The following is a 53,608-nucleotide window of genomic DNA, read 5'->3' as shown; positions in this document are numbered from 1 at the left end:
TATATATACCTTTTTTATTATATTCAATGGGAAAAAATGGGTCATAATTATTGCATAAATATTAATTATAAATCATAAAATTATCTCAAAACACCAAAAAAGAAAAGAAAAAATATTATTGAACAAAAATATATTTCATTGATTTTACTCAAATCTTTTTTTATCTTAATCCCGCCCTCTGGGTCGTCATTTTTTACCTGAAGGTCCTGAGTGTGACCCATAAATGAAGTACCCCAGAGGGTTAAAGTTTACCACATGAATTAAATAAATCAGTTATAATAAATACTTGCATATTCCATAAACATTAGAATAGTCGATTTTGATATCATGGTGACTTTAATAGGCCTAGTCACAAGCTTTGCATTCCCTACCAACACTGGAAGATTCTAGTCTTGCTTCTTTCTACCCAGTTCCTCCATCTATTTTTACCAGCAGTCACAGAGGAACATCGCAGTACCCTGTGTTTGTTGTTTCCCCTCCTCTTCCCGGGTCCCTTGTTCCCGCTTATTAATCAGTCGCCTTGACCTACTCATCCTCCTCTTTCTCTCCTCCTCTCCTCTCTAATTCTCAGCATCTTCCTCTGAGTCATCTTTTCATCCCCTCCCCCTTCTTGTTTCTCCTCTCTTCTCGCTCTCATTCTGGTTTCCACCCACCCACCCTCGCTCTGTTTTCCTCTCTCTTCCGCAGTTCGACACTTCCAGGCTTGCCTCTCGCAAGGCTCCGCGCACTGACGCCAGGTAATCATCGCACGAAAGCCTCTTTTCTTTTTTGCACCTGCTCCTTGGTTTGCATCATTAATGCATGAGTTGCGGGGTCATTAAGATGCTTTGGCTTGACCATGAATAATGATATTGAATGGGTCTGGGCATGGCTTTGTGAATGTTGCATTAAGAATGAATTGTTGTATCAAGGCATGGTGTTTGGGGCATGTCTCTGCGGACAGTGATGCTGGATGTGAATCTGGGTGGCAGTGTTTTCTGGTGGTCGCTGCTGAGGGGTCGGGCAGGTTTCTATGTTATCAGTGCGTGTCCAACCTGTTCTCATTGGTGCAATCTTACTGAATTTATCTTCAAATCTTGTTGGTTAAATTCTTTATTCAAGTCATTTCGTTCATTTGCATTTGCATATTTTAATCTATTAAAACGAAGCAATTAATGAAGTAAAGTATAATAATTAGTTCACCTCGCGAGTTCCGAGTCTTGCGTATATTTGTCACGTGACCAACGCAAAAAGAACGAATCGCTCGTGAACGTCCCGTCGCTGGTTCTAATTTCTGGTCTCCACTGCTCGCTTCGATGCTCCAGAAAGCTCTTCTTTTCGCCAAAGGGATGTTCAATTATTTATCTTTTTCTTGCCCCATCACGCCACTTTCTGCGGTATCCACCCCACCCCTCCGTTGATCGCCCCCTCCCCCCTGTATATCTGCTGACAGCACGGTTGCTGCAGTACCACACTGGCACGGGCACGGCGTAAATTAGCAGCGTCCGGATTTGGATGCACGATCATGAGCTGGTCGCACAGTGTGGCACCTGCGGGCATACATGCCCGGCTTGTCATTACAAATAAAGCCCCTCCTCCTCCTCCCCCAGTCTAAATCCCGGTGGTCGGTGCTACGAGACGCGCATTCCATTAGCAAGGTGACATGTGTGCCCATCTCGGTCGTGGCATATTTCGAGTGCAATTTGCATGTTCTGGCTTTTTATTGGCTCCCCAGCGTGGCATGTCCCTGTCGAAGCTTCAGCTATATCTCTCATTGGTAAGAAGGACGGAACCGAATGTTCCAGAAATACCGTCCCATTTTCAAAGAAATCAGATTGATTGCCACCCCTGAAGTATTTGCATATTGAGGGTTAAAGTCAAAATGGATGCTATTCACTTTATGCACGTTCCTGGTCTTATTTTGAACGATTAACCAGTGCACATTATCCTAAATGTTTCATTTATTTATCTTAAATCAAAACGGAAGAACTGCTCAATAAAAGATTGTAAATATATATATGTTAAATGATAGCCAAATAGGTGTTGTTTTAGCAAACTCATAGCAAACACATTCATCAATTTTTTTGCCCTAATAATTTGTACTCATTATGGATGGAAGTAATGGATTGTAAAGGTTAACTCGTGTTGAATTTACTATTGTGATGTTGAGTGTGATAGTGAGTTGGGTGAACAAAAAAAACCTGTAATTCCTACAAAAACATCAGATTATTTTGACCCCCTGTTAATTTTTAAACAATTTGAGCTCTATTCCATAAAATGATGTCAAGGACAAATACTATATAGAAAGGCACCACAAAATAGTCCACAGCATTCTGCACTACATACTAAGTCTTCTAGAGACCATAGCATTGCTTTATATGGACTGATTTTGTGGTAGGTATTTAACTTCACTGTATGGAAAAGATTTCAAAATGTGTAAAAAATATATATATATTTATCAAGTCATTCATTAATGTTAATGATAAGCATTTCAATAAAAAATAGCATTTATTTTTCTGTATAAATAGCGTCTATATTTTTACGTTAGTAAGTGGTGTTTAAAATTGCTCTGTGCGTAATGAGCTGGCGAGTTTATAGTAAGATGTGTTGCGGCGGACCGGTTGTTATGGGCCGATTTGTGCCAGAAAGTCCAGGGCCACTTTTTTGCCCCAGTCCGCCCCTGGTGAACATGAAGTCATCGTGTTCATTTAGACATATTTGTATCTCCTCTCCTAGCGGCAAATGTAACCTGAGAAATTCTGTGGACTAAACGAATGACGTAAAAATGCAGTATTTCATGACCAAAAGCAGTTTCGTACACAGGAAGACAAAAGACAACTGCATTTCGACAACAGAATTCTAAACCCAAAATGGATTTTGTGCACAAAAATCCCATTTTATGTACATGAACGTACTTTTCCAAATACCTTCGGTGAATGAAATGCACCAAGCATTTTGTGCTCATTCTGTGAATGGTTGTCTGGATCACAAAATACTTTGTGTCCATTAAAAACCCTAGTTCATCACTTAACATTTATGTATTTTGCATATGAGCAAGATTTATAATATGTAAAAGGGGATTTATGACAGATGCATGTTGAACAAAACAGGGTTTGACATACTGGGAGACTCACTCACTTTTAAATATTTATCTTTCTCATGCAAAGTCAATCAAATTGATACCATACAGAGTTTCTAAGCATCATGAGCAATGATGGCAGTCATTTCTCATGCTTTTGTTTCCTCTCTGTCTTAAAGGATGTCCATTGTGAGCATCATTGCCAGGGAAATCCTGGACTCTCGGGGAAACCCTACAGTGGAGGTGGACCTGAGAACTGATAAAGGTGAATCAATAGAGCCCGTCTAAAAAAAGGACTGAGCATCCTGGAATTTAAAAGCAAAGTAAATTGATTTGAATGTAAATTGAGTTCCTGGATGAATGTCCATTAAAAATAAGGCATCTTCCAAAATGTAAAATATAATCTATAATATAGGCTATATAATAAAAACTAAATATTATCAAAATGTGTTATTATGTCCACATGCAAGTTACTCTTAAGAGACTAATATAAATGCATGGAAATTATGTTGACGCAGATCCATCAGTAAGATATGGATGCACTATGTATTAATCACAGATATAAATGAACAACAGATTTGAAGTGTCAGTGTGTTTTCAGGTCTGTTCAGGGCTGCGGTGCCCAGTGGAGCGTCGACAGGCATCTATGAGGCTCTGGAACTCAGAGATGGAGACAAGAGCCGTTACCAGGGCAAAGGTGAGCAATCAAAGATGGTCCATCTTAACATTAGCATTATTAATAATCATTATATATAACATCAGATTGTTTAAAGTGCCTCTATTATGCGTTTTTGAATATTACCTGTTTGTACCCAGCTGTTTGTGAATGTAAAATGTCTGCAAAGTTTTAAAGATCAACAATGTAACACATTTGCATAATACCGGCCTATGGTCTTCATTGGCTGCCCGCAAACGACGCCTACTTTGACCCGCCCTCAAACGCTGTAGTTGTTGCTAAGGCCTGTAAGAGTTTGGTTCGTGTTGTTATGTCGATAAGACGCTGTTTTCAGTGCTGCAAATCCACTTTTCATACACTTCAAGCGGATGAAGACTTGAATTGATACGGTAACCGACACCATCATTACTGTTCGTATTGCTGTGTATAAAATGCTGAGGAAGATCCGGAGTTGAAATTCAGTAATGGCCATTTTGTTTTCGACACACACTGTAAGTGGTGGACCAATCACAACAGACTGGGCCATCTGACAAATCAGAGCAGGGTAGGGTCATGGAAAGAAGGGGAAAGAAGAGACGGATCCTTGAGCAAACCATTTCAGACTCTTGAAGTAATGAGGTGATGTACAATGTATATTAAAGGGTCATGAATTGAGAAATAAAAATGTCCTTGAGCTTTTGACATATAAGAGGTCATAATACTATAATAACATCCTGTAAGTTTCAGAACTAAAGACGTAAACCAATACAGCTTTTATTGAAACTAAGCTCAGAAAACGACTTGTTTGGGAATGCGCCTATTTATGATGTCATAGATGAAAAAAGACAGCCTCTGCAGAAGAAGATCGACGCCTACTTCTACATCATTACAACTGTAGCCCCGCCCATTGATTCAGGCATGACAAGTAGTAGGTAAATAACATGCGTGACACTAACACTGGATCGAGCAAGTAAGATATAAACATGCCTTTGAATAGTTGTGGAAAACCACAGTCAGGGTATATTTACAGAGACTGAAAAAAACTACGCTGTTCCTTCTATATTGAATCTGACAGGAATGGCGCAACACACTTATGTGTGTAAAAAGTTTTTACTATGTGTCACTAGTGTTGTCAAAAGTACCGGCCACGATACCAATCATAGCTCATAGGTTCATCGGATGTGTCTGTGATTGGCAACAATGATCAACGCACGGGAGCGTTTGAAAGCACACGGAAGTGTTTGAAAGTGTTTTGAAAGCAGGAGCGGGAGCGTTTGAAAGCAAAAGCAGGCGTCGACCAGCGGACCGGTAGGCTGATAGGCACCTGTATTCAAACGCTCCCGTGTGTATCTGTGTAAGCGCTCTGTGAAAAGCGTCATTGATATATATTTATTTAGTGGTGGGCATAGATTAATTTTTTGAATCTAGATTAAAATGGCTCATTTGAATTCTGCCGAAGGCATTCAGAATGTGTGTGCTCGTAAGTGATCGTTTGTCTTTTTGTAGTTGGAATAATAAATAAGTTCTGTCCCTTTAAGACCTGACGCACGCATGGATCCCGGACACTGTTCCTTTGAGCTGGTTACGACTATGTTTACGTTAAAACTCACCAAGATGGGCATTGAGACATTTTTGAGTGTATTTGACCATTAATAAGCTGGAAAAAGGAGCTCATTTTTGCACTTGTCAGAGGCGGCTTTATTACGGTATGTGTGTGTGCGCTTCAGATGCGAGCGCGAAATCTACGGGAATTAGTAGAATTAATGTTATGTGCAACCCGGCGCAAAATTCAGACCGGTCACACCAATACTAACACGCTGTCATGAGGAAAAATCCAGCAGAACACCTGTTCGCAATGTTCAGAGGATTAAACGGACTGAATGAGAGGAGGCGGGTGCGTGTCAACTCACTGTCGGTCGGAGAGGAGAGCGCTGCTGATATCGATACTGTAGAAAATGAGTATCGTATCGTTTCAGATATTTCAGTATCGATACATATCAAAATATGGATATTTTTGACTACACTAGTAGGCATACACTCAGGTTTCGAAGACTCGTTCTCTCGCCCCTACAGTGCAATTGGGCTAGGTATACATCCGTGCTAAAATATCAAGGTAAAAGTCATCACAGCTTGTGTAGTATAGACCCAGCTCCCAATCCAACTTTGAGAATAGATTAATGGCGATATTTTTTTATCGCCCGATAAGAGTCTCACGTTAACGCAGCACGTTAACGCCGATAACGGCCCACCACTAATATTTATTATAACATTTTTTAAGCGCTGGTCATTGTAGCCAATCACCGACATATTTGATGAGCGCATGAACGCAATGGCCAGCCAGAGGTGTTTACGATTCCGCCCAACAGCGCTCAAAGCGTCACATTTTTTACATTTCAGTACCGAATTGGTATCGTGGTCGGTACTTTTGACAACACTATGTGTCACTATTGCTTTGATACAGATCATCTGATATGTACTGATTATGTGAACATGTCAAACCAAAATCACCTCATGATTCATGTACACAGACTTTCTTTGTCTTAAAATCGTTATTGCTGTTTATGTGTCAGCAAATCAAACCTGTGACTAAATGGTCAACTTCACATTGTTACTCTTAGTAGGATGAAATGAATCTGTTGTTTAAACTGTGATTAAATTATATATAGAAAGCGAATGCTCCCTTTACAATCGCTGGCGCTGTCAATCAATCAACGCAAGTTTACTCTTGCCACAACTCACGTTATATTCAACAAATCTCTTATTTACATTGTGTTTGCACTGTTATTTATGATGAAAGCATTCATTAGTGTGCAGAAATCCAGTTTCAATGACGAGATCACTGCATTCATGCGCTCAACATGTCTGTGATCGGCTACAATGCTCATCACTGCAACCTTTCCTGCCACAATCTAAATATAATGCCATAGATCTAAATATAATGCTATAATCAACACTTTTCAAAATTAGTAAACCTTGAGAACTGTAATAGTAAAAACATGCTGAAGTTTTGAGAGTTTTAAAAGATTAGTTTAGCTTGACAAGCCAGACCCCGAGGGGCGGGATAAACGGTTGTCTTTCAAATTCCCTCTGCACGCAATAGGATAGCGCTGCAACCAACCAGAGCAACAAAGAAGGTGAAGCGGAGCTAGTTGATAGATTAAACTTTCGCCGTATCCGGTCGGCAAAACTCTGAACACATCTTCCTTTCTTAAGAATGACTTCAGTGCCGTTCTTTGTTCTTTTCTCAAAGAAAAGCTTAACTCCAAGTCTTCCAGAGTCGCAGCCAAAGTCGATTCGAGAGAACGCTGTAGCACGCGGAACCGCGGCAACTCTGCCGTCATTATGTTAAGCCCGCCCACCGACTCTATATGTGATTGGCCTGACCAGAGTTTGGTTTTTCCAGCTCGTAAGCCAACGGAGAGTTGCTAGACTACCTTGATTGCAAATTAGATTTGCTGCTGCTAGGGTGTGTCTAGATTTCTAGGCTAGGATTAGTTCACTTCAAAATGAAAATTTCCTGATACTAACCCCCATCTCATCCAAGATGTTCATGTCTTTCGTTCTTCAATTGAAAAGAAATTTAGTTTTTTGAAGGAAAACATTCCAGGATTTTTCTCCACATCATAGACTTCCATGGCAACCAAAATGTTGAAGGGCTTCGAAGGGCTTCAGAGGCTCTGCGCGATCCCAGAAAAGGAATAGGGTCTTATCTAGCAAAACGATTGATCATTTCATTTTTTACCTAAATTGCTCATCTTGCATAAACCCTACAGTGGAGGTAATCACGTCGTAAAGGTCACAGTAGACGTAGGCAGAAGTACCGCCCCCGTGTTTACAAAGTGTACATGCGAAGACGAAGATGTGAAGTTGAAGATGGAGTGTTTTTTGGTAAAGGGCATTTGCATTAGTCCTCGCACTTTCGCTTGGGGGGGGTACTTCCGTCTACGTCTAGCGTGACCTTTCTGACGTGATTGCACAATCCATGGCACGTCGCAGAGAAACGCAAGATGAGCAAATTAGGTTAAAAAGTATTTTCATTTGAATTTTTTTTTTTTAAATGACCGATTATTTCGCTAGATAAGACCCTATTCCTCGTCTGGGATGGTGCAGAGCCTCTGAAGCCCTTCAAAGTGCTTTGAAACTGCATTGATTTCGACCTGCAACATTTTGGTTGCCATTGAAGTACATTATGTAGAGAAAAATCCTGGAATGTTTCCCTCAAAAAAGTTAATTTCTTTTTGACTGAAGAAAAAAAGACATGGACATCTGGGATGAGATGGGGGTGGACATACTTAGCTATTTCATATGCAAAGATGATAGCCAATCACAGCAGTGGGCGTTTACACTGACATCTGAAGCAGACATGCCCCTTCAAACAGAGGTCTTAAAGGGTTAGTTAGTGAAGGTTAGTTCACCCAAAAATGAAAATTCTGTCATTAATTACTCACCCTCATGTCGTTCGACACCCGTAAGACCTCCGTTCATATTCGGAACACAAATGAAGATATTTTTGTTGAAAGCTGATGGCTGAGAAAGGCTTCAGATAGGCCTCCATTGGCATTCAGTACATTTACACTCCCAAGACCCATAAAAGGCACTTAAAACGTCGTTACAAAGTCCATCTCACCACAGTGGCTCTACAATAATTTTACGATGCGACGACAATAGTTTTTGTGCGCAAAAAAAAATCTAAATAACACCTTTATCCAATTTGTTATTGTCTTCCGTGTGTGCCTCCACGACGCATGCGCGAGAATATGACGCAGATCCGGCGCTCGGACATATGACCCAGAAGCGATTTGTTTACAAGCAGAGGAAGACGCGCGTGTCTAAGCTGTTGGATTCTACATGGATCGTGCTTTAGGTCTCAGCGTAGTTCTCAAAATGGGGCTTAAGTGTGCATTTCATGGATTCCCGAACACTGGCGCTACGTCATATTCTCGCGCATGCGTCGTGGAGGCACACACGGAAGACAAGAACAAGCTGGAAAAGGTGTTATTTAGATTTTTTTTTGCGCACAAAAACTATTGTCGTCGCATCGTAAAATTATTGTAGAGTCACTGTGGTGAGATAGACTTTGTAACGACGTTTTAAGTGCCTTTTATGGGTCTTGGGAGTGTTAATGTACTGAATGCCAATGGAGGCCTTTCTGAAGCCTTTCTCAGCCATCAGCTTTCAACAAAAATATCTTCATTTGTGTTCCGAATAAGCGGAAGATGATGGATGGATGGATGGATGGAATATGAACGGAGGTCTTACGGGTGTCGAACGACATGAGGGTGGGTAATTAATGACAGAATTTTCATTTTTGGGTGAACTAATCCTTTAAAATCAGGGTAGGAAAAATGCCTTTTATTTCTAAATTATGACCATTTTTGATGTAAAAATCATACTAACATTATAATTGCACCCCATGAAACATTCCAAAATAATAAAATAATGTAGTGCATATGGCCTTTAAGAGATAATTAAAGTGTTTTTGACCTTAGATACATGTAAACCTATTGTAGGAGACCTTTGAGACAAAATTATGAACCTTTACAATAGCATAATAGAGGCACTTTAAAACGAATTAGATGATTCTGATATAGTTTTGTTTATTTGATCTATTCTTGTGAATGTCTTTTGTTTTAAGGTGTTCTGAAGGCTGTTGGTCACATTAATGACACTCTTGGGCCAGCCATCATTGCATCTGTAAGTGGAAAAAATGGTCTTGTTTAATTTACCTTCTTTTTATACCAAATAACCAAACTATTTGTTTTCAACCAGCTTGAGAAGGATTAAAAACTGCAATCTGTGGATATTTGCTTACTTCTGGGAAAGAGTATCTAAATTAACCCGAGGCTCAGTTCTGCAATAAATCATTTGCAGTGTATATTCAAAATATACTTGGCTTTAATGGGGGCACAGCTTGTATTTAAACCTACAATATTCCTTTAAAATGAACATGACTACATTTTTCTTTCACTATGATTTACATTCTTTTACAGCCTCCTAATTTTTTGCATTCCATGTTTGTCGGCACTTTCCTAAAAAAAAATTCAAATCTTATTTTTAAGCAATTGTTAAGTGAATTATTTGTTATTTGTTTGTTTGTTTTACAGATCAGATTCCGATCAGATGGGATCAGAATCAGATCCCACCCCTGCACTCTATTTTTAATCATTTTTCTTTTCATATTTTAAACCCGTTTACTTGTAACAGGAGATTTTGAAACAGGTCCAACTGCTACAAATCTACCAAAGGCAGAGACACAAAATCTCCTATTATCCAGGTCTTGATTTTCATTCTGATCTACACATTCCATTCTTCCGTTTTCATGTCTTTATTTTTTTTACTTCCATGTCTACAATGCGAAGACTCTAACACAAATATACTCAAATGCCGCAAGAATACTTTTAGACTGATTTGACTTTGATAATGAGTTTTAATTTCACAGCAACAGGGCTAATGATTAGACAACATTTTCATCAAGCAACAATCAAGCGCTGTATTTTATTAATCTGGAGGGTTTTATCTTCACAATGTGAACTTTAGGAGATCAGCGTGGTGGAACAGGAGAAACTAGACAACCTGATGATTGAAATGGACGGCACAGAGAACAAATGTGAGTTATAATCTTATAACATAATCATACAACTCTGGAAAAAAAATTAAGAGACCACTTAACATTGATTTCTCAATGTTAAGTGGTCTCTTTATTTTTTCCAGAGCTGTATTTTATAGACATAGTTAACCAAAATTGAAATTCGGGCATCATTTACTCACCCTCGTGTTGTTTTAAATCTGTATGTCTTTCTTTCTTCTGTGGAGCACAAAACAAGATGCTATTTTTCTAAGTGATAAAAGTACAATGACCAAAGAAGGACAAAAAAGAAGCATAAAAGTAGCTATATTCCATGTATGCCATGTAGACCAAAATGCTACTTATTTACTTACTGAAAATCTTACCTATTGTAAGCAATTGTGATGTATAAAAGTTTGAAGTTTACAAAACTATTCATGATTTATTAGGATATTATATTTATAAAGAACTCAAAATAGTTTATAAAATACTATTTAAAAGTTTGGGGTTGGTAAGATCTTTTCATGTGTTTTTTTTATCTTATGCTCAATAAGGCTGCATTTATTTGATCAAAAATACAGTAAAAACAGTAATATTGTGAAATATTATTACAATTTAAAATAACTGTTTTCTAGTTGAATATATTTAAATTATGGCTGTCAATAGATTACATTTCTTTAATCGTGATTAATCTCACTTTTGTTGTGCGATGAATCGCACACTTATCGTGAAATTAATTATACGCCATTTATCTTATTAAACACATTAATTTTGTCATCATTTGCTATATCCAAAGTAAACAATCAGATTGAAGGGTGATTCTCACAAAACTGTATTTTCTGCAAGCTTCAAGGATCGTTGAAGACCCCAAAATGACACCAAATATAAGGATTCATATACTTCTATTATACGTATAATACATTTATACACACCTAAGCACCCATGAAAAAAACATTACATAAAAAAACTTTAAAGAATTCACAGTGTATATATAGTATGTGTACAGAGCAACAATGGTTTTCATTTTAGACATTTTATGTAAAATGTAAATGTAGACGAGTCAAGCTGCGATACCGAACAGGGCCACAGCGGAGACGCCAAAAAAACTCCTAATTCAACCGCTTTGACTGCATAAACCTACGATTACTAAACACAACAACGTACATATGACAAATCAAACATTATCCTTCCCGAGTGTGTGTGGAAACAGCGCGAATGCACTGTGTGTCTGTACATGAATGCAGTGCGATCAGTGATCTCACGCGCTTATTGTACGACTCCTGTACGTCACCACAATTGCGCTCTTCAGAAACAATCGGAGAATACGACAGAGCTCGTGTTTTAAAGCAAAGCACACACTGGAACAATTCACTAAAAACGCAATGTGAGTCTCTATTTTCTCTGATGTAATCAGCCTGGCCTTCTTTACATTAGCGCTGTTTTGGACTGTTTGAATGAATTGGATTACTGGATCACTGAACACTTTCCCAGAGTTTAACGGCTTCAAATGGCCTGATCACAAACAGAGAAGCAGAATCGAGTTAAAGAGTTAGAATGGAAATTTCCTCTTACCAGGGTCACAGGTGCTTGTAGATGCTCAGTGTGATTGTGATAAACTCACGACTTCTAACATCATCTAACTGCGTGACGAAAAGGACGTTAATGACGCAGCTTCACGTACTTCTGTAATTTATTTGCGTTAAATTATTTGAACTTGTTAAGGACTTTAAATTAATCGCATGCCTTAATGTTGACAGCCCTAATTTAAATATAATAATTTATTCCTGTGATGCAAAGCTGAATTTCCAGCCTCATTACTCATTACATGTGTCTTCAGTGTCACATGATCCTTCAGAAATCATTCTAATATGCTGATTTTCTGCTCAAGAAACATTTCTTATTATTAATCATATTGAAAAATCATGTTGTGCTGTTTCATATTTTAGTGGAAACCATGATACAATTGTTTGTTTTCTGAGATTAATATAAGGCTCAAAAGAACAGCATTTATTTGAAATAGAAATCTTTCGCAGCATGTATTTAGTCACTTTTGATCAATTTAATGCATCCTTTTTTTCTTCTTACCGACCGGGGATACCGGGGGATCTTACCGACCCCAAATTTTCTAACTAATATTTAAAAAAAGAAATTGTAATCATTTCAGCACTTGTCCCAATAATGTTACAATGCATATGGATTTTTACTACCATATAAATCACATAAAAAATGATGATAATTGCTATCTGTTCATCACATCTACAGCCCAGTTTGGTGCTAACGCCATCCTGGGAGTGTCTCTGGCCATCTGCAAGGCCGGTGCGGCAGAGAAAGGCGTCCCTCTGTATCGTCATATTGCTGATCTGGCAGGAAACACAGAGCTAGTGCTGCCAGTTCCTGTAAGAAAACTCATTACTCAATTGCACGACTTTAGTACGCGACATAATAATTCACAACTGTAAGTATTTTCTCTTGATTATCTAGGGAAATAGACTGACTAAGCACATTTTCTCTGCCCATTTGTCAGGCCTTTAATGTAATCAACGGAGGCTCCCATGCTGGAAACAAGCTCGCCATGCAGGAATTCATGGTACTTCCTGTGGGGGCGGAGTCATTCCGTGACGCGCTGCGTGTCGGAGCCGAGCTCTACCAAACTCTGAAGGGTGTCATCAAGGAGAAGTACGGCCAAGACGCCACCAACGTCGGTGACGAGGGAGGCTTTGCTCCAAACATCCTGGAGAACAGTGAAGGTGTGTTTATCAGTCTGTCTGAGTGCGTGATCCAATTTATTCATAATGGATTTATCCACTGCTATATTGGCTTCTCTGTCACGTCTCCACAGCGCTTGAGTTGATAAAGACAGCCATAGACAAGGCCGGGTTCACAGATAAAGTTGTGATCGGGATGGATGTAGCCGCTTCTGAGTTTTACCGCGACGGGAAGTACGACCTTGACTTCAAGTCCCCTCCAAACCCAGACAGACACATCACCGGCGATGAGCTGTTAGAGATCTACCAGACGTTTGTCAACGACTATCCAGGTAAATTGTGAATAGTAAAAGATGTATAGGAAATTTCTAATTCAAATGTTAATAAAGTCACCATGAGGTCCATTTAAATGATATACCTTGTAAATACTCGTACATTTTAAAGACCCCCCTGAGGTGAAAATCAAGTTTTTAATGGTATATGTCAATGTGGTAAGAAAAACCATGAGCAAACTCATAAGTCGACACCATTGCTGAGTATTTTCTCCTTAAAGGGTCATGAAACCCTAAACCAAATAAAATTTTTTAGTCTATATTCAACTTCCGGGTTTAAATTCATCTTTGTATCAACGTCACAGAATGTTGGCGATGACTCATCTGTGTCTCATAATTATTAATGAGTCTGTGTGTCCTTATCCTATGAGAAGAGGCCTCACTTAATTATTCATGAGATTGCATGTCCTTATCCTATAAGAAGATGCCTCACTTAATTATTCATGAGACTGCGTGTCCTTATCCTATGAGAAGATGCCTCCCTCAACACAGCAGCACGCGTTGATTGACAGGCGCTTAAGTGAGAGCTGCATTAATGGATAAAAAACGAGTGTTTGTTTTTGCTCTGTCGCAAAAGTTCTCTTCAGTAGATCCTGAGTCTTCGAAACAAACGCGATTCATCCACACTTTGAGTGTAACCGTTCTTTACGGCCAATTAACCCGGCTCATAAAACTGTGTTGTCAGTCAGTCTCTACTCCGCAGCTTAACCACGCCCACTTTTATAGCATTTTTCAAAACTGTGGTGAGAACTGAAGGCTGCTGAAACAGGGGGTTTTATGACCCTTTAAAACTGCTGTGAAAACGTGGTTTGAAATCACATGGTGTTTCTGACGTCACAAACTACCTTGTAACCAATCACGTCAACGTGTGGGCGGGCTTAGGATATCATTAACTATGACCGCACTGAAGCTGGAGAGTTTATATATTTTTCTGTTAATATGAAAAGTCGGGTACATTTAGCAATATAGTGAGTGAATTATGTATATGATGTATATTATGATGTTATGATATGCCTTTGAAAGCGTTTCTAAGGATGTTGATTTTGGCAGCTGTCTGACTCCGAGATGGAGAACGGGAACATGGTTTGTGAAACATTAGCAACACATTATTAGCGGTTTAATAATGTAGGTAATGATTAGCAAAAGGCTGATCATATTAATATTAAAAGAGCGATACCTTTGTGCTGCGTTTACTACAGTAACTTGAGTAAAGATGAGCGAATGGATCTCTGAGCCGGTGTGTGTGAGTGGAGGCGGGGCTATTTTGCATATTCATGGTTCCGTGCTAAGAAAGAAAGGGAGTAGCGCTACAATCAAGTGCTTTTAAAGTCCTCATAAAATCAAAATCGATCTTATTTACTTTGTTAGCCAACATTACAGGTGTAAGGGTGAACAATTATTCCGTGCAAGTTAATACACATAAAAAAATTGTTTGCCGTGGTAATCAAAATCTGAAAAGTAACTTCCGGTCTTGAATGGCGTTCCCTTTCCGATGAAGACTATGCGACGGCTTGGGTTTGAATATCCTTAACCACTCCCCTCCAACCGTAGTCTGCTATGAGCTAGAGATGGAGAGGAGGAGCGCTGAAGTGAAACCCTGCCCTCTATTCAATATTCCGTTTCACTTTGGAAATACGTCACAGCACTGAAATAAAATCAGTTGCAACTTCCGGTTCACTGGGACTTTAAGGCATGACATTTTTAAATATGTAATTTTAATGAACAAAGATGAGTTTTAAAGGATAAAATTATTGACTACTGTGGGACTTTAAAACCTGTAATAAATACACTTAAAATCTTTCAATTTATTTATACAAATTTTTGCCATTTACTTGGCTTGTTTTTACAGTAATGCACTCACACTGGAAGTCTTAGGCCGTGTGTCAACCAAAGTGTTTTTATCCAGCTGAAAACGCCTCGCTGTGAGCGCTTGAGAGCTTGCTTTTGGCAGCGCAGCATTTTTTTCAGTTGAGACTTTTTGCTTGTTATGATACCGAATATCCGCAGAAGTGTTACTAGTGTCTTATTTCACATAAAGTTTGTTTCTGTATTGATTCTATATAAAAATGTAGATACAATGAAAAGGATTTGCTCTGGCTCTTGTTTTAAATGATTTTGTTCCGTTATTATGCTTGTTGTTGTCATCTGTTGACGTTGTACAAGCAGAATGTGGCAGTTGGTCGGTGTTGCATTTGTCCCGCCCCTCCTCCACTCTGATTGGACGGCTGGGTGAAAAGTGACAGTGATGAGCGCTGCGTTTTACTCAAAGTTGAACATTCTTCAACTCTCAGCGACCGGTAAAAAATGCTGAGTGCTCAGCGCTTGAGCTTGAGCGTGAAACACTCGCTCAGCGCCTCGTACGCTCATGGCGTTCTAAAAACGTGCCACTCCCATTGAAAACAATTGGATACACCAGCCAGCAGCGTGAAAAACACTTTGGTGGAATTGTTACAATCGAAATGCATTTTTTTAATACAATTATTTAACACACTATTTACTATAACACTTGAAACCATTAGAAAAGGGATATAACCCCTACTAATCTTCAAACGTTTGAGTTCAGTTAGATTTTTTTATTTAAATGCATTTATTTTGATTTAACAGTGATATCGTGAAGTATTATTACAATTTAAAAGAACCGAATATATTTTAAAACGTCATTTATTCCTGTGAACAAAGCTGAATTTTCAGCATCATTACGCCAGTCTTCAGTGTGACATGATCCTTCAGAAATCATTGATATGATGATTCAATGCTCACAAACGTTTATTACTATTATCGATGTTGTCCTGCTTAATATTTTTGTGGAATCATTTTTTCAGGATTTTTTGATGAATATAAAGCAAACTGTATGAGTTTCTTTCTTCTGCTGAACAGAAAAGAAGATATTTTCTAGAATATGGATAACCAAATAGTTGTTGGGCCCCCATTGACTTCCATAGTATGGGGGAAAATACTATGAAAGTCAATGAGGCCTATCAACTGTTTGGTTACCAGCATTTTTCAAAATATCTTATTTTGTGTTCAGCAGAAGAAAGAAACTCATACAGGTTTGGAACAAGTGAGTTAATAATAATAATAATATAATAATTTTTTTTGCTTTTAACCCAGAACATATATCATGTTTTTGTCCCTGTCATCATTGACAGTGGTGTCCATTGAGGACCCGTTTGATCAGGATGACTGGGCTGCTTGGACTAACATGACGGGTTCAGTGGGGATCCAGATTGTGGGTGATGACCTGACCGTGACGAACCCAAAGAGGATAGAGAAGGCTGCGGAAGACCGCGCATGCAACTGTCTGCTCTTGAAGGTCAACCAGATCGGCACCGTCACAGAGGCCATCCAGGCGTGAGTAACTATTGTATATGTCTATTAAACCAGAATGTTCTAGCTCCTTATCATCCTATTCTGAACTGTGTATCCCTTTAGATGTAAGCTCGCTCAGGCTAACGGATGGGGCGTGATGGTCAGCCATCGCTCAGGAGAGACAGAAGACACTTTCATCGCTGATCTAGTGGTGGGACTCTGCACTGGACAGGTACGCACACTTACACAAATGTAACCATTATGTATAGAGAGGATATGGTTGATATGTGGTGTGTTTTACAAAACAATCTTGATTAACTTGACAAACTTTCACTCTCTCTTTTTTTATCTTTCAGATAAAGACAGGAGCTCCGTGTAGATCCGAGCGTCTCGCCAAATACAACCAACTTATGAGGCAAGTCAAGCACACTATTTTTATCAATGTAGTAAAACATTCATTCAAATCCCTAAAACAATGTCCAAATAATTGCAGCATGCTTTTTGCCTCTATTAACTCCCGCCATTGACAGAAATTCCGGCTTTCCGTGTTTTCACTGTTATATGGTAGGGGGCGCTATTACACATCTTCTGAAAGAGTACTGAATCTCCGGATCAAAAGACATGTGAAGAAGAAGCAGAAACAAGCGATAGCATATGCAAGCAGATGCATATGTAAAATAACGCGATCATTCCCCCGGGTCTAATTTTGACCCGAAATTAATTTAAAACAAAATGTTTTTGTGGGACTTTTTGTCGCACGAATACACAAAAAAATGACTGTATTTGAGGAGTTTATGTGGTTGAAAAAAGTAACAAATCCTTCCCTCGCAGGCCAATCTGACCCCCCATAGGAATGAATGGAATGTAAGGAATTTGCCGTTTACCTCCAGTCTTTGTGCTAAGCTAGGCTAGCGGTGGGTGCGTCAGACAGAGTAATGGCATGCACGGAGATGAGAATGGTATGTATGGACTTACCTAACTCTGGGGGATACAGTAAATAAGCTAAAGTCCCAAAAAGTCGGCGTGTTCCTTTAATGCTTGCACAGTCCCATAGCTTGTCCTGGGTTGACATTTCATTCAGTAACATTAGGCAGTTTTGATTTATATGATGTTTAATTTGGATGATCACGTTATTTTACATATGCATCTGCTTACATACGATCGCTTGTTTTATTGCGTCTCCTTCGCCTGTGTTTTGATCAGGAGATTATGAACTCATTCAGAAGATACATAATATCGCCCCCCTCGCGTCTAACAGTGAAAACACGGAAACCTGGAAATTTCTGTTTTTCCAGAATTTCTGCATTTTCTCACAAATAACGGAAAATTCCATGTTTGAGGGGAAGGGTTTTCTCACAAATAATGAAAAATTCCGTGTTTGGCAGGGAAGCGTTTTCTCACAAATAACGGAAAATTCCATGATTGGCAGGGAAGCGTTTTCTCACAAATAACGGAAAATTCCGTGTTTGGCAGGGAAGCGTTTTCTCACAAATAACGGAAAATTCTGTGTTTGGCAGGGAAGCGTTTTCTCACAATAGAAAATTACGTGTTTGGCAGGGAAGCGTTTTCTCACAAATAACGGAAAATTCCGTGTTTGGCAGGGAAGCGTTTTCTCACAAATAATGGAAAATTCCGTGATTGGCAGGGAAGCGTTTTCTCACAAATAACGGAAAATTCCGTGTTTGGCAGGGAAGCGTTTTCTCACAAATAACGGAAAATTCTGTGTTTGGCAGGGAAGCGTTTTCTCACAATAGAAAATTACGTGTTTGGCAGGGAAGCGTTTTCTCACAAATAACGGAAAATTCTGTGTTTGGCAGGGAAGCATTTTCTCACAAATAACGGAAAATTCTGTGTTTGGCGGGGAAGCGTTTTCTCACAATAGAAAATTACGTGTTTGGCAGGGAAGCGTTTTCTCACAAATAACGGAAAATTCTGTGTTTGGCGGGGAAGTGTTTTCTCACAAATAACGAAAAATTCTTTGTTTGGCGGGAAGCGTTTTCTCACAAATAACGGAAAATTCTGTGTTTGGCAGGGAAGCGTTTTCTCACAAATAACGGAAAATTCCGTGTTTGGCAGGGAAGAGTTCTCACAAATAACGGAAAATTCCGTGTTTGGCAGGGAAGCGTTTTCTCACAAATAACGGAAAATTCCGTGTTTGGCAGGGACGCGTTTTCTCACAAATAACGGAAAATTCCGTGTTTGGCAGGGAAGCGTTTTCTCACAAATAACGGAAAATTCTGTGTTTGGCGGGGAAGCGTTTTCTCACAAATAACGGAAAATTCCGTGATTGGCAGGGAAGCGTTTTCTCACAAATAACGGAAAATTCCGTGTTTGGCAGGGAAGCGTTTTCTCACAAATAACGGAAAATTCTGTGTTTGGCAGGGAAGCGTTTTCTCACAATAGAAAATTACGTGTTTGGCAGGGAAGCGTTTTCTCACAAATAACGGAAAATTCTGTGTTTGGCAGGGAAGCGTTTTCTCACAATAGAAAATTACGTGTTTGGCAGGGAAGCGTTTTCTCACAAATAACGGAAAATTCTGTGTTTGGCAGGGAAGCGTTTTCTCACAAATAACGGAAAATTCCGTGTTTGGCAGGGAAGCGTTTTCTCACAAATAACGGAAAATTCCGTGTTTGGCGGGGAAGCGTTTTCTCACAAATAACGGAAAATTCCGTGATTGGCAGGGAAGCGTTTTCTCACAAATAACGGAAAATTCCGTGTTTGGCGGGGAAGCGTTTTCTCACAAATAACGGAAAATTCTGTGTTTGGCAGGGAAGCGTTTTCTCACAATAGAAAATTACGTGTTTGGCAGGGAAGCGTTTTCTCACAAATAACGGAAAATTCTGTGTTTGGCAGGGAAGCGTTTTCTCACAAATAACGGAAAATTCCGTGATTGGCAGGGAAGCGTTTTCTCACAAATAACGGAAAATTCCGTGTTTGGCAGGGAAGCGTTTTCTCACAAATAACGGAAAATTCTGTGTTTGGCAGGGAAGCGTTTTCTCACAATAGAAAATTACGTGTTTGGCAGGGAAGCGTTTTCTCACAAATAACGGAAAATTCTGTGTTTGGCAGGGAAGCGTTTTCTCACAAATAACGGAAAATTCCGTGATTGGCAGGGAAGCGTTTTCTCACAAATAACGGAAAATTCTGTGTTTGGCAGGGAAGCGTTTTCTCACAAATAACGGAAAATTCCGTGTTTGGCAGGGAAGCATTTTCTCACAAATAACGGAAAATTCTGTGTTTGGCGGGGAAGCGTTTTCTCACAATAGAAAATTACGTGTTTGGCAGGGAAGCGTTTTCTCACAAATAACGGAAAATTCTGTGTTTGGCGGGGAAGTGTTTTCTCACAAATAACGAAAAATTCTTTGTTTGGCGGGGAAGCGTTTTCTCACAAATAACGGAAAATTCCGTGTTTGGCAGGGAAGAGTTCTCACAAATAACGGAAAATTCCGTGTTTGGCAGGGAAGCGTTTTCTCACAAATAACGGAAAATTCCGTGTTTGGCAGGGAAGCGTTTTCTCACAAATAACGGAAAATTCTGTGTTTGGCGGGGAAGCGTTTTCTCACAATTAATGGAAAATTACGTGTTTGGCGGGAAGAGTTAAGAGTTAAAGAGTTAAGATGACTGGGTAATAAGATCTTGCTCAACTCATCTATCATTGATTGTAGCTTGTTTTCTGCCACAGAATAAAAAAAAAAAAGGTAATTGCAACAAATCTGATTTTGTTTCTCGCATTTCAAGTTATAAAGTCCAATTCTTAGAAAACAAAGTCGGCTCACAATTCTGATATTTTCTCGCAATTGCAAGCTTATATCTCACAATTCTGACTTTATAACTTGCAATTGTGAGAAAAAAGTCAGAATTTTGAGATTAAAAATATGCAATTACAATTTTATTTCATTTTTATACTGTGGCGGAAACACATTTTCTTCCACTGATTGAAAGACTTGAGCCATATTTTGAGATTTTTTTTGTGCAATTTTTAGTGCATTGCTAGGTGGTTGCCCAATGGCTAGTAAGCAACCACTCAGAGGAACCATAGCAACACCCTGGCAACCATCCTAACATTGTAGTGCCCCTATTGCATGGAAACACCATTCATATTGTCTTCAGCAAATGTAAAATCTTTCATTTCTATTGTGAATCAGCCCATGCAAGTGCTTCAAATGAAAATGACTCAACTTGCATAATATAAAAGCCCCCGTCTCTAAAATAACAGTGGCCGCAAAAAGAACCAATATAATTACTTTGATTAACATGGCTGATTACAGGCTTCTAGCTCGTTCTTCGTCACCTCCTGTTCCCATACAATTAATGTCCATCTCTGCCAATCTGTCTCTTTTTCTGCCTCACAGGATTGAAGAAGAATTGGGTGACCAGGCTCGTTTCGCCGGGCACAATTTCAGAAACCCAAGCGCTCTGTGATACCGACATCACCGCACCGAAATCACACGAAAAAACAACAACTGACAAACAGAGTATGTACTGCACTGAACCGACTGACTACCCCTGACATCCCCTAAAATCATTCAAAACGCATCAAAACAGCACTATTTGCACTGAGATACTAAAAATGACTTACTCAGACACTCAAATATATATATTTAAACTGAACTGGACTGCGGACAGGCTTTGATAGACCAAATAATATTATGCACAGCGGATCCTGGACAGACCAACATTATGCACAAGTGATACTGAGGTACTTGGCGGGCAAAACATGTGCACTGGGTGGACATGCATGCGTATGATACAGAAAATGGACCTTGACTTTAACAAGGCAAAGACTTTGTTGTCTAAAAAGGATTTAACTCAGATGGAATAAAAGTAGTTTATTTTAATCAGGTGTAATCTTTAAATTTAAGCTTCAATTTAGATGTGAAATATATGTAAATACATTTAAAAAAAAACTGTTTAGATTGACTTGCCACACTAAAGAAATCAAGTGTAATTTTTATGGTTCATTGCATGAGAACTAGGCAAAAATAATAGATTTTGGAAAATGGTAGAAAAATAAAATAGTTACATGAATATTTATGCAGCAGTGGGACTTCCAATGGGAAGATCGACATTGACAGTGAAGCGTTCAGATATATAAGGGACCAGACAGTTTGCCCAGGGCATTAGATGCTTTTTATCAAACAATACTCTCTTTCTCAGATGCCGTTTTTATGTCCATCTCTGACCCAAAAGCATGCTGAAGAAAAAGACAAACAAAAGAAAAGACCAAATCAGCAAATAAAATAAAATATGGTGCTTGAATCTCTGACTTAAATAAAAAGAAAATCATTTTAGGAAATATTCTAAATAATGTGTGTAGAATATATCTCTTTTCATAAAGATGCTCCGCTATTTAAAACAGCATAAGGTACATTTTTCTGTATATCGTTGTCATTGAGTTGGGAGGTCTAAAATATGTCCTCGTGTGATTGTTATTGGAGTCTGATGGCTCCCTACATAGATCAGCACAGCCAAACACACACACACACACATCTAATAACAATAATTATATTCAAGAGTCCCCAAATCGTCATAAGTCTGCCAGATTTTCTCATGCAATGACTCTTAAAATGTACTTTCGCATTTTCTTTCAACCTGGATCTTAAAGGGGAAGTGTTTTTTTTTGTTTTTTTTTAAAGGGACAGTTCACCTTAAAATGAAAATGCTGTCATGTACTCACCCTCATGTGGTTCCAAACCTGTATGAGTTCCTTTCTTCTGTTGAACATAGAAGATATTTTGAAAAATGTTGGTAACCAGGCAGTTGACGGCATCTATTTTAACATTCTAAGCACATGGTCTAAAGCGTTTGGCGCAAGTGCACTTAGGGCGTGTCCGAATCCACTTTAGCTAGTTTAATCTCTTCCGCTCTGCGGGCCCAGAACGACATCATAATAAATACACAATAATTTCTGGTGATACTATCACCCCATATATGGTACCATTTGAAACCTTATAATCTCATCTTTACAAAGAATAAAATGACTTTTGTATTTATGTTACAAAAAGTAGTAAGATAAAGCTTAAATATACAATCGTGCAAAAAACTCCCCTCCCCTTGATGATGAAGAAATATAAAAATTTAATTTTCACATTTCACAAAACAGAAAAGTCACCTATCACAAGAAAGCTCTCATTCTCAGGAATTCGACTTTGTAGTTTTTTTTATGGTTTAATATCATAGTTCTTCAAAAGAATCACAAAGTAAATATGATAAATGTGGAAAAAACTAACACAAACGTCACATTTCGACTCCGATCGCTGCTTCTCCAAGTTAAAATCAGCCACAAACTCCATATCATCTTTTACCTCAGGATGTTTTCTTTCTAATGAGCCTACTTTTTGGTAAATAATCCAGTTATGTCATGGATGTCCGGAGCACAAAATGCGGACGAACGGAGAAACACACAATCTCCACACCATGGTCAATACGCGCTTGTCGACGATGATATACATATCAGGCACGTTTTCAAAGCTGAGGAAACGAGCTTTCAAATGACATGTCAATCAAGCTTCTGGTCCACTCAGATGCCGCAATATTCGACGAGGCAGGGAGGCGGGCTCACGTCGACGCTTTCACACACACGCAGTTCAGTTCCGCATGTGGTGGGCAATCGAATTAATGGAGAGGCGGGTCTTCCGTTGTGGCGATCGTTACCCTGATTAGACTGACAGGCTGATTCGGGGGTTTCTTAGCAACATAAAAAAAAAACGCAGCACACGGCACTGCTCTTTTCTAAATGAAAAAAACTAAAAAGGCAGTGCGGTGCGCCTCGGATTTTTGAACCTGAAAAAAGCGTTCGTGTGATCGGGCCTTACTGAGTAAGGGATGTGTTTCGGGCATAACGTGCAATAAACCAATCAGAGTCTCATCTCCCATTCCCTTAAAAGCCAGTTGCGCCCACGCGGCGCAAGTGTTTTTTGCTAGTTTCAGCCCGAAGCCGTTATCGTCTTCGCGTCCTGCGCCACGTTGTTTAAATAGCAAATGCACTCGCACCATGGTCTGAGAACAAGGTGTGTTCAGGCGCATTGTAGGGGCTTTGCTATTTTGAGGCAACTGAAAACGACTGCGCCATTGACCAACAAAAACCTGCTCTAAAGTCAATAGTCAGTATTTTTGGTGTTATTTAAAGAGCGCATTAGTAATATGCGCCTATAGGCGGCCGCAACTGGCTTTTAAAGGGAATGGGAGATGAGACTCTGATTGGTTTATTGCAAGTTGTGATAAAACACATCCATTACTCAGTAAGAGAATAGGTACAACCATTTTTCCCATCGTTAAACTAGCAAAAGTGGATTCGGACACACTCTAAGTGCACTTGCGCCGTGCGCTTCAGACCATGTGCTTAGATTGTTAAAATAGAATGGGTGCCATCAACTGCCTGGTTACCCATATTCTTCAAAATATCTTCTTTTGTGTTCAACCGAAGAGAGAAACTCATACCGATTTGGAACAACTTAAGGTTGAGTAAATGACAGATTTTTCATTTTATGCTGAACTGTCCCTTTAAATGGGTGAAACACGTTCTCCTAAGCGAGCCATTCGTAGGTAGATTTTCTTGAAGATTGTAAATACTGTTGATCTGCGGCACACCGATTTCTGTCTCAACCAATGACGTGTGTTCAGGGCAGAGCTAGCTTCGTCCTAATCATAGGAGAAGGTGCGCAGAGAGCAGTAGAAATGACGCGCTTCTCCTTCAAGATGAATGATCTTAATCCAGCAGTGAACGCAAGAGAAACATAACGATCACAACGACCGATCCAATTCAAGAACTCGACGACAGACACGCTTACACGAATAGAGACACACATTCACTCGCACGCTCGCTCACATTTGTGTAGCAAAGCCTCACCCCCAACGCACGCGACTCCTTCTTCTCTGCCACCTCGACTTGCAGTCTGTGTTTCTTCCTTTCTGGTTGCTTCATCTGTACCCTCCACCCCTTTCCCTTCTTGTGGTCACGACTTGGCTTGTTGTCCCCTGTACCTGAAATCTTTTTCCTCCTCCTCGACGACTTGTCTTTTCATTATTTTGTGGGATTATCGTGGTGAAAGAAGGAAAAGAAAGTAAGATGGAGAAAAGAAAAAAAAGAACCGACAAACCTGTCAAAGAATAATGTTATGGAATATTAAAGCTGTCATTACTTTCGTCACCCTTGAGTCTCTAAGTGTGTTTTCTTCTCTTCTTTAAAAGCAGAGGAGGACGTTTAAATGGCTTTTCACCATTTAGATGCTCAATTAGGAAACATTAAAACAAGATGTGGATGTTTTTATGGGTTTTAAAAATTGCACTTGTCACCTACATTAGAAAAGTTCATAACTGAAAACTCGGTTATATAAAAACTACATTACTGTACAGAAATTCATACTTTTATTTAACAAGGATGCGTTAAATTGATCAAGTGACAGGAAAGACATTTATAATATTACAAAAGATTTGCATTATAAATGCTGTTCTTTTGAACTTTATATTCAGTTAAAGAATCCTGTAAAATGCTGAAATATTAAGCAGCTAAAACTGTTTTCAACATTGATAATAACTGTTTCTTGAGCAGCAAATCAGAATATTAGAATGATTTCTGAAGGATCATGTGACACGGAGACTGGAGTAATGATGATGAAAATTCAGCTTTGATCACAGAAATTAATTATATTTTTAAATGTATTATTGTAGAATGAAGAAAATAATTCTAATATGCTGATTTGATACTCAAGTTATTATCAATGTTGGAAAAAGTTATGCTGCTTAATATTTTTTATAACCTATAATATTTTTCAGGATTCATTGATGAATAAAAAGTTAAAAATAACATTTATTCAAAATAGAAATCTTTTCTATCACCTCTGATCAATTTAACACATCCTTGCTGAATAAAAGTGTTAATTTCTTTAAAAAAAAAAAAAAAGAAGAGGGGGGGGGGGGGTTGTTGATTACTGACCCCAAACTTTTGAATAGTAGTGTATATTTTTAGAAAATATTTATATTTTAAATAAATGCTGTTCTTTTATAAAACGTTTTATTCATCAAAGAATCCTGAAAAACTATATTAAGCAGCACAACTGTTTCCAACATTGATAATAAATCAGCATATTAGGATGATTTCTGAAGGATCATGTGACACTGAAGGAATGGCGATGAAAATTCAGCTTTGATCACAGGAATAAATTATATTTTAAAGTATATTAAAATAGAAAACCATTATTTAACATGTTAATATTATTTCACAATATTACTGTTTTTTTCTGTATTTTTTAATCAAAGAAATGCAAGCCTTGGTGAGCATAAGACTGGTACACACACACACACACACATATATATATATTATATAAATACATATATACAAATATATATATACACACATACAGGGAGTGCAGAATTATTAGGCACGTTGATTTTCTGATCATATTTTTTTTCCAGGCACATTTGACCAATTCCAAACCACAGTAATCTTAATAACTACTATTGATTTAGTATTTAATAATGTATAAGTGATATATAATTGTTCATGAAGGCTGGAGATGAAAATCACCTTATATTCAGGTGTGCAGAATTATTAGGCATGTTTTCTTTTACAGATAAATTGAGCCAAAAAAGAGATTTAACTCAGACTGAAAAGTCCAAAAGTATTAAATGCCCATGAGAAGGATGCAATACTAATGCAATACTAGACATTGCAGTTAAGGCATGACCATTGGACAGTGAAATGCTCGTTGGGTCAGCAGGGTCAGACAAAAACAGGTGGTGAAGAAAAGACACCTGTTAACTGCAAAAGAATTAAGAATTAAAGTGAAGAATTAAGGGTGAAACCATCAGGAACCCTTTAGTCTCCAGCGCCACCATTTTCCAAAGCTGCAACCTACCTGGAGTCTCCAGAAGTGCAAGGTGTCAGGATCTCAGAGACTTAAGTTAGGTAAAGAATCCTAAAAAATGACCCCCACTAGATAAGAATCACAAGCTGAAGTGTTGTAAAATACATGAAGAAGGTTTTTTTATAGGCTTTATGGACAGATAGGTTGAGAGTGACTCTTGAAGGACCAGCACTACATCCTCTAGTACCACTGTTTGAAGAATTCATCTTCCAGAATCTGGCAGTACGTTTTGGGAGTTCATTTTTAGTCCATCTCTGCAAAACGGACTTCAGGATGGACTAAAATGAACTCCCAAAACGTACTGCCAGATTCTGGAAGATGAATTCTTCAAACAGTGGTACTAGAGGATGTGGTGCTGGTCCTTCAAGAGTCATTCTCAACCTATAAAACCTATAAAGCCTATAAAAAAAGCAGGCTTCATGTATTTTACAACACTTCAGCTTGTGATTCTTATCTAGTGGGGGTCATTTTTTAGGATTCTTTACCTAACTGAGGTCTCTGAGATCCTGACACCTTGCACTTCTGGAGACTCCAGGTAGGTTGCAGCTCTGGAAAATGGTGGCGCTGGAGACTAAAGGGTTCCTGATGGTTTCACCCTTAATTCTTCACTTTAATTCTTAATTCTTTTGCAGTTAACAGGTGTCTTTTCTTCACCACCTGTTTTTGTCAGATCCTGCTGACCCAACGAGCATTTCACTGTCCAATGGTCACGCCTTAACTGCAATGTCTAGTATTGCATTAGTATTGCATCCTTCTCATGGGCATTTAATACTTTTTGACTTTTCAGTCTGAGTTAAATCTCTTTTTTGGCTCAATTTATCTGTAAAAGAAAACATGCTTAATAATTCTGCACACCTGAATATAAGGTGTTTTTCATCTCCAGCCTTCATGAACAATTATATATCACTTATACATTATTAAATACTAAATCAATAGTAGTTATTAGGATTACTGTGGTTTGGAATTGGTCAAATGTGCCTGGAAAAAAAATATGATCAGAAAATCAACGTGCCTAATAATTCTGCACTCCCTGTATATATACACATATATATAATTTGTTACATTTTATATAGCACTTTTGTGGGCACTCAAAGCGCTTTACATATAGAAGCGGGGAATCTCCTTAACCACCACCGATGTGCAGCATCCACCTGTATAATGCGACGGCAGCCATATTGCGCCAGAACGCCCACCACACACCAGCTTATGGTGGAGAGGAGACGAGTGATGAAGCCAATTATATATACACTCACCTAAAGGATTATTAGGAACACCTGTTCAATTTCTCATTATTGCAATTATCTAATCAACCAATCACATGGCAGTTGCTTCAATGCATTTAGGGGTGTGGTCCTGGTCAAGACAATCTCCTGAACTCCAAACTGAATGTCAGAATGGGAAAGAAAGGTGATTTAAGCAATTTTGAGCGTGGCATGGTTGTTGGTGCCAGACGGGCCGGTCTGAGTCTTTCACAATCTGCTCAGTTACTGGGATTTTCACGCACAACCATTTCTAGGGTTTACAAAGAAGTGAAAGGGAAAAACATCCAGTATGCGGCAGTCCTGTGGGCAAAAATGCCTTGTTGATGCTAGAGGTCAGAGGAGAATGGGCAGACTGATTCAAGCTGATAGAAGAGCAACTTTGACTGAAATAACCACTCGTTACAACTGAGGTATGCAGCAAAGCATTTGTGAAGCCACAACACGCACAACCTTGAGGCGGATGGGCTACAACAGCAGAAGACCCCACCGGGTACCACTCATCTCCACTACAAATAGGAAAAAGAAGCTACAATTTGCACAAGCTCACCAAAATTGGACAGTTGAAGACTGGAAAAATGTTGCCTGGTCTGACGAGTCTCGATTTCTGTTGAGACATTCAGATGGTAGAGTCAGAATTTGGCGTAAACAGAACGAGAACATGGATCCATCATGCCTTGTTACCACTGTGCAGGCTGGTGGTGGTGGTGTAATGGTGTGGGGGATGTTTTCTTAGCACACTTTAGGCCCCTTAGTACCAATTGGGCATCGTTTAAATGCCACGGCCTACCTGAGCATTGTTTCTGACCATGTCCATCGATTTATGACCACAATGTACCCATCCTCTGACGGCTACTTCCAGCAGGATAATGCACCATGTCACAAAGCTCGAAAAATTTCAAATTGGTTTCTTGAACATGACAATGAGTTCACTGTACTAAAATGGCCCCCACAGTCACCAGATCTCAACCCAATAGAGCATCTTTGGGATGTGGTGGAACGGGAGCTTCGTGCCCTGGATGTGCATCCCACAAATCTCCATCAACTGCAAGATGCTATCCTGTCAATATGGGCCAAAATTTCTAAAGAATGCTTTCAGCACCTTGTTGAATCAATGCCACGTAGAATTAAGGCAGTTCTGAAGGCGAAAGGGGGTCAAACACAGTATTAGTATGGTGTTCCTAATAATCCTTTAGGTGAGTGTATATACAGTGAGGAAAATAAGTATTTGAACACCCTGCTATTTTGCAAGTTCTCCCACTTAGAAATCATGGAGGGGTCTGAAATTGTCATCGTAGGTGCATGTCCACTGTGAGAGACATAATCTAAAAAAAAATCCAGAAATCACAATGTATGATTTTTTTACTATTTATTTGTATGATACAGCTGCAAATAAGTATTTGAACACCTGTCTATCAGCTAGAAATTTGACCCTCAAAAACCTGTTAGTCCTTTAAAATGTCCACCTCCACTCCATTTATTTTCCTAAATTAGATGCACCTGTTTGAGGTTGTTAGCTGCATAAAGACACCTGTCCACCCCATACAATCAGTAAGAATCCAACTACTAACATGGCCAAGACCAAAGAGCTGTCCAAAGACACTAGAGACAAAATTGTACACCTCCACAAGGCTGGAAAGGGCTACGGGGAAATTGCCAAGCAGCTTGGTGAAAAAAGGTCCACTGTTGGAGCAATCATTAGAAAATGGAAGAAGCTAAACATGACTGTCAATCTCCCTCGGACTGGGGCTCCATGCAAGATCTCATCTCGTGGGGTCTCAATGATCCTAAGAAAGGTGAGAAATCAGCCCAGAACTACACGGGAGGAGCTGGTCAATGACCTGAAAAGAGCTGGGACCACTGTTTCCAAAGTTACTGTTGGTAATACATTAAGACGTCATGGTTTGAAATGATGCATGGCACGGAAGGTTCCCCTGCTTAAACCAGCACATGTCCAGGCCCGTCTTAAGTTTGCCAATGACCATTTGGATGATCTAGAGGAGTCATGGGAGAAAGTCATGTGGTCAGATGAGACCAAAATAGAACTTTTTGGTCATAATTCCACTAAACGTGTTTGGAGGAAGAAGAATGATGAGTACCATCCCAAGAACACCATCCCTATTGTGAAGCATGGGGGTGGTAGCATCATGCTTTGGGGATGTTTTTCTGCACATGGGACAGGGCGACTGCACTGTATTAAGGAGAGGATGACCGGGGCTACGAGATTTTGGGGAACAACCTCCTTCCCTCAGTTAGAGCATTGAAGATGGGTCGAGGCTGGGTCTTCCAACATGACAATGACCCGAAGCACACAGCCAGGAAAACAAAGGAGTGGCTCTGTAAGAAGCATATCAAGGTTCTGGCGTGGCCAGTCTCCAGACCTAAACTCAATAGAGAATCTTTGGAGGGAGCTCAAACTCCGTGTTTCTCAGCGACAGGCCAGAAACCTGACTGATCTAGAGAAGATCTGTGTGGAGGAGTGGGCCAAAATCCCTCCTGCAGTGTGTGCAAACCTGGTGAAAAACTACAGGAAACGTTTGACCTCTGTAATTGCAAACAAAGGCTACTGTACCAAATATTAACATTGATTTTCTCAGGTGTTCAAATACTTATTTGCAGCTGTATCATACAAATAAATAGTTAAAAAATCATACATTGTGATTTCTGGATTTCACAGTGGACATGCACCTACGATGACAATTTCAGACCCCTCCATGATTTCTAAGTGGGAGAACTTGCAAAATAGCAGGGTGTTCAAAGACTTATTTTCCTCACTGTATATATCTGGGGATGAATAGGAGGCCATTATGGACAGAGACCGGGAGAATTTTGGCCAGGATGCCAGGGTTACACCCCTACTCATTTTTTTTTTTTTTATGACCACAGAGAGTCAGGTCCTCGGTTTAACGTTTCATCCAAAGGACGGTGCTCTTTGACAGTGTAGTGTCCTCATCACTATGCTGGGGTGTTAGGACCCACACAGACCACAGGATGAGCACCCCCTGCTGGCCTCAATAACACCTAGTTTTCCCAGGAGGGCTCCCATCCAGGTACTGACCAGGCTCAGCCCTGCTTAGTTTCTAGTCTTGGGTTACAGGGTGATATAGATGAGATATATGTATGTGTGTGTGTGTTCATGTGACACTGAAGACTAGCGGAATGGCTTGGCTTGCTCAGTTGGGGACACTACATTTTTCAACTAAATATCCAAATAAATCTAATTATTAACTAAATGAACCATATAAACTAAATTACTGATCTAATTACGGATCTAAAGCCCACATTGTCACTGTATGATAATTGAAATGAACTGATGACATCACCGTTTTCTCCAGAACGGCTATACGGCTGAATAAGATTCTGTTTCATTGTTTTCCTGTTTAACACTGTGAAGCTGCTTTGAAACAATCTGCATTGTTAAAAGCGCTATATAAAGTTGACTTGACGTCTGTGTGTGTGTGTGTGTGTGTGTGTGTGTGAGTATGTGTGTGATAAAAGCAGAAAAACAATCTTTAGACTAAGTGAAGACACCATGAGAAGACGAGAAGTACTTTTTTTTATTTTCTACCGAGGTAGTCATTTCTACAGAGGATAAAGTGCTCTTAAAGTCACTACAAACTTCACCGCTGGTCTTGTGAGTTAATCAGTGTGGAGTATACAGTGTGTTAGACTTCAAGTAGTGTGCTCTGCAAGTGCATAGACAACAAAGTAGTTTACTCAAGCGCAGCAGCAAATTAGGAACTAACATGCCCAAGCTCTCTTGTACCGTTATATTACCACATGTTTAGAAGGAAGGGAGTTAATATTAATATTCCAGTCCAATAACCCAACTCAACCATTTAACAAGCAGGCGCGCTAAAGCAATACAACCACAAATAAACTTTCAGACCTGCTGGAATGACAAGAAGCTGGTATATACTGATTAGGCAGTGCAGCAGTTCGGACCGTCAAAATGGCTGAGCATCTCTAGGAGCGGGCATTTATGATGTCAACAAACTCTGGCTTAAGGGAAGCACCTCCAACCAGGAAGCCATCAATGTCAGCCTGGGACGCAAGCTCTTTGCAGTTTCCCCCAGTAACAGAGCCTGTGAAACCAGAGAAGAACATGAAAGCAATCCAAGAGTAACAAATCACTAAATATAATACATTTTAAATACAATACAGATACAGTTCTCAGACAAGGCTAACTATTCGCACGCAAAATATTCGCTTTTCCACTACGTTATTTTATTTTAACCGTAAAATAACATGCAATTTTGTGCAATCTTATTTGGTTTCATTAAATTACATCATGCATGGACATCTGCAAAACTTCCTTGGTGTTACACGGAACAAAGAAGGTCATAGTGATGTGGCATGGCCTGAGTAAATTAAAGAATATTTAAAGGGATAGTTCCCCCAAAAATGAAAATCATTTCCTCACCCTCAAGTTGTTCCAAACCTGTATGAGTTTCTTTGTTCTGCTGAACACCAAAGAAGATATTTTGAAGAATGTTTTCAACAAAGCAGATAGAGCAACCATTGACTGCCATAGTATTTTTTCCCCAACTATGATAGTCAATGGTTGCTCTCTCTGCTTTGTTGCAAACATTCTTCAAAATATCTTCTTTTGTGTTCAGCAGAACAAAGAAACGCATACAGGTTTGGAACAACTTGAGGGTGAGTAAATGATGACAGGATTTTCAATGTTGGGTAAACTATCCCTTTAATATTGGGTGAAATATTTCTTTAAAGGGATAGTTCACCTAAAAATGAAAATTAGCCCATGATTTATTCACACTAGCCATCCTAGGTGTGTATGACTTTCTTCTTTCAGACAAACACAATCTGAGTTATATAAATAAAATATTTTGGCTCTTCCAAGCTTTATAATGGCAGTGAATGGAGGACGAGATTTTGAAGTCCAAAAAGTGCATCCATCCATCTTAAAAGATATCCTTACGGCTCCGGGGGGTTAATAAAGGCCTTCTGAAGCGAAGCCATGCGTTTACATAAGAAAAATATCCATATTTAAAACTTTATAAACTAAAACAACCGCTTCCAACAGACGGCCGTACGCATCGATTTACAGTGAACATGACGCATGACGTATTGATGAACGTGGAAGTACAGAGGATAAAGCAAAACAAAACTCCAGTCACAAATTAGAAGACTAAAACTAAGAATTTTTTAAAGAGAAATGTTGGAGGACTTCGATATAAGAGAAGAAGAGCTTGAGTTTGTTGCCCAGCCCTATTTATTTGAACCATGGAGGCATTAAAGCTTACGCTACTCTTACATCCTGTGTCATACACTCTTTTTTGGGCTTCAAAATCAGAAGTGTCATTCACTGCCATTATAAAGGTCCTTTCACACTGAACGCTGACGTGCAAATAATTTGCGCAATGGTTTTATTTTTTGATCAGCTGTTTGTGTAATGAGTGTTTCCACACCGAACGCGAATGTGCTGTGGCGAAAAAACAATGTTTAATTTTTCCATTTCGATGACGATTTTTTTTAAACTCTCGCAGCAACAGAAAAGGCTTAAACCAATCACATACAAAGGTCACAAAATGTCCAGTTGATGTCACTAGCTATTCAATCAACATTAACCTTTGCCAGGGATCACATTTCTTGCGAGATTACAGCTCCTGTGGAGTACATGCACGTTGCTGTAGGCTACAGACAACGATAACACAACCTTTCGAGTTAAAACTCTAATTTTGTATTCCAAACCTAATTGTGTCCGCGGCTATGGAAAGTGAATGTGTTTCCGTCAGTACGTCTGTGGCACTTAAATGTTTACATTGTGACTCAACTGGAAACACAGCTGTTCCGGATCGATTGGTTCCTGAAGTGTGTGGTTTGTCTCGTCAGATGCGCTGCTATGGTCTCTGGAGGAGCTCCTCAAATTGTCCCACGGACATTCGAAAGTAAGTGCGGAACCGGCCATGATGAAGTTTTAGCTCGTGTACAAGATTAGCATACTCCCCTTCAGACTCTCTGTTCTTTTAAGACTGGGTGCACCCAAAACCTTCTTTTCGTCTTTTAAATAAAATTAAAAGCTCGTCTTCCTTGAATGATGAAGCGTCCATGTTTTCTCAGCTGTTGCCGTGAATGTTTTAGAATGTTGGAGCTCTGAAACGTCACAAATTCGTGTCGCGGCTGATGTGAATGGTTTTGAAGCTAACTATTTGCACGCAAAATATTCGCTTTTCCACTACGTTTTTTTGTTACGCGTCCGGTGTGAAAGGGCCTTAAAGCTTGGAACAGCAAGGACATTTTTTAATAGAACTCCGATTGTATTCGTCTGAAAGAAGAATGTCATGTACACCTAGGATGGCTTGAGGGTGAGTAAACCATGGGATAATTTTCATTTTTGGGTGAACTATCCCTTTGGGCCACTTAGAACTGAACAGACAGGATGTTCTGAACACTGCAGACTCACCTCCGTAGATGATGCGCAGAGAGTCGGCAACTGCATCTGACACATTCGCTCTCAGCCATTCTCTCAGCTTCTCATGCACCTCCTGAGCCTGCAGCACACAAATGACGGCACATACAAGACCTTGAAGACTTCTTGTACACCGATTCAAATACATGATCATGAACTGAAGGACTGAAGTGCCTCTTTTATGCTTTTTTGAGTATTGGCTGCGTCTGAAGACTTGTTGCCTTGCTTGCCCTATCAAGCAATGATTTTGCAGGCAGTGTTCGTACATGAAGGCACCTCACGAAACGGATTTCTGACAGACTTAACAGTTTAATAATCGACAGCAAAATAGAGTAAGCGTTGGTGAAAACTAAGTGAATATTTAATTAACTACAACAGTAATTTCATGCTAAAAATTACATAAAAATTAACCAACCGTAACTTTCAGACGCCATCTTTCTTTTTTAGCTTAACTGTCTCGGAATTGAACGCACAGGATTGTGGGATATCAAAGGTAGTGAAGGATGCATACAGGTGCTGGTCATATAATTAGAATATCATCAAAAAGTTGATTTATTTAACTAATTCCATTCAAAAAGTCAAACTTGTATATTATATTCATTCATTACACACAGACTGATATATTTCAAATGTTTATTTCTTGTAATTTTGATGATTATAACTGACAACTAAGGAACATCCCAAATTCAGTATCTCAGAAAATTAGAATATTGTGAAAAGATTCAATATTGAAGACACCTGGTGCCACACTCTAATCAGCTAATTAACTCAAAACACCTGCAAAGGCCTTTAAATGGTCTCAGTCTTGTTCTGTAGGTTACACAATCATGGGGAAGACTGCTGACTTGACAGTAGTCCAAAAGACGACCATTGACACCTTGCACAAGGAGGGCAAGACACAAAAGGTCATTGCAAAAGAGGCTGGCTGTTCACAAAGCTCTGTGTCCAAGCACATTAATAGAGAGGTGAAGGGAAGGAAAAGATGTGGTAGTAAAAAAGTGTACAAGCAATAGGGATAACCGCATCCTGGAGAGGATTGTGAAACAAAACCCATTAAAAAATGTGGGAGAGATTCACAAAGAGTGGACTGCAGTTGGAGTCAGTGCTTCAAGAACCACTACGCACAGACATATGAAAGACAGGGGTTTCAGCTGTCGCATTCCTTGTGTCAAGCCACTCTTGAACAACAGACAGCGTCAGAAGCGTCTCGCCTGGGCTAAAGACAAAAAGGACTGGACTGCTGCTGAGTGGTCCAAAGTTATGTTCTCTGATAAAAGTAAATTTTGCATTTCCTTTGGAAATCAGGGTCCCAGAGTCTTGAGGAAGAGAGGAGAGGCACACAATCCATGTTGCTTGAGGTTCAGTGTAAAGTTTCCACAGTCAGTGATGGTTTGGGGTGCCATGTCATCTGCTGGTGTTGTTTTCTGAGGTCCAAGGTCAACGCAGCCGTATACCAGGAAGTTTTAGAGCACTTCATGCATCCTGCTGCTGACCAACTTTATGGAGATGCAGATTTAATTTTCCTTTTACCTGCACACAGTGCCAAAGCAACCAGTACCTGGTTTAAGGATCATGGTATCCCTGTTCTTAATTGGCCAGCAAACTCACCTGACCTTAACCCCATAGAAAATCTATGGGGTATTGTGAAGAGGAAGATGCGATATGCCAGACCCAACAATGCAGAAGAGCTGAAGGCCACTATCAGAGCAACCTGGGCCCTCATAACACCTGAGAAGTGCCACAGACTGATCGACTCCATGCCACGCCGCATTGCTGCAGTAATTCAGGCAAAAGGAGCCCCAACTAAGTATTGAGTGCTGTAAATGCTCATACTTTTCATGTTCATACTTTTCAGTTGGCCAAGATTTCTAAAGATCCTTTCTTTGTATTGGTCTTAAGTAATATTCTAATTTTCTGAGATACTGAATTCGGGATTTTCCTTAGTTGTCAGTTATAATCATCAAAATTAATCCCTGACTAAGGCCCTTCTCCCCCGATCGTTCAGTTTGGCCGGGCGGCCAGCTCTAGGAAGAAACCTGGTGGTTCCAAACTTCTTCCATTTACGGATGATTGAGGCCACTGTGCTCATTGGGACCTCCAATGCTGCAGACATTTTTCTTCCCCAGATCTGTGCTTCGATACAATCCTGTCTCGGAGGTCTACAGACAATTCCTTGAGCTTCATGGCTTGGTTTGTGCTCTGACATGCACTGTTAACTGTGGGGCCTTAAATAGACAGGTGTGTGCCTTTCCAAATCACGTCCAATCAACTGAATTTACCACAGGTGGACACAAATAAAGTTGTAGAAACATCTCAAGGATGATCAGTGGAAACAGGATGCACCTGAGCTCAGTTTTGAGTGCCATGGCAAAGGGTGTGAATACTTATGTACATGTGATTTTGTTTGTTTTTTATTTTTAATAAATTTGCAAAGATTTCAAACAAACTTCTTTCACGTTGTCATTATGGGATATTGTTTGTAGAATTGAAGAAAACAAATGTGAATTTAATTCATTTTGGAATCAGGCAGTAACACAAAATGTGGAAAAAGTGAAGTGCTGTGAATACTTTCCGGATGCACTGTATTATTACTCCTGCTTTAGTGCATATGCATTTCATTAATACAAAATGGAAGCTTGAAAACATGGAGTTAAAACATGATATGAAAACATTATGATCGATGGATTTTGTGAATACAGATTTACCTGATCAGGAGTGGCAGTTTTTCCAGTGCCAATCGCCCACACTGGTTCATACGCTAAAACCACACGAGCCCAGTCCTTCACATTGTCTATAAAATATAAATATTAATCATGGCATTTAGTGTTTCATAGGTAATATGTAAATAATCATGAACAAATTTACAGTTTGAAAGACCCATGTTCAGCACAACAAACCTAATAATTGATCATTTCATATTAACCAACAAAATAAATGTTCCTAATAAGACAGCTCAGAATATTTGCTGACAATCCATGCCATCAATGCTAAAATGACATAAATGTGTTTTTTAAAATGACCTGCAATAACTTTGGTCTGTTCGAACACCACGTCCTCAGTGGTTCCAGCTTCTCTCTCTTCTAGTTTCTCCCCAATGCAGGCGATCACACCCAAATCATTCTCTAGGCAATGGGCCACTTTCTGGCCAATCAGCTGCAAAGGAAATCACAGCCAATCAGAGTGAAACAGGGCTGAATATGCATCACTATGATGCCTGAATTGCATCATACAGAAATGCAAAGACATAAAAATGTTTTTTAAAATAAAATTCCTTCTCAACCTCATCACTCTCGCCAAACACATGACGCCTCTCAGAATGGCCCAGAATCACCCAGTCGATGCCGCAGTCTTTAATCATCGCTGGGCTAGAGCCCAATACAATAAATATGGTTTTAGCGTTTGGACAGTGATAAATGGTTGCTCGTAAATGCTATAAAAGATACCAATGAGCATGTATACCTGATCTCCCCGGTGAAGGCTCCTTTGGGTACCTTATAGCAGTTCTGGGCGGCCACGCCGATCCTCTGGTCCAGCTTAGACCTCACATAATCGAGATAAATGGACGGTGCTCCACACACCACCTCTAATCAATGAAGACAAAGCCACTGTTATGGTGATATAGGAGCATGAAAGTCAGCATGACTACTTCTAAAGGGATATTTCATCCAAAAAAATGTAACATCTGTCATTTTTGTGTAAAATATATTTTGTTTTGTTTACTAGTATTACCTCTGACTTTATTAGATAATTTCCACCAGATTATTTATATTCCCCCCAATTATTTATATAATAAAATGCATGTGTATGCAATTTTTATGCATTTGGGACACATATGGGGTGGGACAAATATGGAGTCAGTAGAACCAAAAATTGTGGGATAGTTCACCCAAAAATGTATGTACTCACCCTCAAGTTGTTCCAAACCAGTATGAGGTTTTTTTTGGTACACAAAAGAATATATTTTTGAAAAATATGTGTAGCCAAACAGTTGTGGGGCACCATTGACTTCCATAGTATGGAAAAATACTATGGAAGTCAAGGGGATCCATCAACTGTTTGGTTAACAAAATATTCCCTTGTGTTCAGCAGAACAAAGAAATTCATACATATTTGGGATCTTAAGGGTGAGGAAATTACAGGATTTTCATTATTGGCTGAACTATCCCTTTAATGATGATGTTTTCTACATCAGGCCTATGCAAAATTGTCTGCGTTTCTAATTAAAAAATAACACATGACTGTGATGACATGCTATCATATAAGAAGAATCAATTCAATCTCAATATTAACTACTTTATGAACAAGTTAATAAGTTATTTCTGTTTAAAAACAAGTCCACACGAGCCTCCATCTATTTGACGTTATGTGTAACGTCTCTGATGCGTCTAAACCAGATCTAAACATCTCCATTATATCAATATATCAGACTAATTGGCTTAAATGAAAAACTAAAATACTTTCTGCTTAATATGCTCTCAGGTAACTTAGTTACACAACATAATATCAAATGAACGCCATGGACCTGCTTCATCGTTGAGACTGGCCGTGTTCAAGGTCATTATGAGCTCGTCCAGAGTCTCTTTATCGCCGTTCATTTTCCAGTTTCCCCCGACGAAGAATTTTCTGGAGGACATTTTTGCGGGACAAACAAAACAAACGGATCAAGCACCCCAAGCACACCTACTGCGGTATAATCGCTCCCGTACTTACAAACTTACGAATCCTACTATGGAAAAGGCGTGGTCGTAAATATTCAGGAGGCAGTCCTTGGCATTGGAAGGTCGCAACAAACGTCACGACAACCTAATTAATATTCAAATGAGGTGGAGCGATATTCAATAATTATTATTATTATTCACAAGCTAAATCTTATGAATACTGAGCAACCTCATTTCCTAAACTCTTTTTAACTATGGGCTGCATAGAAGATCTCAATGGATTTTAAAATAATATATCAATGAGATCACTAATGAAATTGCATCTATTTTACATTTTTAAGTCGGTACTTTCCCCAAGTCAAATCACATTATCTATCCAGGATGGTTTTGGGGATGTTCCAAAGAGCATATTGTGCTTCAATTGATTGGAATAAAGTAAACTAGCATTACAAAAGAGTTCACATAGAATGGCCTTCATTTATTAGTATGTTTACATTTTTAATGTCACTTTACATCACACAGCTTTCCCTATATATGTGTAATTATTTTTAATATTAGTTATTTTTAATTATACTACTTACAATGTAAGGTGTTTTAATGCCATTGCCGTCCATGTGTGTTTTTTCTTACAATGCATATTGTTCCTATGACTTTTTATGTCATATATTATGTCTTCTTTCACATTTCGCATCCAAAGCTTGGTCATCTCAGCCGTGCACCATGGACTTCATCAAGAATAGGAACTTTGGTCAATTACTAGTCTTCTTTGTGGGTGCCTGCTGACGTTTCTCTGGGAAAAGCTCTATTGAAAGTGGATTAGAGTAAGTCTCTCGTCCTCCTTCTTAAGTGAAAGAAAAAACAACTGCCTGATCTACTTTCTCAAGGTGACTGAGATGGCTAGGTGATAAAATATACTTAAAGGAATTAGGTTTACTTAGGTCGTGACCTCATTATAGAAGTGAAAGCCTATAGTCAGTAAATACAAAGTTCTGTCATGAAACTCTAGATGGCACATGCTCATAAGTCTCAATTGCATGGTCATTTTCTTCAGGGCACACTCACAGCTGATTGGTTCCTGCTGAATTGGTAGCCAACACTCAAATTATTGCTTGGTGTTTGCTGTTGCAGTTTGCAGCACACTTTCAGATACCCTCCACCTTCCCCAGCTCCACCTGTATAGATCTGATGGGGGCGATACATGCTTGTGCGGCAGCAGCATGTCTTACTTGCTCACAGCTGCATGTTGTATGTATTGGCAGTGGCAAGTTCTGTACTTGCTTTGCAGCAGCAGCAATAAAAGCAGCAGCAGCGTAGCTGATCTATTCCGCCAAAACCAAACATATTAACATTGTCATACCCATTACCATGCCACACTCTCCGAGATTTGTCATGACAGTTATTGCCATATAAACAAATTCTGACCTGGATAACTAAACATTCACTTTGCCTGTACTGTTATTTTATTTTATTTTTTTTAGCAATGTAGCTTCAGATGTCTAAATTTAAATTTAGATTTATACATCACCCGAAAGCTGAATAAATAAGCTTTCCATTAATGCATGGTTTGTTAGGATAGGACAATATTTAAGAGACAAATGATCCGAGATTCCGAGGTAGTGTTAAAATTAACACTTAAAGTGTTAATTTGACAAGTTTTTTACTGTGAGAAGAAATACTAAAGATAACTCGCTAACACACAACCTATTTGTGCGCTAGTTTGGCCTGTTGCAGCCTACTATTTGTTTCGATACTTTGCTCAAAACCAGTCGGAGTTATATAGGGCCTAATAACATAATTAATTGTTAAGCTCATGTTACTTAGAAATGTGTTTTATTGTGGCCAAAAAGCTTCTCCACCTTACTTAAATCATTATGTTGGATCAACTTAAATAGTTGCATTCATGTTGACAATTATTAAGTTCATGTTACTTAATTCACCATACTGAAAATAATTCTGCCAGTTGGCTTAATGTAAAAATTCTAGTGGAAAACGTTAACATATTTGTTTTACGTTAACTATTTGAAAATCTAAATATTGAGAAAATCACCTTTAAAATTGTCCAAATGAAGTCCTTAGCAATGCATATTACTAATAATAATAAATTTTTCATATATTTACAGTTGTACATTTATAAAATATCTTCATGGAACACGATCTTTACTTAATATCCTAATGATTTTTGGCATAAAAGAAAAATCGATAATTTCGACCCATACAATGTATTGTTGGCTATTGCCACAAAATACCCATGCGACTTATATGACTGGTTTTGTGGTCCAGGCAGAATCACAAATGTAAAAGGAAATGCAAATTCACATCTGTACAGTAGAGGGCGCAGCAATGCCCATCACGGGTATAAGGGGACTAGGAGAGCTGTCAGTCAACACATGGGAAAACAAAGTAACTTACATTACTAATTTGAAAAAGTAAATCTTGTTACTCTTTGTTGTAAATTTAAAAGTACTGCGTAACTTTACTGGTTAAAAGTAATCTGATTATGTAACTACGTAATCTGATTACGTGATAATACGTTACCCCAACACTTTCTGTCACAGGCTCTTTAATAAGTGCCCAATGCAAAGTTTTCACAATAAAATGAATTAGATTAAACACAGTAACTGTGCAAAGATCAACATTGTTTTAAATGAGGTTATTATTACTTCAAATGCCCCAAAATCATAAAACACGTATTTTATTGGACTTGAAAGACACACACAGCACACACCAAAATATTGTTTAATGCAGAATACTATGTTTATTAGAAAGGTATTCAAGTAACCACTGCAACATTTAAGAGGAACTGTCTTTTATGTAAAAGTCCTACAAAAAGATGAAAGAAGTAAATACAGAAATATGATCTTTTTGCATGTGTGTCGTTTAGAGGACTTCGGGAAGTTTGTCAGAAATTAAAATACAACTGTATGCCAGGTTAAATGCGCCAACAGCATCAAAGAGCCATATGTCAGATCTCAGGTTGGAAAAAAAGTCACTGTACAGTTTCTTCTGCATTCTATCATCATTTCTAATACATAAAAATAGTCGTGCAAACTTCCATCTAATGAGGAGGATTTTTAACAGACAAAAAATATGTAATACTATATTTTTAATTCTTAAATGATTATTCATTTCCCTCGTTTTTAAGGTGTCAAAAACACTATAATTTCAAGTCAAAGTATTGCCGTCACGAGATTGTCATGTTATGATTACAATAATGCAAACTGTGTTCCTGCGTTTGTTGTAACTTACATTTTTACAATTAAATATTCCATTGAATTATTCTAATAGAATCAGTCACCCCGAAACCCCACACATACGGATGGACCTTGTGTGTTTGTGTGTGTGAAAGAGATTCTCTGTTGCATAGAATTTCTCATTTCTCATCCTCTCTCTTAACCTCTATTCATCCTTTCTTTTGTCATCCTCTTCTCATCTTGTTTCAGGGTCCAGCTCAGTTCCAAATCTTCAAGAAGCTGTCCCATGAGCCAGTGCAAACACACATGCCATCTGATGGTACTCCGGTGCAGCTCACCCTGTTGTCATGGCCAGACAACACACCTACAAGAGAGAGCGGAAGAAAGGAAGGAAGTGAGAATATGAATTTGATAGGACTTTATTCTTTATTTAAAGAAAGTAGCACCAGATCCTTTCTTCCGTATTGTGACATAAATCTGAGTGTAACAGATTATCGAAAAAAAGGAAAAATGTTGGGTGGGGATTGGTTTTATGCATTGGTTTTTGATTTTTGATTTTGAGATGTGGGCACTGCACTCAAAAGTGGAGGCAGATGAACATGAGCTTTCAGCATCAGGGTTTAAAGGAACACTCCACTATTTTTGAAAATAGGCTCATTTTCCAACTCCCCTATAGTTAAACAGTTGAGTTTTACCATTTTCGAATCCATTCAGTCGATCTCCGGGTCTGGCGGTAGCACTTTTAGCGTAGCTTAGCACAGATCATCGAATCTGATTAGACCGTTAGCATCTCGCTCAAAATGACCAAAGAGTTTTGATATTTTTCCTATTTAAAACTTGACTCTTCTGTAGTTACTTCGTTACTTTTTCAGGCACTGCAAACTATCATTGTGTCGCTGCACCCATGGTACGGCACAAAGTTCCTTGATCATTACGCAGGAATGAGAGTATAGTTCCTAGCCATGTCGGCCTAGAAAATCACAACTTTTCATTTTCCGTCGGTCTTAGTTCACGATGTAACTACAGAAGAGTCAAGTTTTAAATAGGAAAAATATCGAATATTGGTCATTTTTGTGCAAGATGCTAACGGTCTAATCAGATTCAATGATCTATGCTAAGCTATGCTAAAAGTGCTACTGCCAGACCCGGAGATCGGCTGAATGGGTTCGAAAACGGTTCGAAAACTCTAGGGAAGTTTTTCAAAAAAAAAGTGGAGTGTTCCTTTAAATCCATTCAGCCGATCTTTGTATCTGGCGGTAGCACTTCTAGCATAGCTTAGCATACATCATTGATTCTGATCAGTCCATTAGCATCTCATAAAAAAAATGACCAAAGACACTTTCAATATTTTTCCTATTTAAAACTTGACTCTTCTACAGTTACATCGTGTGCTAAGACCAACTGAAAATGAAAAGTTGCAATTTTCTACACCTATATGGCTAGGAACTACTTTCTCATTCCTGCATAATAGTCACGGATCTTCGTGGCAGTACCATGGCTGCAGCAGCGCAATGATATTACAGCGCCTGAAAGTAGCCCCCAGCTAGGTAACTTTCAATGTCACCGGCACTAAGTTTGTGTAGTTGCAGAGAAAGTTTCAGGCTTGCAGCCGACAAATTGTGTTTTGGATTTACCTGTGTGATGATTAGCCATGGTTCTGTGTGTTGTAAAGGGCTGTGATAGTAAGTCGAAGGTGTATACTACCACCATGCTTCACAGAATACCAACGAATCATTGCGCCGCTGCAGCCATGGTACGGCCGCGAAGATCCAGGACTATTACGCAGGAATGAGAAAGTAGTTCCTAGCCATATAGGTGTAGAAAATCGCAACTTTTCATTTTCATTTGGTCTTGGCACACGATGTAACTATAGAAGAGTCAAGTTTTAAATAGGAAAAATATTGAAAGTGTCTTTGGTCATTTTTTGAATGAAATGCTAATGGACTGATCAGAATCAATGATGTATGCTAAGCTATGCTAAAAGTTCTACCGCCAGATACAAAGATCGGCTGAATGGATTCAAAAACGGTAAAACTCAACTATTTAACTCTAGGGGACTTGTAAAATGAGCCTATTTTAAAAAAAGTGGAGTGTTACTTTAAGCGGACTAAATGATTGGAGAAGTCTGGTATACGTCAGCAGAGAGAAGTCTTTCATTTAACCTGAAGATCCAGTTATGAATTTTCATTTCATGCTGACTTTAAGTAGAAGACTTCCTCGACTTAAGTACATCGTTCAACTCCTTCAAACGAAATCGAAGAACGAAATTCTGTCATCATTTACTTACCCTCAAGTTGTTCCAAACCTGTATGAATTTCTTTGTTCTGCTGAATACAAAGGAAGATATTTGGAAGAATATTTGTAACCGAAGCAGATCTCGGCAGCCATTGACTACCATAGTGTGTGTGTGTGTGTGTGTGGGTGTTATGGTGTTATGGTAGTCAATGGCTGCCGAGATCTGCTTTGGTTACAAACATTCTTCCAAATATATTCCTTTGTGTACAGCAGAACAAAGAAATGTATACAGGTTTGGAACATCTTGAGCGTGACATTTGTTGTGAGTTTAAGTTCAGCACATATTTCCATATTTATCTAAACGTCGCTCTCAACACCGTAGGTGATATCGGGATGTTCGCTAACAATCACATTCCTGCTAGAAAAGTATTTTCCTACTCATAAATTGCCTGAATTGAAAATACCTGCTTAATGGAGTTTGATTTGAATGGACTTAACTGCTTAAAGGTGTGGTAAGTGTTATTTCAAAACTGCTTTAGAAAAGTGTCTCTGGCCGAGTACCAAAACAAACTTGTAGCCAATCAGCAGTAAGGGGCGAGTCTACGAATGATGGTAAGAAGAGAGCGCTCAGTGCACGTCATTATTCAAAAGACATGACACACAGGACGGACATTAGCCGAGCGACGACGGAAAGAGAGAGATGGCAGATAAAAAATACGTGGAAAATGTCTGTGGAACAAAAGAAGGCTTACAATCACGCTTTCCAGCGCTGGAGAGAACTCAAGGAGCGCTAAGGCCTGCAATCGGACGGCGAGGTTGCTTTATTTCTTCTCGATAGGCGAGTAACATTGGTTTTGTTTTGTTTCACAGAACTAATATATGCTGGCTTTTGCTTGAATATGCTCGTGTGTCATGTTCGCTTGTTTGTCCATTTGCAATCGTATTGTCGCTCACTTCAGCGATGATAAAGACCCATTCATTTCCACATCCTATAATGTTAAATTAGTCTGTTTCAACAAGCGTCAGCTCCCCAAGTGTGAGACAATAAACTCCTATTATATGTTTGTTTCCTTTGGTTCCTCTTTTCGTGATCGATATAACCATAACCCTCTAATCTGGTCATAATTGTAATTAGTTTGTTAGTTGGTCTGTCGTGCTCGTGTTATCGAGTAGTTGTTTTTGGGATGTAAGGGATGACTTTTTCACTGAGCATTCGACCTGGATTACCTTAGTAACACACATTGCTTTTACTTATTGATGGGATCATACCCTCGGCCGGCTGACACAGCAGATTCCGCCATAGTCGTTGCCCAGGTTACATATGTGTGGGGCGGAGCTATCAAAATAGGGGCGTGCTTGTTTTGGTGATTTGAAATATCAACATCGGTTACCAGAAAGCACTTACCCCACCTTTAATTAATCAGCACTAATGATTCACTCCATCCGCTTCTCCTTTCTTTAAACTTACCCACTTTCTCGCCCTTTAGCGAGTCCCAAATATTGCAGTTGAAGTCATCATAGCCAGCAAAGATGAGGCGGCCAGACATGGACAGAGCCAGTGATGTAACGCCGCTGTTCAATGCGGCATCCTGGTAGCCAATCACTTCTTGATCAGCGCGGATATCATACATCTTGCATGTGCAGTCATCCGAGCCTGTGATAATTGCGTTCCCACTGGGGAAGAACTGAAGAGGTAGACACAGTTTGATGAATCCATTTATGTGGCTTACTAAATGAAAAAACTAAAATCTTTGAAACTGGAAAGGTTAGGATCATCAATGAAGAAGGAAATTACTAGCTAAAAATAACTGCGATGCCCTTTTCTATGTTTTCTTGGTAGTGCATCAAACGTTTTGTGCAAACTCACAGAAATGGCGTTGATGTCACTCGTGTGACCCTGGAAGGTTTGCTTGCACTGGCCATCCCTGATGTCCCACAGCTTGGCGAGAGAGTCACAAGCACCAGAAACGAAGGTATTGTTGTCCGGGGACAGAGCCAGACACATGCAGTCGCCAACATGGCTCAGGAAAACTGTCTTCTGCTTTCCAGTCTCTAAATCCCACAGTGCACTGGAAGACAAAATGGGGTAAAATGAAAATAATAGATACTAAACGAAAGCTTATTACATTTTTGAAGTGGTGTTTTCTGGTTGGTTGTTAGGTGGTTGCTATGACGTTCTGATCTCTAGATATTGAGAGCACGTATTGTACATTTATGGGATATTTTTTTATATACTTTATACCAGGCTGTAAGTAAATTCGTGTAAAGTAAAAGCACACCTCTCCTGAGTGAGCATATTGAAATAAAATAAATAAATAAGGGTACATTTTTGTACCTCTAAGTCAGGGGTAGGCAAGTTTGGTCCTAGAGAGCTGATGTCCTGCAGAGTTTAGCTCCAACCCTACTAAGCCACCATAGTATACAACTCGTGGCTACCAGCATGCATTGCAGCAATAAGTATGTCACCATTGTTGAGATTCATCTGTGTGCGTCTGAACTTTTTTTCCCCTAGAATGTATTTAAAAATCAGAATTCAGAATGTCTGATCTGTGGCAAGAAAGTATTGTTAGTGAATATTATTTATTATTAATATTTTTAGTCAGTGATGTGTTTAGTCAAACATTTTTTCTTCATGACAATTTTTGTTTATGGCTTCTTTTGATTTGAACAGATTATGTGTTTTGTTAACACTGTAACAAAAACCATAAACTCGCATAAAAAGCCAAGAGTCAAACTGGCCATTTAAATAAAACACCGATCACCATAATGATGACCAAACATTTTCAATTAAACATCAAAATCTAAACCTCTGTTAATTCTCAATAAGAGCTTCCATAGATGTCTTTCAGGGTTGGAGCCAAACTCAGCAACTCAGTAGGACCGAACCAGCCTATCCCTGCTCTAAGTAGAGGAAAGCAATGGTATAATTGTGCCCTAAGGACCAATTGTGTACCTTTACAGGTACAGTTATACATTTTGTTCCCCAAGGAGAGTGAACCGTTAGCGCCATGTTCTAATTTTTGAGCAACAGTATAATAAGGGTTAGTTTGCCCAAAAATGAACATTTTGTCATCATTTACTCACCCTCATGTCAATCCAAAAATTCATTTTGAATAATGTTAGCTTCTATTCCCATGCAATTATTGTGCAATGAAAAGGGACAGAATGGAGTCAGTGAGTTAAACTGACCATTTTCATGAACTGGATCAACTGAATCGAACATAAATATTTTAGTCAGGATCTCTCATGAATGTGCCAAAAAGAACTGAGATGTCAGTCAACTTTTCTGTTTCTCAAATTATGCTTGTATGCATGCATTTTTATTGTACTTTTATGGTGTTTTTAATGCCTTCTTTCATTTTATTGGCTTTTTTTATTACCAATGAGTGAACAGTAACGAAACTTATAGAGCTTCTTGTACGTTATGTGTGCACAAGTACGAGCAATAAGTCGCTGGCTGCAGTTCACTTAACAGCCACCGGTGTCGCTAATAATAAGGGTTTCTACTCATAGCCCCTTTAAAAAAATAAGTCACTCAATACTGATACAAAAATGTAACTGAACTATCCGTTTAAATGTAAAAGCTACATGCACAAACCATGTGGTATCACCAGAGGCGGTGAGAATGTCCGCATCACTGAGGAAGCGTGCACAGGACAGGTAACCTATAAAAAAATAGAGAGATACACAATTACATAACAGACACAAGTATGCAAGAAAGAAAAGATTCTCGACTAACTTGCATACTTTACCTGTGTGGGCATCCAATTCTTTCACAGTCTTGATTACGGGTGTCTTCAAGTTGTAGACAGTACACATGTTGTCGAGACCACCGCTGGCCACAAGGTTTCCAGAAGGAGCATACGCACAGGTCATCACCCATGAGGATTTGAGGGGAACAGCATTGATCTAAAGGAAGAGGCAAATATTAAATCTTTCCCTTGAACGTATTCTGATTTGCACCATCACATGTAATTGCAAAATAATCACTCTTCTCAAATGTGACCCTGGACCACAAAACCAGTCATAAGTCGCACGGGTATATTTGTGGCAATAGCCAACAATCCATTGGATGGGTCAAAATTATATTTTTTTCTTTTATGCCAAAAATCGTAAGGAAATTAAGTAAAGATCATGTTCCATGAAGATATTTTGTAAATTCCATACCGTAAATACATCAAAAACGTATTATTATTAGTAATATGCATCGCTAAGGACTTCATTTGGACAACTTTAAAGGCGTTTTTCTCAATATTTAGACATTTTGCACCCTCAGATTACAGATCTCGATCAAATAATCATATCCTAACAAAACATACATCAATGGAAAGCTTATTTAGTCAGCATTCAGATGATGTATAAATCTCTTATGACTGGTTTTGTGGTCCAGGGTCACAAATATGTTTTCCAGGTTTTGTTGCTTAAATAGATCCTGTCCTGCCAGAAACTGTTAAAAACAAATTAATATTCCTAAAGTGCCACATTCACTAACTGTGCGAAAGCATGAATTTGTGCGTAAAATGTCATGATTCATCAATAACTTTTGTACTTAAGTGTAAAAAATTTTTAGGACACCAAAAACCACACCTACGCAAAAATGGCAAACTTCACCTTTAAATAAAATATCTTTATTCAACTGGACGTTTTTATCTTGACATGTGTAAAGTTGACTAGGGTACATTTACAAGACAACAATGTACTAAAAATGCGTTTTTGCGTTTACAGACGACAATGTTGTCAAATGATCAACGTTCACATGGATCCACAAAAAACAACTAATAGCGCTGTACTATTCATGCCAGGCCAGTAGTTGGCGTTGTCACTTTGAAAAGAAACACTACACCTATAGACTGAACACGTAATACGCATGCACATGACATCTCCGTTTTCACAAATTTTACATAAAGACAATAACAGTATCCTTTTCAGAAATGTGTACTTTCAAAAGTGTGTATTTTCAGGCCCCCAAAACACGTTTTCGTGTAAATGAATGGCCAAAACACATAAAAAGTTTGAAACGGTTGAAAACTGTGATGGTTACAATACCTGTGAAGTTAGAGAGATATTTAAAAATGAAAAATCGAATGGCCCATTCAAGAAACTTAAAATACACATCACTCATTCGTTAAGCTGAGAACAAAATACTAGGCGATATTATGATGTATAGCCCAGAATATTTATGGCTAGCTAGCTGGTATATACTCAGCTTAAATATATTTATAATATATGATTCAACATCTTCTCTTGAAAGTGTATTTGAGTCAGTCAGACGCACCTTATTTCCAGAGTGAGAATCCCAGATAAGAAGTTTGCCATCCTGTGATGCACTGACCATTAGCCTAAATGCACCAATGAAAGAAAGGGTGGTAAGACAACGGGATGAAATAATATTGTTCATATATCCATTTGATACTCCATCAATATTGTATATAAAAAATTTAAAAAAAGAAGTGAAATCTCACAAACATAATGATTTAATGATAAAATGTGATTTAGCTGTCAGTGCAGTTTAACCCTAGACATGGTCGAGTACCTTCTTGAATACACTGAAGCTTAACTCTGTTTCAGGCCACTGACCCTGATAATTGATCTAAGAATTAGCTAATTCAAGGTGACCACAAGACGCAGTTGAATTCCATGTGAGAGCTATTAACCTGGTTGAGCAGATCATGTGACAAGCAAGGGCATCAGATAAACCTAATATATTTCACTTTAATGAACAAATACTTCTACGGTGCAGTATAACCCATCATAGCTCATTTTATACTTCGATTTGACCCGTAATAATGTTCCCACCTGTTGTCTGTACTCCAATGCATGGCGTAGATTTTGGCCAGGTGGCCTTTGAGGGTCCTTCTGGTCTTGAGTTGGACCCGAGGGGCCGGAGCCACCCCAGAAGCGGCCGAGGCCATGTCTGTGTCATTGACTGCTTTGCGAGCCGCCTAGAAGGGGGATACATATTTAATATTAGTACTTCATTATTAATTTTATGAATAGAAATTGAACAGCTAGTCATTGCATTAGCGATCATTTGTACTGCAGCAAAATCTTTCATAGTCTCACCTCGATCTGTGTCTTCAGGCCTTCAGCCTCCTTTTTCATCGTGTCCATTTCACCCATAGCTGCTGTTGATCGGGGTGCTTAACAACACGAGCTAGAAGCAATCAGAAAATAAACATAAAAAATAATAAATGGTCTATAAATAAATAAAACTAGACCTGAACTAGGCCATGTGTGTGACTATCACCATCAGACATGTGGAAGCCATTTTAATAGTATTGAAGATGTATGATTTGACATAGTATTGTTGAACATTGAAACCTGACTTTGATTTGATATACAACCTTTCAGCCAGATGTAAAACATCTCACCAGAGACCAATTAAGCCGGAACTTTTCATGTAATATCTCAAAAAGCAAGTTCTTCCAACTTGCTTAGTTAGACAGTACCATTGAATACAGATTTTCAAAAGCTGTGGAACAACAATATTGTCTGTAGGCAGATAGATAAGCCAAATCCAATTGAATGTGCCGTAATGTTAGCTAAAAGCTAAGAATAACATAAATAACAGTGCTGTTAGGTATTTCATTAATTTAGTGACTTTTTCTGTCATAGATACTGAGAATCTGTTATTTAAAATTCTATAAATTCTATTAAAAATAGCACCAAAGTGAAAACATCAAGCAAACTCCCAAATCAATCCTTCAAAACTGAAACAGTCTTTCATTTTTATTCTAAAATATATATGCAATTTATGAAACAAAGATAATTAAATTGTAAAAAAAAAAATTTGGAGCCAAAATAAAATACCATATATCACCCCTAAAAATATCTTGAGGCTTGTCATTGACTTGGTAATTCTGCATCTGACCAATTAGAATGTCTGGATTTTAAACGTCCAAGTCTAATCAATCTGAGATCTGTTTTATGCAGATGTACATCAACTAATTTGCAACTTACTATAAAAATATTGAGTTGCTAGTCTACCGCCATATGAATTTACCTCTCGGTGGGAAGCCAGAGGAGATGACGAGGAATTATCAGCCTTGTTGTGCTACAGAGATACTAATGAACTTAATTGGCGGTTAAGAATTAAAGCCTACTGTTCTGTGGAAACTGTGATCTGCAGAATTAAGCCGTGCATTGTGCTGCTAGTGATCAAATTATGATATGTTATAATAGTTACAAGATTACTATGTGATGTCTATTCAGATCTTGCTGAGAGCTGTTGTTTTATTGATGTTGAGGAAGGCTAGAAGAAAGGTTTAAGCCTTTGCAGGAGCTGTGGGGGGTGGTTTATCAAATCTCCTGTCATCCGATTACCGGCTGCTTTTTACTACGGGATCAGGTGTGACCTGAGTTAGGGAGATCAAAGCAAAGATCCAAAACAGGGGGAAAGGGCAAGAAAAGACTTGTCTTGGGGATATGTATGTGATAGGTAAGAAAGTTCATCAAGATAAAATGAGACCTGACGAATCTCAAGATTTCCAAGGTGAATTTGATTACTCCCTCGAGAGCAGATTTAGCATTAGGTTAATCCTACAAAGAAACAAATGTGGAAACTTTGCCAGTTGCGACGACATTATGATCCGTTTAGAAATGGAAAACCACAGGAATGCATCGGCTAACAAACTTTGCTACAACCTTAAAATCCTCCTGAGAGTGCGGGATGGTTGAAATACCAACATTAACATTACAATGTCATTTTAACCTTTCGTGATAGCGTGTTCTGGGAACTATTTCCAGGAAATCAGAAAGAAAAAGTGCACTACGATAAACCTGAGGTCTTTAAATGTAGTATTTGTGCAAAATGCATGAACGTGCACAGATAAAACAAAGCATCTACTCATGCATTTCCGTGCATTCCGCATGCATGCCAAATAAAAAGCTGGATGTTAGGCATATGACTTAAATGTATCGTTATACACAAGGTTTGTATTTGTTCGCTATTCGCTGTGCATTGCATCACACATGCACTAATTAATGACTAAACTAAACACAAACTCACCTGTCTACCCAAAAAAGCTTCTTCCCCTTCTCCTCAATAACTCCAAAGCCTCTCTCTCTCTGTATCAGTGTATTTTGCTTAGTCCACAAGACAGCTCTTCAATCGTCTTTCTCTCTCTGTGCCTCCTACAGGTTCCCCGGCAGACTGGATGCAACTTACCTGTGGAAAAAACTCTCTCTTTCTCTTCTCCTTCTGTGAGAGAGGAACAGATGAGGATTGGAGGGGATGAAGGAGATCAGGGATGAAAGGATAAGCCCAAAGATGGGCAGAGAAAGGGTAAGGGAGAGAGAAAGAGAGAAGAAAAGGGGAGGGCACGGAACAGGTAAACCGATTGGAATGGAAAATCAGGTTATGGGGTCGATAGACAAGGCAAGAGTGAGTGCAGAAAGCAGAGGACAGAAGAAGTGATGGATAGTGTGTGGCATATGGTTGATTCCTGAAGAACATCTTACAGCTAAGTTCTCCGCATTGGTTCTACCACCTAGCTAACCATCATTTTTGAGTAATATGGGCTTTAACATCATATTTAAAGCATTTTGCGAGCAAGTTTAACACTTGCTGTGTCAGTTCTAAAAGGGTCAATGGCGTGGTTTGGTGAACGCTTAATGGGAGGGGGCCTGTTCTTTGGCTTTGGGGTTGAGGGGTTTGAATTGGTTTGTCAGAGCTAATGACTTGAGCTCGCCTAATCAGGTTCTAAGTGGATATCCGGGGAATCGGCAATCCTGTTAAGGAATTAGAGCAGGTGAATCCGCGGAGCAGACGTCACAGGTGACACAGAGCAACGCAAGAAGGAAAGTGAGGAAACTGATGAAAGTTTTGATGCTAAGGTGGTGCTGTTCTCATGACAATGTTGATTTGATAGTTGATCTTAACTCTGATCCAACTCTGGGGAGAGTCAAATGTAATAGAAAAGAATACTGACAGAGCTAAACTCTGGAAGTCTTTCTGACACTGTTCGAGGCTCAGACACTCTTCCAGTTTAAATCTAGATTAAAGACACATCTCTTTAGCCAAGCACCTCATAACCTTGTACTCCAGTGATATCAGATGAAATGCACATGATTATCTTTTGCTTGAAATTTTATGAACAGAAGCTACACTAATTATTTTCCATTTGCTTTTCTGTCTCTACCTCGGGATGCCCAGCCAGCTCCAGTTTGGATCCAGCTTCCTACAGAGATTTCAGGTGCCAGATACCTGTGAAGAGATGACGCCAACCACTGCGAGGACATTAGATGACGCTAACTCTGAATCAACATGCACCACTGCCAAATGGTGCCAAATCAAGATCACAACTTATAATAATTTCTTGATGATTGTTTCTGCCCAAATG

At 38.9% G+C, this 53,608-nt stretch overlaps 3 protein-coding genes across 6 annotated transcripts; 1 reads left to right on the top strand and 2 right to left on the bottom strand.

Annotated features, from left to right (window-relative positions):
* Positions 1–433: 433 nt before the first annotated feature.
* eno2 (enolase 2) lies at positions 434–21,822 on the top strand. Its single transcript, XM_079829953.1, has 12 exons — positions 434–737; positions 3,238–3,323; positions 3,660–3,755; positions 9,349–9,407; positions 10,251–10,320; positions 12,541–12,674; positions 12,803–13,025; positions 13,118–13,315; positions 16,465–16,666; positions 16,748–16,856; positions 16,981–17,039; positions 20,978–21,822. The coding sequence occupies exons 2-12, from the start codon at positions 3,239–3,241 to the stop codon at positions 21,045–21,047; spliced, it is 1,305 nt and encodes a 434-aa protein (XP_079686079.1). The 5' UTR covers positions 434–737; position 3,238; the 3' UTR covers positions 21,048–21,822.
* Positions 10,124–38,924, bottom strand: tpi1a (triosephosphate isomerase 1a). Of its 2 annotated transcripts, XR_013817537.1 has the most exons (9): positions 38,706–38,908; positions 37,643–37,766; positions 37,464–37,548; positions 37,204–37,336; positions 36,889–36,974; positions 34,178–34,265; positions 31,696–31,835; positions 10,482–10,518; positions 10,124–10,286 (listed from the first exon to the last, which is right to left on the bottom strand). XR_013817537.1 is itself a non-coding variant. In XM_079829954.1 (7 exons), exons 1-7 carry the CDS (start codon positions 38,815–38,817, stop codon positions 31,717–31,719), a joined length of 747 nt encoding a protein of 248 aa, XP_079686080.1. In that variant the 5' UTR covers positions 38,818–38,924; the 3' UTR covers positions 30,627–31,716. The 2 variants fall into 2 exon arrangements, 1 of the variants encoding a protein (XP_079686080.1); XM_079829954.1 differs by lacking the exons at positions 10,124–10,286; positions 10,482–10,518 and having other exon boundaries at positions 30,627–31,835; positions 38,706–38,924.
* A 2,594-nt stretch (positions 38,925–41,518) lies between these two features.
* On the bottom strand, positions 41,519–52,861 carry gnb3b (guanine nucleotide binding protein (G protein), beta polypeptide 3b). Of its 3 annotated transcripts, none has more exons than XM_079829950.1 (9): positions 52,276–52,861; positions 50,331–50,421; positions 50,064–50,209; positions 49,543–49,606; positions 48,020–48,176; positions 47,866–47,932; positions 46,135–46,336; positions 45,736–45,952; positions 41,519–42,396 (listed from the first exon to the last, which is right to left on the bottom strand). In XM_079829950.1, exons 2-9 carry the CDS (start codon positions 50,385–50,387, stop codon positions 42,290–42,292), a joined length of 1,017 nt encoding a protein of 338 aa, XP_079686076.1. In that variant the 5' UTR covers positions 50,388–50,421; positions 52,276–52,861; the 3' UTR covers positions 41,519–42,289. The 3 variants fall into 3 exon arrangements, with proteins under 3 accessions (XP_079686076.1, XP_079686078.1, XP_079686077.1); XM_079829952.1 differs by having other exon boundaries at positions 52,435–52,695; XM_079829951.1 differs by lacking the exon at positions 52,276–52,861 and adding an exon at positions 51,271–52,109.
* Positions 52,862–53,608: the final 747 nt, after the last annotated feature.

The sequence above is a fragment of the Gobio gobio genome (assembly GCF_949357685.1).
Source record: "Gobio gobio genome assembly, chromosome: 11".
Classification (NCBI taxonomy): Eukaryota; Metazoa; Chordata; class Actinopteri; order Cypriniformes; family Gobionidae; genus Gobio; species Gobio gobio.
Note: the sequence above shows the minus strand (reverse complement) of the source record. Positions and strands in the feature narration are given on the sequence as shown.

What these genes read in the sequence shown, in the direction of transcription:
- eno2 (XM_079829953.1), top strand. Translation starts at nt 3,239, where the DNA reads ATGTCCATTGTGAGCATCATTGCCAGGGAAATCCTGGACTCTCGGGGA. An exon ending in GAGCCGTTACCAGGGCAAAG is followed by an intron (nt 3,756 to 9,348) that starts GTGAGCAATCAA and finishes TTTTGTTTTAAG; the next exon opens with GTGTTCTGAAGGCTGTTGGT. An exon ending in AAATACAACCAACTTATGAG is followed by an intron (nt 17,040 to 20,977) that starts GCAAGTCAAGCA and finishes TCTGCCTCACAG; the next exon opens with GATTGAAGAAGAATTGGGTG.
- tpi1a (XM_079829954.1), bottom strand. Translation starts at nt 38,817, where the DNA reads ATGTCCTCCAGAAAATTCTTCGTCGGGGGAAACTGGAAAATGAACGGC. An exon ending in ACAGACCAAAGTTATTGCAG is followed by an intron (nt 36,975 to 37,203) that starts GTCATTTTAAAA and finishes TATATTTTATAG; the next exon opens with ACAATGTGAAGGACTGGGCT. An exon ending in TCTGCGCATCATCTACGGAG is followed by an intron (nt 31,836 to 34,177) that starts GTGAGTCTGCAG and finishes CTGGTTTCACAG; the next exon opens with GCTCTGTTACTGGGGGAAAC.
- gnb3b (XM_079829950.1), bottom strand. Translation starts at nt 50,387, where the DNA reads ATGGGTGAAATGGACACGATGAAAAAGGAGGCTGAAGGCCTGAAGACA. An exon ending in CATTGGAGTACAGACAACAG is followed by an intron (nt 49,607 to 50,063) that starts GTGGGAACATTA and finishes TGGTGCATTTAG; the next exon opens with GCTAATGGTCAGTGCATCAC. An exon ending in GCTAAAGGGCGAGAAAGTGG is followed by an intron (nt 42,397 to 45,735) that starts GTAAGTTTAAAG and finishes TCTCTCTTGTAG; the next exon opens with GTGTGTTGTCTGGCCATGAC.